This window comes from Barbus barbus (assembly GCF_936440315.1).
Source record: "Barbus barbus genome assembly, chromosome: 44".
Lineage (NCBI taxonomy): Eukaryota > Metazoa > Chordata > Actinopteri > Cypriniformes > Cyprinidae > Barbus > Barbus barbus.
The window spans coordinates 17,866,204-17,927,151 of record NC_136722.1 but is presented as its reverse complement, the minus strand read 5'-3'; the positions used below and the strand labels follow the sequence as shown (position 1 = coordinate 17,927,151).

Below are 60,948 nucleotides of genomic sequence, written 5' to 3'. Positions count from 1 at the left end.
ATCTGTGCTACACTGGTTGTCCAACCATGAAAAGGTACCGGTAGCGAAAGTGTCCTTGTTAAAGTAAAATATCAGGAAAAAAACAGGCTCATGCTCAGTTTCAAAGAGAGCGACACCTCTCCAAAATCTGGGAGCACATATACATCCTGGACTCATAAGAAACATCAGCTAAATTACCAGTTAGATCCAGATGTTTTAAACTTCTTCTGGGGTGTCATTCCTTTCTCCAGCTGTTTACTTCCAATATCCATTCTTTGTGTTTTCCCATAAAAAGGTCACGCATACAACATGACATGACTGTCAGTGAAGGACAGTCCATTTAACAATTCTCTTTTCTTTTTATGCAATCCGTGACCTCCGTCACTTCTAATTCCACTGTATTAGTGTTGGTTTGGCCTTTCTGTATGAGCTCAACCATTGTAATAGGCCACAAGAGAGACAACAGGTCTGTTGGTGCCCTGGCCCACAGCAGGAGATGGTTTCTCACCCTCTGAGGACCTTTTCTGACCGCCGCTGTTAGGAGCAAAGATAGTAGGATGGCCAGCTGAGGCAACTGCTAAGGTCTCATTCTGGCCGTTGGCACGTCGCACTGTCCTGAGAGTTTTGGTGACTTTGGAGGAGTTTTTGAAGCTGGAGCCTCTCTCTGGGGTGATGCACATGACGAGCGCATGGAAACATCTGCAAAACTGACACACAAAGACAGATTGAGAGAGCTTGGATTACATTTCTAATGCTTAAAAGGGATAGCTAATGCAAAAATGATCATTCTGTTAGAATTTACTCACTCTTATGTAGCTAGTTCCAAACCTGCATGACTTTCTTTCTTCTGTGGGAACACAAAAGTATTTTAAAAAATGTCTTACTGTTTTTGTCCATACAAGTAAAGTCAAAGTTGTTTTGGACTCCAATGACTTTTAAGTGTATGGACAAAACATCTAAAATATCTTCTTTTGTTTTCCACAGAAAATGTCAGTCATTCAGGTTTGGAACAACATGAGGTTCTTCTTGTAGAGAAAGTCAAGTCAAGCCAAATTTATTTCACAACAATGCAAAAAAAAAAATTCTTACAGTAAATCAAAACATTTACTTAATATCTATATATACACACAACTTTATATAAAGAGCCGGGCGATAATACAGTTACAATTAGTGACGCAATAAAATCAGGCTATTGAGATTTTCTATAAAGTACATATCATTTTGTAAGGTATTTATTGTGAGTGTATTGTATGTATGCATAAAAAGTTGAATATAATTAAAAGAGACGCACATTATCAAAGACAAACAAGACAAAGCCTGAATGTTCACTCGATCACACAACTCATTTCTCCCTTGCTTTGCTATATTTGCAACTGTGCAGACAGAATAATAAAACACCAGCCAAACGTGCATCAGCCCTGGAACAACAGCTGATGCTCCGTCTCCTCTAATGTGGACAGGCTTGTTTGCAAATTGAAAGCTCTACGTGCACAAAATGCATTAACCAAGGCAGGACCTCTCGGCAGGAGTGTAGGCAGTGATTATCTGAGAGTGATGGAGATGCTTGTTTGAAGGTGCCAATCCCTCACTGAGCGTCTGTGTATATACCTCTAAATTCCCCCGCATGCGATCACACGCTCAGAGGAAACAGCTTGCAGGCTTTGACCATCAGGTCACCACAGATGGAAGTAAAGTGGGCTGATTTAAGCTGAGAAAAACAACTCGCAGGAGATGCTCAGAAAAAAAATTATCTAAAGGAACGCACTGTGGTCCAAAGTAAGCGCTGTGTTCTTGTGCTGCACTTTTCATTATAGATAAAGGTGTATTGTAATTAATCATAACTGTCTGCAAAGGTCTCAGAGGAGTAAAACACATTTTCAGATAGGTGGTGTTTTGTCGATATGTGAGAGAGATTTATCCTCACAAAACAACCATCACCATATTCAGCCTAAACTTTCAAGAAAGTTTTATGAATACTGAAATGCAGAGGTGCAAGTGTTTGTCCTAAAAGTTCAGAAACTCAATTTCTGTAAAAGAAACTCTGATTTTAACCTTAACAATGACCAAGCAATATATTTAGCTCCAAGCAAAACCATTTACAGCAGAATGAAATAAGGAAATGTTTGTGTGGCCTTGGCTCAATACCACCATCAGAGTGCAACAAGATTTCATGCAAGTGTTGAGTAAATGAATGGCTAGTCATGAGTTGTTCCCTCAGAAGGGGAGTGCAACTAAAATCCTCCCTGTTTTGGGGACAGTGACTGAAATCACACTGAAAACAGATTTTATTTCAATCTGGAAATAAAGTTTAGGGCTTTTGACAAATACAGAAACATTATGCCATAAAATCAACAAGAAAGATGTAATTTGTAGGTCATTAAAGATTTTAATATTATTCAATTCAAACATATATTAATATCAATGAAAAAATATATATTATAAAATTTAAACATTAATATCAATGAATATTTACTGTATATATATATATATATAAACACACACACGAAACATAATTTAAAAAACTTCAATCACAAAACACAGAGTAAGATTTCACCCCTTGAGAAAACGTAGTATACTTAGTATACGTCCATGTTCACTGTATACTTATAGTCTACTACATTTCCTCAGAAGATGCCAAACACTGCAGAACCATCATGTTTTATCAGTTCAGTTTCTTTTTATACCATATACCTGAAGCACTGCTGTATTAAAACATAAATGCTTTTTTGACACTCAATTATCAGTACCTTTGAAACAGAGGGAAAACTAGAGAGACAGACAGCGACAGATGACTGAAGGGGTTTAGATTGGGGTCAAGGGTTCACGGTTAATGGTAGACTGCAAATACACACTTTTCCCAAGACAATCGGCTTCAGTCCGCCTGTTAATGGCCATTTTGTGTTCTGTTAGCGCTGATGGGACGCAATCATGCATGACCATGGCACTCACTGATAGTCCTCACAAAATCTTTCCATTAATCCGCTAGTTCTGACAAACATCTCCTTAATGTTTGTACTGACAGAGATGACCTGTAACATAATCAAGCTGTTTGAATCTGAAAATTGGTCACAGTGCTGTCAGCCATCGCAGGTGTATGTTATGCATTTTTATTTGGAACAGCAGACAGGTGAGGAATGTGATATGGTTAAAGTGGGAGGAATGAGTCTATAAATGGATTCAGATCCACACACTCATTACAGGGGCTGGCAGGAGGTCTGGTGAACCCCGCGGAGATGACGAAGGTGGCACAGAAGGTGGCTGTGCATCTGGACATGCTGTAGGACAGTTAACACAACTATCTGCCTGGGTGTTTCATCCAATCAGATTTAGCACATGAGGCACATTGATTTAGCACGGTCACTAACTGAATTGACTAGGATTAGATGACATTATTTTTGATGATTAGTATGTGTAATTCGTTCATGGGTAAATCAATGCTCAAAAGCAAATTAAGCTCTAGTGCCAGTATTTGTGGCAAAATGTTTGTGACCACAGAAAATGTTTTTGACTCGTCCCATAGGTACAATAAGGCATTTACAATAGAAGTACATAGGGTAGTAAATATTGAAATGTACACAACTTATATCCACATTATATTTAATATAGCCACAAAACTTATAATACATTTATATTATACGTTAACATAGATTTCAACCTAATTTTTATGACACTAGAAAAGCTGATACTTCTGCTGATGCAACACTAACAGCTATTATATTAGGGAATAATTAGCTCATCTCCCATAAAAAGAATTTCAACAGCTTTACGGCTTAAAAAACCTTTTTATGGATAATTTAATGTAAGTGGTTTGACTGAAACACAAGATAAATACAAGACATTTAAAGGAAAATGGCATCTTTACTTTAATTGCAAGTGCCTTAGCCTCTTAAGACCTGAGAAAAAAGTTTTAGGATTTAAAAAAAAAAAAATCCATGTCTTTACATTGTTTAGAGCATTAAAAATTTTAATGTTCATGAGGACATGTATGAAATCAATGTCCTGTTTCACAACAGAAAGTCACATTTTGATTTGAAACCCCATAACATTTTCCCTACCTGGTCCTGAGATGTTGACTTAAAACTGTGGCATGTAGTCTCAGAGAAAATATAATGTCCTCATATGAGGCCGCAGGGTCTTAAGAGGTAAACCATAAAATTTGTCTAATTAAGTAAAAATATTTTACTCGAGCTTATAGTCAAAATTCACCCAAAAATTCTAATTCTGGCATAATTTACTCCCCCTCATGTTGTTCAAAACCTGTATGACTTTCTTTCTTCTGCATAGTTAAAGTAAATGGGATTTTTTTTGGCTCACCCTTACGTGCTTCCAAATTTATATGAAAGAATATCTTTTGCAGAATGTTGGTAATTTACTTCAATTGTATTTTTGTCCATGCATTTTTTGGCTACCAATATTCTTCCAAATTTCTTATTTCATGTTGCATATAAGACAGAAAGTCATACAGGTTTGGAACAACATAAAGATTTTTATTTTTGGGTGAACTGTCTATTTAACTTGTTTGCGAAACACTGAAAACTCTTTTAAGGATGCAAGTCTAGGAACAATGTGAGAGTTTACTCTTATTTATCTAAAAGCATTCATCAAATTTGCTATATTTGATAAACAAGCAAGGGATGGAGGACAAGTAGAACTTTTGTGAACAACCGGCCTTCCAATTTTACAGAAATCAGCAGAGCACAGAATCTGTGCAGGCCTGCAAAAACCCTTCCACTTGCAATTTACATGTTCCCCATAATGAGAACATCTGATATCTCCAAGAGTGAAAATTCAAATCAAACTGGGAGGGAAAAATATCTTTGCAATCTCCTAAGTCTGAACTTGACTTGAGCATTCGGGGTTCAGGGAATAATTTTTACCCCTGGCAGATAATAAGCAATAATTTCAGTGTGTACTCATGCTGGATCAGGGAATGTTCTGTTGGCCGGCTGCAGTCCGGATCTGAGAGGAGTGCTGTGTAGCAGATTTTGAGCAGATGATGGTCTGGAATGGAGATGATTAACTCTCTGTGGGGTACTGAAAATCTTGGAAGAGCAGGACAGAACATCCTCGCCAATTACGCTACACCTGCTCACAGGTGGTCCGGAATAACTGATCCCACTGCTGGAAGAACTGCCTGTCTCTCTGGAAAGCTCTTAATTCTGAAGCTGGCACTTGGTCTTATTGTTTCTTACACAGTGTGTGATAATGTGTCTATTTGCAGTCACTTTTCCTCAAAATAATAATAATTAATAATAATAAAAAAACTTACATTTTTGTCTTGCTTTGCAGTAAAAACATTAAATTATTTTAAAATAGATACTCATATCTGAAAAGAAAAAGGGTGTAAGACAATCAGATTTGTCTTGTTTCTGGCATGGCATGAAATATATAAAATATAACGACTTAATATCTCACAATTCTGACTTTTTCCCTCATAATTCTGAGAAAGATATGGAGATATAAGGTCATAATTGTGATAAGTTCACAATTCTAAGAAGAAATGTCAAAATGTGAGATATTGCAAGAAAAAAAAGCTAAAAAAAGCTTTTATCAAAGAGTTTATTTTTTAGTTTATATATACGGCAAATCTTTCTCTCAAAATTTAGAGAATAAAAGTCAGAATTGTGAGATAAAAAGTCACAATTTTTAAAAATGTATATCCTATGGCGGAAACAAGCTTCCATAGATTTTTTTTTTCCAGAAATGCCTTTTTAGTCTACCATTTGGGTTGCTTGTTTTAAGCATAAACCTCACTAAATTCTGTTATATTTATGAATACAATAAATTAAATACAAAAAAATAAAAAATAAAACAAAATAAAATAAATGTAATTCAAGATATTTCCACATTTCCAGCTTTACTTATAACATTAAAATGCATATATTGTTTTAAGAATGCTTTAAGGAGGTTTTTACTGGAAACCAGGACAAAAAAAGTGTGAAAATGTTTTTGTGGTGTAATTTACATGTGCTTGTGACCCATATAGGAGTTTTTCAGCATACTGATGATTCCCCTAAGCACACATTGTGCTCTTAATAAGGAAGGAAATGTGAACTGTGCTAGAAAATTCCTTGCGTCCCTAAAAAAGAAAAAGGAAGGAGTAAATGTAATTACCACATAGCATGACAGCTCCTGAACCCCGGCAGTATAATAGTACTGTTATTTACTCACGGGCTCAGGAACTTCGCAGCTCTCTCGCACTCCAAAATTCCCTTTTTTTTAAGTACTCTTCCATTTTCCGCTGTCTTTCAATCTCCGCCTGTCATATCGACACATGCCGAGTAGATACTTGAATCTGTACAGCACTTTAAGTCTTCAACTCGCCTCAACTCACAGTTTCCATGGTTACGGGCTGGGAGGAATTGAAGACTGAAAATGACATACAGGTGACTGGCGTCTCCTCCGACAGGCAAAACTAGTTTCTCCAAGTCTTCATCTCCGGTCTTATCACAAGCAATTGTTTGGAGCAGAAGCTTAAACCCATACAGAAGAGAAGTGCACAGATATTACAAACACAACCTGTTCACATGTACACGAGTTCAGAAAATAATAATAAATTGTCCATCTTGTATCAGTTCGATCATATAAGAAGCGCTTCTTTGAAGGAAAGGTTTCATTGAAAACTTTCTACTATTTTCTTCTTACATACAATCCTTGAGCAAACACAAAAAGTACAGCACTGAAAAACTATATATTTACTCAAATGGTTTGTGCATTCTTCCAAACACTTGAACATAATTGCATGCATAACTATTTGATTGTTTTGTCCAGCCATAAACTTCTGGAATACAAATTAGCCATCAAAGCTGGGATGGAGTTGAACAGCCATTGTGAAAAATGGCCCATAGATAAAGTAAATAATGCTGAAAAAAAAAAATCTATAATTTACTTTAGTTTTTTAGATTTCAGGAAAACAAGTAATGCATCTCAAAGCAGGTTTTTTATTACAATATATTGTGATTTTTAAAGTCGAACTGACAAACTTAGCAGTTTAGTTGAATTAATGCATTTTTACCTCAAATAGGATGGAAAAATGGTTTTGTGATTCAGTCCCATTTTCCCTCTTTCCAGCATGCACCGAAGCTTGAGTAATCAATATGGTTGCATAGTTTGGCCATTTGCCAGTTTAATTCACACCACTGAAACTGATTTTTCATCAACTTAAAATGATCATTTAGTTGTAAGGTTTATGGCATTTCATGTGTGCTCATGTCACGAGTATATTTTAGCTCTTTGCTCTCCACAAAATGTACATTCCATATAGAAATGTAGGAACATAAAACGTCTTAGGTTACGTATGTAACCCCAGTTCCTCGAGGGAACGAGACGCTGCGTCCGAAGACGCTAGGGGAATGCCTTCAGCGTAACCGGCTCTGAATACAAGTGAAATCTGTCCAATGGATGGGCGAGACGTCACGGGCGAGGTGACGTAATGATCAGCTAGTACAAAAGCATGTGCGGTGAAACCGGCGTCAGCCTCTGGAATGAAGCAAGCGCTGGCAGGGATGCTGGAAGTGTGGCATTCAGACGCAGCGTCTCGTTCCCTCAAGGAACTTTGGTTACATACGTAACCTAAAACGTTCCTCTTCAGGAACTTGAGCTGCGTCCGAAGATGCTAGGGGAACGAGATATCCACTCTCGCACTGGACGCATACAGTTAAGCCTTTGCTGGTCAAGCTCCCGAAAGGGAGGAGGACTGAAGGCCTGCAGATCCCCAACTCTCTTCAGAGAAGAAATCGCCAGAAAAAAACACAGTCTTCAGGGTGAGATGGCGATCAGAGATCTCCTCAATAGGCTCAAAGGGAGGACTACAGAGAGCATCCAACACCACAGCCAGGTCCCAAGGAGGAATCCGGGACCGTACTGGGGGCCTTAGCCTCAGGGCACCACGGAGGAAACGTGTAATTAGGGGTTGTCTACCCACCGACTGTCCACCAAGAGAGGCGTGGTAGGCTGAAATCGCCGCTACATAAACCTTCAAGGTGGAGTGGATTAACCCTGTGGAGAGTCGAGCCTGCAGGAACTCCAGCACTGTACCAACCGGGCAATTAACTGGGTCGCGCTGGCGATCTCCGCATCATGAAGTGAAGAGTCTCCACTTCAGGGTGTACAGTTACCTCGTTGAGGGAGCTCTGGATTGGAGGATGGTCTCAACAACCTCGGTTGAGAGACCAGAAGGTATAAGTTGTGAACCCTCAGCGGCCACACCCACAGCTTCCATAACTCCAGGCGGGGGTGCACAAGGGTGCCTCCTGCCTGTGAGAGGAGATTCCTCCTGACGGGAATCTCCAATGGAGAGCCGTCGAGGAGGGAAATCAGGTCAGAGAACCATACTCGGCCTGGCTAGAACGGGGCTACTAGCAGCAGTACCTTGCACACTCTCTCCAGAACTCTGGGGAGCAGAGCAATCGGGGAAAGACGTACAGACGAAGCCTCAGCCACTTCTGTACCATGGCATCCAGCCCCAGTGGAGCTGGATGAACTAAAGAGTACCAGAGGGGACATTGCGCTGTCTCCTGAGTAGCGAAGAGGTCCACCTGTGCCTGGCCAAACACTCTCCAGATCTGCATCACCACCACCGGTTCGTGACCTTGATCATGCGAAGTGGGTTTCCCCTCGGGGAGAACCCCTTGGTCTTGAGCCACCACTGTAGGGGTCTCATGTACAGCAGGCCAATAGGTATCACGTGGGACGCAGCTGCCATCAGACCCAGCAGTCTCTGAAACTGCTTGACAGGGAGTGACTGGCCTTCTTTCACTCTCCTGACTTCCGTGAAGATCGACTCAATCCGAGCAGGGGACATAAGTGCCTGAATCGTGGTCGAATCCCACACCACACCAAGTTATGTGGTTCTCTGTGATGGAGAAAGCACACTCTTCTTGGCGTTCAGTCTTAACCCCAACACTTTCATGTGAGTGAGAACAACATCTCGATGTTGAGCCGCCATCCGCTCTGACTGAGCGAGAATCAACCAATCGTCAATGTAATTGAGTATGCGGATGCCTCCTAGCCGCAACGGAGCTAACGCAGTGTCCACACACTTCGTAAAAGTGCGGGGTGAGAGTGCTAGGCCGAAGGGAAGAACCCGATACTGGTAGGCGTTGCCCCCGAAAGCAAACCTCAGGAACTTCCTGTGAGTGGGAAGGATGGAGACATGGAAGTATGCATCTTTTAGATCGATCGCGACAAACCAGTCCTCGGACCTGATTTGAGACACGACCTGTTTGAGTGTAAGCATCTTGAACTTCAGTCTGCTGACTGAATGGTTCAATTGACGCAGATCTAAAATTAATCTGAATTTAAAAAAAATGTATATCCTTATGACTGGTTTTGTGGTCAAGGGAAATATATAATTTCAGTTTGTGGCATCTTGGCATTTTTAAGTTTAGTCAGTACATTTTCTTAAATTAAGCAGATGAATTTAACTAACAAGAAATGTTGCCTTCAGATTTTGCCTTCAGTTCATTTTTTTCAGTAAGGAAAAAGATGAACAGAAGGGAAGTTGGAGCTTATCAGCAGAGTACAATTCAAAACTGATTCAAAACCAGTGAAAGAAAAGTCAAATCCTTGTTCAGTTCCTGTCTCCAATTAAAAATTTAACCTGAGAACCTGATTTTAATATTACATCTTAATGAAATTTTAAAATGGTAGTTTAAATAATATGGTCTTTGGATGAAAGCCTTGTAATTTTTCAATACATAACTTATAAAATGTTATAATTTAATATATAATGGCCTTACTATGAATTAAGTGGTCTTGATAGTATCATATTTAGTCTTTAACAAAAATAATTTCACATTTTTCCCCATTTTCCCCATTTTTAAGCTATTTATAAAATTTTTCCTTCTCATTTGTTTCAGCCCAGGTTTTGGACCAAAATAACAAGTTCCCCAAGCATAACACAGTTCCTATATTTCACATTCAAAGGTGACTTTGTACATACTTGTCAATGGCAGAGAAAAAATGACTTTAATTAGTGTGTGTGATCTGTGCTGTTAAATACATTTTAAAATAACGTGTTGATAATGTGCTTTTGGGAATGACACCCCAACTGAAAAACTTGCTAAATATCAGAGCACTCAAGTGATCCTGCAGTCAGTGTGTTCTTTTAAAGAAAAATGTGAAATTATTTTTGTTAAAGACAAAATATAGCAATGAATAGAATAAGTGCATCATAAAAACACAGTAGCAACAAAAGTATATGGTCACTTAAGCCATGCTTTAATTGAATTTACATATATTAGTTTACAAAATAGCAACTAAACAGGATTAAATTAATTATGTTTAACCTTTCTCAAAACTGACATTTTCTTAGTCATTGTTGCAACCACTGGTGACTCAGAAGGTCATTTTTAGCTCAACACAATTATTTTTGTGAAATGTTTAGCAAAAAAAAGTGTGTGCTTTCTTGCAATTGCATGAATTTTTATTTGTGACTTAAATGTATAAAAGCATGTGCTGCACTTGCATGTAAATAAGCTAACGCAAATATCACATGTAATATAATATTCATATCATAGTCATCCACTATAGGCTAATCATATGTCATCTTTTTCCCAGACACGTCAAGGCTGGGATATATAAATTGGCTAAAATGGCCAGGTTTTGGCTTTGTTTTCCTAACCTTTTCTGAAGATACTGACTGAAAAGTAGTTTCTACTACTCCAAACTACTAGGACATATTCAGGAAAAATAGGACGCACAGTCACCCTACATTCACAGAAGGTCAAACAAGCATCTTTACACACTGACTGATTAGCAGTTAAAACAGTTTTTCTGTAAGGACCCACCTGTTTGTTCATGAAGATGTAGATGATGGGATTTATGACGGTGCTGCTCTTGGCTAACAGAGAAGGAACGATGCTGGCTGCTGGCGTGACCAGGCCGGGACGCCCGAATGTGGCTAGCAGGGCCATAACTCCATAGGGCAGCCAGCAAAGCAGGTAACACACCACCATGGTGACCACCATGAAGAGAACACGCTGCTCCCGCTTTCGACTCACCGCCGTATTGATCCTGCTCATCTTTGTAATTTTGATGAGGGAAAAGAAGGGGAAAGAAAAATAAATAAGATCTGAGCAACATGGCATCACACTGGGTAGCTGTTGTCACTTTAGCCAAAGTAATAAAACTGTACATGCAGACATTCACAGATTAAATGCCTCATTGAACGTTTAGCATATAGCTTCTGGCCAGCTAGGCAGAAATGGATACAGCCATGAAATCAGTCGCTCTGGTCTGTAATAGACCCTTAAACACAACAATGGGCGAACAGAAGGTCCATTACACAATGTAGAATTGCCTACTGAGCATGATGCACCATTTTCTCAGTGTTGTAGCACTTTGTCTGACAGCTGCTAAGTGCTCTTTTGGTATAGGCACCCAAGAGCTGAGATTTGCTACTTTGGTTGAACTTTAGTCCCTGAAGTTTGGTGCAGTGGTGTTCTGCAGTGTCATTTCCTCTCAGACTTCAATGTGGATGCTGAATAATCACTTTAAAAAGTCATTTTCTTTCTCATCTCTTTCAAAATTTCTATAGAATAACAAACTTATATACCACTGTTCAAAAGTTTGGGGATTTTTTAAAATTAAATAAAAAAATGAATGAAAAAATACATTTATAATTTTACAAAATATTTCTATTTAAAATAATTGCATTTATTTTGAATTTACTGTTCAAAGATTTTTTTTTAAAAACCAACAGTTTCCACAAAAATACTAAGCAGTGCAATTGTTTTCAACATTTATTATAATAAGAAATGTTTCTTGAGCAGCAAGTCAACATATTAAAATGATTTCTGAAGGAGTCCTGAATGACACTCAGGACTCGAGTAATGGCTGCTGAAAATTCAGCCTTACCATTACAGGAAAAAATTAAATTTTTAAATATATTACTATAAAAAACATTTATTTTAAATTGTAATAATTTTAAATTGTAATAATACAATTACATTTAAATTTTGAGAATATTTCACAATATTACTGTTTTACTGTATTTTTGATTAAATAAATGCAGCTGGTGAGTATAAGAAACCTCTTTTAAAAGCATTTTAAAAACTTAAGACCCCAAACGTTTGAACAGTAATGTATATCAAATATAAACATCCCTAGATAAAAACTTGTCTACCAGTAATTAAATCAAAACAGTGTTTGTTTTTGTTTTTCTCCAAAAAGTTTTTTTTTTTAAAAATCTATAAATGACAAACATTTAACATGCAGTTTGGTCCCACTTCAGAAATTTCTTAGCAAATTATTTTTTCTTGTTTTAAGAGTAAAGAGTAAATTCACTATATTTTGTTAGACAATGGGATACAGAAAATAATATTTAATTCAAAATATGATGAAAACAAGTAATAATATCTTCAACATTTGAGCTTTATACAAGTACATTTATCTTGTTTTAAAGGACGTTTACTCAATATTTCAAGGTACATTTTTTTTCTTTACTGGAAAACAAGGCAAAAATACCCAAATCACATTCTTCCTGCATTCAATAACTTGTCAACACAACATCACTAATGTCAAAACGCCACTGGTTCCCACATGTGTGTGACTACCATTCTGAAGAGATTCACAGCAGGAGCCAGTGACTGTTCTGTGTAGTCACACCTAAATAAGCACCTATACAAGTGAAATCAATGAAGATGGATGAAAAAAGAGGAAAAGTATGGAATGGAAAGTAGCCCCTTTAAAATTGGAAGGATTCACCTCTACTTTAAGCCACATTTCCTCACATATAACTTAATGATCAGAGTCACACAGTGCTTTGAATTATATACTATACTTTAAATGAACACGTCTTCCTCTTGGGTCTGTACTTCTATGTAACGACTGAAGCCCTGCACCCAGAGGAACAAAATTGTGTTTTGACTAAGAGCTAATTAAGAGCAATGGAGTGGAACAAGTGTGGCCCTTTCCTCACAGGCGGTCCTCTCAAGACACCCTCGTTTCCCCCGTCCACCTTGAGAAGAAGCCGCAACTTGACAAATTATTACTTAGCAGAATGTCAGATCAATGTCAAGTTGCTTATAGGCTCCCCATTGAGTTGAGCCACAGTTTTCTGGGTCTTTTTTTAGTGGTCACATTAAAAATTAGTCCTATATGCAGAGAAGGGCAACACTCAGGGGTGCAGGCCGTGAATAACATGGCCTGCAAGTTGTGAAGGCCTGCGGGGGTGTAAAGTCATGCTGGCAGACATCACCAGAGGCCACAGCCAGCAGCACATCTGCAGACGCACTACCAGTTAAGAGTGAGGAGAAGATGTGACGGCTGTTTGAGATGCAATGCTGAGGTGGGTGGACAAAAAAAGTGCAGTTTGTAGCCCGCGAGACGTCCACAACTTCCACCCGATTGAAGCTTGATTGACAGGTGGAAACTTCATGGTCACATTAAACACAAGATGTCATGCAGAGACGACTGAGGACGGACAACCTCAGATGTGAATCACAATAGGAGACAGTCTGTGTAGGTGTGTGTCTGCTTTCCGTAATCCTCAAATTAATTCCAGTAATTACAGCACATTTCCTGATGAAACATTATTGCTGGGGAATAGCAATTATAAGCAGTTATTTAAAAGTGCCGAGATGCTAAATGGATTAAACAAATAAACTGTGAAATAGGACAGAAAATAAGCTGTGGGAGCATTATAATAATCACAGGGAGTGTGAAAGCATAGGTTCAATCAACGTTTTTTCCCTCTGAGAGACCAGATTGAATAGATTAGCAACTAAGAAGCACCAAAATCTGATGACATCCAGAGCTGTCAAACTTCTAAAATGTGCCTGCGGAGTCACAAACTGCAAGAGTCCACATAGGTTGCATCATTAGAGCAGGTGAGTTCATGTTAATCCATGCGTTTTGTGGTGGTGTTGTGGTAATGAGACTCTCCCCTCTGGGTGCGTGTGAGCCCTGCAGTCAGAAGGTGGCAAACCCAGCAGTATGGAGCGCTGTGAAGGAGATGATAATGCGCGTGGCAGCTCCTGTGGCTGTCAGAGAGCGTTTGGTCAGGGAGGATCCCTCGGGTATGTGGGTAGGTGGACGGGAAACATTATGTGGCTAGGAAGATTCAGAAAAACGTGTGGCTGCGATCACAACTGAGACCTGAGACAACTGAAACTTAACTTTGTTTCTGGAGATCTCACTTTGGCCTTCTCTGATACTGGAAAAACAACAGTACCTCTAAGAAAAAGAAATGTCTGTCAGCAGTCAGGGGAACGTGGGTAAATCTTTCAGTTCTCTGGTGAACCTGATATTCTGCTGATCTGGTGGAGGGTTAAATTCTAAAGACTTAAGCAAAATGGTGACGGTCCTTAAAAGTTTTTTCTAGACTGCTTTAGAGTCACTGTAAGAGAGTTGTGAACATCAGTTTGTGGTCAGTGTTGCATGTGATGAAACTTGCAGAAAAGGGTAAGAAATTTCTTTCTACCAAGTTTTGAGCTGCATGCAAAAACAAACATAAAACTCAACCAGTGTAGTATGATTCACAAACAAACAAGCTGATTCTTTTTGGTGATCAAAAACATGCAGTGAGACAAGTGAAGCCTGATTTCTGAAACAAATTATTCTAATGAGCAGCTTCTTTTGAAACATAGTTTAAAAAGACAAGTTTCCAGTTTAGATGAGTCTGAAACACTGCCCTGTATAATTTACAATATTAGCAAAGAGACTGAAATTGAGAGATTGAGAGCTTCTTACCCTTACGAAAAAGAAAACTAAAAAATAGGAAAGTATACTTTCAGTCTACTTTTTATTTACTTATCAGAAATGTGCTTTATGTACTTCTCAGAAATATACTTAAAATGACATTTAAGTATACTTGACATACTTAGAAAAAGTCTAAAAATATTTGAGCTACACTTGTGCTCCTAGAATCCGTGTTTTCACTGTTATATGGTAGGGGGCGCTAGTACACATCTACTGTACAGAATTTCCAAAAAAAAAAAACACAAGTGAAGAAGAAACCAAAACAACAGATGCTTCCACGTGTAATCTAACATGATCATCAGACATAAAACAGCATCAAAACTGTTTAACGTTACGGATTAAAATGTCGACCGATGAATACGTAATAATTTTCAAGCTTTGGGGTGTTGATCGACTACATCTACATCTACATCATTCTGAAGCCAATTAATTGTCTTTTTTCAGATTTTTTTACATTCAAGTGTTTAAAAAAGAATGCAAGAATTTAGAATAAATTTTTTTTGTTCACAAGCAGATACCCTGCTCTTTCTTTTGATGTTTTGTATGTTCAGATATTCATAAACTTATGAGTATACTGCCCTACAAAGGCAAAAGACCTTAACTCGCTAGAGTGTGAAACTGAGAAAAATTACTTTATAGTTTTTTACTAGTCCAGCCAAATTAATTATAGGTAGGACACTGGAAATTTGGCAATTAGATGTTTTAACAATGAAAATGATCTACATTAAAAGCTCAAACTTGATTTTTACCCTTATTTTGAAGTTAATGTACTCTGCCTTTGCATTATCTGCAAAAAGTGAGGTCACACCAAGGCAAAAGGCAGTAACTTCCACATGATCAATATTTGATTGCTGATCACCATTTACAAAATTGTTATAGTAACACCTGTATAAAATCTACTGATCATGGGCTATCTCATATTGGCTATTGCATATAGTAATGTGACTGTATTTATTTATTATGTATTTTGTTGACAGAAACAAGCAGACTAAAAGTTAAACATGTGAGTGGATACCGTTTTGCAACCAATTTATTTGCTATGCTCAGTAACGTAAAAGAATAGCATAATTGCTTATATTTACTTGAATGAAATAGCCTAACCTAAAATAACGATTTGTGGATTTATGTGAACGCCAGCAAGCAGGCATGCTCAGAAATGCGTGTGAATTAAACATCTCCAACGACGTTCAGCGGTATGGATTGATTTTTATCGGTTTACAAGAAAAGGTAGGATATGGATTTAATTGTGAACTGTTAGGCTACTGATTTTATGATTGATCAGGCTACTTGCAATGGCATTCAAGTACACGCGCATCCAACGAGAAGTGACAGCCTGGTTAATAATCTGCATTACAAAAAGGGGGAAAAAAGCTTTAAAGGTTATTCACGATTATGTATTGTTGCCAAGGTGTCTAGTCTTTACAGTGCTTTGTTATATGGAGCTGTTTGGTAGATTGCGATCTAATTTGTTTGTCTACACCGAAATTAAAATGCAGCAGACTTTAATGGACAGTAAAAAAAAGGCAGAACTCCAAGCTGGCACCATAACTTTGACGCGTGGCTAAACAAAGGCAGAACGCCGTAACTCATTTTGAGCATTCCAAACAAAGCGAAAGAGCCGTTACTGGTGTTATACGGTATTCTGCCTTGGTTTCTCCGGGGCTTTTCGAAGTTACGGTTGAGGCGACCCATTATTTTCTCGGAAAAACAACAAAATTGACTCAAGATACTTATGTACAAGATAAAGGCTGTCTTGAATGTCCCAAAAATATCTTGGGGTCTTTTGGCTTTGCACAGCAGTATACTTTCAGTATAAAACCACTAAACTAGTAGTTTACTGAGACTATACTTCAAAGTGTACTAAAAATGCTACTACACGTATTTAATTAGTAAACTATCAGAATACCTATCAGTATACCTTTAAGTTCACTTTTAGTATAGTTGCAGTACAAGCTAAAAACGTAGATGTAAGTTGTGTACTCAAAATTTACTACTGTTATACTTGAAGTATACTTAAAAGTATACTTATATATACTAGAAAGTGGGCCAATTTAGTATTGAAATAGTACACTTACAATACTACTGTCACGGTGCACACAGCAGGGAGGAACAAGGAACATGCAAACGAGGATGTAACTCAAATAATAACAGTCTTTAATGAAGACATCAAGGAACACCAGGGAGTAACGAGTAGACCAAACGACATTACACTGAACAGACAGGACTATAAATACACAGGTAAATCATAGATAATGAGACGAACACGGCTGGACAAGAATTAACTGATTACATCAGACAAGGACAGGAAACGTCTCAGGTTACGTATGTAACCATGGTTCCCTGAAGGGAACGAGATGCTGCGTCGAAAACGCATATGGGAACGCCTTCAGCGTGACCAGGCTCTGAATATGATGTGTAATCAGTCAAACAAGGGCGAGGCGTCACGGGCGGGGTGACGTCACGACCAGGAAGCATATAAGCACGTGCGGCGGAGCCGGCTTCAGCTTCAAGTCATGAAGCAAGCGCTGGCAGGGATGCCGGAAGTGTGGCAACGCGACGCAGCATCTCGTTCCCTTCAGGGAACCATGGTTACATACGTAACCTGAGACGTTCCCTTCCAGGAACTTCGAGCTGCGTCGAAAACGCATATGGGAACGAGATACCAACGCCGCCAGACTGACAAGTCCCTGCCTGGTGTCAGGACGAAAGGACAGAGGAGCCGGGAGTGGCTTGGATGTCGAGGTCATAGAACCTAACGAAAGTCAGGGGCGTGGACCACCCAGCTGCGTTGCAGATGTCCTGCATGGAACACCTGCCCAGAAGGCCTCGGAGGCCGCCACACCTCGGGTTGAGTGCGCTCTGACTCCCACCGGCGGGGGGAGCTCAGAGGCCTCGTATGCCAAAGCCATGGCACCCACAATCCACCTACTAAGAGGAGGGCTTCGTAGCAGGAAGACCCCTCTTAGGCGGACCATAGCACACGGGCAGCTGGTCCGCTTTCTCCACAGGGAGGACCTGTGGATGTATGCGTCTAGTGCTCGCACTGGACACATACGGTTGTGCTTCTCCTGGTCTGGCTCCCTGAAGGGAGGAGGACAGAAGGCCTGCAGTACGACCGGCTGTGGAACGACCGATGGGACCTTCGGAACATACCCCACGCGGGGGTAGAGGAATACTTTCGCCGAACCGGGCGCAAAGTGAATAGAGGCCGTAATCAGGGCCTGAAGGTCACTCACCCTCCTCAGAGAGGTGATAGCCAATAAGAAAACGGTCTTGATAGTGAGGAGTCTCTCAGTTATCTCCTGAATGGGCTCGAAAGGTGCATTGCACAGAGCCTCCAGAACCACAGCCAGATCCCACGTAGGGACGAGATCGTACCGGAGGCCTCAGCCTCAGCGCACCGCGGAGGAAACGTGTAACCAGGGGGTGTCTACCCACTGACTGGCCACCGGTAAGGGCGTGGTATGACGAAATAGCTGCCACGTACACCTTAACAGTGTAATGGGTTACCCCTGCGGAGAAACGGGCCTGCAGGAACTCCAGTACTGCACCAACGGGGCAGTTGACTGGGTCGAGCTGGCGGTCCCCGCACCAAGAAGTGAAGAGCCTCCACTTCAAGGCGTACAGTTTCCTCGTAGAGGGAGCTCTGGATTGGAGGATGGTCTCGACAACCTCGGTTGACAGACCGGAAGCTATGAGCTGTGCCCCCTCAGGGCGTCACACCAACAGCTTCCATCACTCCGGGCGAGGGTGCACCTCGGTGCCCCCGGCCTGTGAGAGGAGGTCCCTCCTGACGGGCACTTCCCACGGAGTGCCGTCGAGGAGAGATATCAGGTCCGAGAACCATACTCGGCCCGGCCAGAACGGTGCTACTAACAGTAGACTGACCTCGTCCCAGCGCACTCTCGCCAGAACTCCAGGGAGCAGAGCGATCGGGGGGAAGGCGTACAGACGGAGCCTCGGCCACGTCTGTACCATAGCGTCCAGTCCCGGAGGAGCTGGAGGAACCAGAGGGGACATTGCGCTGACTCTCGAGTGGCGAAGAGGTCCACCTGTGTCTGGCCAAAAACCTTCCACATCTGCTTCACCCCTCAGGGTGAAGGATCCATACCCCGGGCCTCGGCCCCTGTCTCGACAGGACGCCTGCTCCCACATAAAGATGCCCAGGAATGTGCACAGCTCTCAGTGATAGGAGCTTGCCCTGGGACCACACAAGGATCTGGTGTGCCAGCTTATACAAGGGGCGCAACCGCAGACCTCCTTGGTGGTTGATGTAAGAGAGCACTGCCGTGCTGTCGGTGCGCACCAGCACGTGGTGATCTCTCAGGTCTGGGAGGAAGTGCTTGAGTGCACGGAACACCGCTAACATCTCTAGCCGATTGATATGCCACGTCAGGTGGCAACCTCTCCACAGACCGCGGGCAGGGTGGCCACTCATGACCGCACCCCAACCGGTGAGGGAAGCGTCCGTCGCTAGCGAGACGCGGCGACAAAGAGCTCCCAACACCGGGCCCTGGGACAAGAACCAAGGATTCCTCCACATGTCGAAGGCACGGACACAACGGCGTGACACTTTGACAGCGCGGAGTGAGTTTCCCCTCAGGGAGACCCCCTTGGTCTTGAGCCACCACTGTAGGGGTCTCATGTACAGCAGGCCAGAAGGTATCACGCTGGACGCAGCTGCATTGAGGCCCAGCAGTCTCTGAAACTGCTTGACAGTGAGTGACTGGCCTTCTCGCACTCTCCTGACTGTAGTAAGGATCGACTCGATCCGAGCAGGGGCCAATCGTGCCTGCATCGTGATCGAATCCCACACCACGCCTAGATCAGTGATTCTCAGAACCGGAGAAAGCACACTTTTCTTGGCGTTCAGTCTCAACCCCAGTTCTTTCATGTGGGCGAGAACGACATCTCGATGCCGAACCGCCAACCGCTCTGATTGAGCGAGGATCAACCAATCGTCGATATAATTGAGTATGCGGATGCCCTGAAGCCGCAACGGGGCCAGTGCCGCATCCACACACTTGGTGAAAGTGCGGGGTGAAAGTGCTAGGCCGAAGGGAAGAACCCGATATTGGTACGCTTTCCCCCCAAAGGCGAACCTCAGGAACTTCCTGTGAGAAGGAAGGATGGAAACATGGAAATATGCGTCTTTGAGATCTATCGTGACAAACCAGTCCTCGGACCTGATTTGAGTCACGACCTGCTTGATAGTAAGCATCCTGAACTTCAGCTTTCTGACTGAGCGGTTCAGTAGACGCAGATCCAGTATGGGCCTCAGCCCTCCATCCTTCTTCGGAACAATGAAGTACCGGCTGTAGAAACCGGACTGGGTCTCGTGAGGAGGAACCAACTCGATGGCTTCCTTCCTCAGCAGAGTACCAACTTCCTGTTCCAAAACCAGAGCCTGCCCGGGGCGGACCGCAGTCATAACAACCCCGCAGAACGGCGGGGGTGGCCCGCCGAACTGAATACGATAGCCTCTCGCTACGGTCTGCAGGACCCAAGGAGACACATTCGGCAGCCGCTGCCAGGCTGTCAAATGCTCTACTAAGGGAATCAGTCTCTCGAGACTGACCTCTGGTGCAGCCAGACCGCTGTCTCGAAGCGGCGCACCGGAAGGAGGCACGTGGCCTGGCTGCTGGGGCGAGTTTCTCGGCTCCGCGCTGCCGGGCGGACAAACCTGAGAAATATACTCGCTGGGACCGGCTGTGCCCTGGAACAGCGGCAGGGTCAGCAGACAAGTCCCTGGAGGGCAACGAGGGGAGACGGTCACCGTGTGCCACGGTGTAAGCCGCTCCACCCCAGTAGGGGTCGTCCTCCGTAGTCCTTGGGCTCACCCGTCAGGACCTCTGAACGAACCAGACCCTGCAAGGCAGGACCCAAAGAGACACATTCGGCAGCTCGCTGCCCAATGATCTTGAGGGAATCTGTCTCTCGAGACTGACCTCTGGGTTCAGAGAAGCGGCCAGACCGCTGTCTCGATGCGGCGCACCGGGATGAGACGCGTAATCTGGCGGCTGAGGCGAGTTTCTCGGCTCCGCGCTGCCGGGTGGACAAACCTGAGAAATATACTCGCTGGGACCGGCTGTGCCCTGGAACAGCGGCAGGGTCAGCAGACAAGTCCCTGGAGGGCACCGAGGTGAAGTGGTCACCGAGTGCCGCGATGCAAGCCACTCCACCCCAGTAGGGGTCGCCCTCCGCGGTCCTGGGGCTCGCCCGTCAGGACCTTTTGCGCGAGGAGCTGGTATGCAGAGGAGGCTGCGCCCGCCCAGCAGCCACCTGAGTTTATAGAGAGCGCATACCCTCTGCCCACCAAAGATGTTGTAAGCAGAGCAGGAGCCTTCAAAGGCGATGCCGTAGAGGGAGACAGATAGCTCGCAAGCGTCTGTTCAACCCGCGGCATCGCCGCATACCCGCGCTCTTTCAGTTCCCGCGGGAACGAATGGCCGGGACGAAAAGATTTCACCCGCGATCTCGACACCTCGGTGAGGAGATCGGGGAAAACGGAAGGCTCCTGTGTAGAAGTAGCTCTCTGGGGCGAGAGAGGCGGCGAAACCTCGTCAACGCTCGTCACATCAACCTCCTCGGAGGACGCAGCGTCAAGCCCTCGTCTCGGGGGAAGAGAAGAGACCGCTTCCGAACCGAGAGACGGGGCGCCAGATCAGGCGCGGGAGGATATAGGGACATGCCCGTCTGACTCTCGCCAGCCAGATCAGCCTTTTTCTCTCTTTTGTTTTCTCTGCAAGCCCCGCGAGCGCAGCCGCCGCTCTGCCTTTTTTCTCTCAGATTTAAAGGCAAGCGGGACCGGCTTTATTCATTTTATGCTTGTGCACGCGAGCGCAGCCGCCGCTCTGCCTTTTTTTTTTTTCTCTGATTTAAAGGCAAGCGGGACCGGCTTTATTCATTTTATGCTTGTGCAAACACTGCAGCTCATAGTTATATCATATTGGGGTGACAGAGGCGGCGAAACCTCGTGAACGCTCGTCACATCAACCTCCTCAGAGGAAGAGAGACGAAGCATTGAGCCCTCGTCTCGGGGGAAGAGACAGCTTCCACACCGAGAGACGGGGCGCCAGATCTGGCTGATACGGGAGGAGATAGGGACATGCCCGTCTCACACTCGCCAGCCAGATCAGCCTGCGAGCCCCACGAGTGCAGCCGCCGCTCTGCCTCGGCAGCAGCGGGACCGGCACCGCGTGGGGAGCTCGCAAAGGCTCCCTTCTCGAAGAGAGCCCTCCGGGTGCGGAGACCGATTTTGCGTGCTCCGCACCCAGGCAGACCACGCGCAAATCGTGTGTGTCCTCGCTCGTGATATAGCGAGGGCAAGGATGCACACACAACTCAAAACGTGGTCTGAAAGCTTCACCCCTGAGCTTGCCCTTGGCTTTGGCATGATACTGAATGCTTTCCACTTAAAACTAGGACAAACAACAGTAAATAAGACTGACACACACAGAGCGCTTCGCTGAATGACAAAAAGCTGAAGCCGGCTCCGCCGCACGTGCTTATATGCTTCCTGGTCGTGACGTCACCCCGCCCGTGACGCCTCGCCCTTGTTTGACTGATTACACATCATATTCAGAGCCTGGTCACGCTGAAGGCGTTCCCATATGCGTTTTCGACGCAGCTCGAAGTTCCTGGAAGGGAACAAACCAAATATGGACACATGAGGCAGGAACACATGACACACACGACAGAGGACTGACAACTACTAGTACACTGATATTTGTATACTTACTGCATAAAGTATACTTTAAAATATACTTGAATTTACGTAAGCTTACTTAATAAAATAAACTTGAAGTATACTACTTTTTGGTAAGGGTGATCAAAATCAAATTGAATCAGGACATTAGGGTTGCAAAGGGGTGGAAAATTTCCAGATATTTTCCAGAAACTATCCAAAAAGTCCTCAAATGTCTAAGTTTTCAAAAATCCCGGAAAGTTTTCTAAATGTCTGTTAAGTTTTGGAAATTTTCAAGACTGAGAGCTTCTTAAACAAAATCAAAACGAATCAGGAAATCTTTATCAATATTAAGGTTGCAGAGGGGTAGAACATTTTTTAAAAATCTCCAAAAAGTCCCAAATTTGTCTGAAAATTAAAAAAAAAAAATCCCTGAAAGTTTGCACAATTTCTGTGAATTTCAGATTTTTTTTTATTTATTTTTGCTATTTTTGCCTTTATTATTAATATACAACAGTATTCCGACAGGAAGCAAAGTGGGTGAGAAAGGGGAAAAGAATTGGGAAAGGACTCGAAGTCGGGACGCCCAAAGTGCAACAAACGCTACCCATGAGGCTATTGGCACCAACCTTTTTGCAACCTTAATTAGTAATGAGCCTTGTAAATGGTCACGAATACTGTCTACACATATACAATATTATTAATTTTATACAAGAAGCCATTACTTGCTACCAGTCTAAAAAACAACAGTTGAACAATTTATAAAGATACAGTCAGTCTGAATGTTTGCATGAAGTTCATGCACAGTTTGTTTTCATCAAATCATTTCTCTGAGCATGCTATTGTTGGAAAATTACAGTAACCTCACATCAATTATAAAAACAGATGCATCTGTTTGATAGAAATATAGTCATTAATTAAAAATAGACATAATTTGGCAACTGAACAGCAGGCCCACACACAATCTGCACCCACAGAAAATTCACAGAACTGGAACACCCTTCATTCACAAAGTTCTACACATCCTCCAACCCTTTCATGCTCGATTATTACATATTCTGGCTAATTTGATTATGGTTACAGCTCCCAATTATAGAGTAGTACTCCAATTAGCACATTTTACCATGCTTAAATCCATTCTGCAGATTTCCCCATAAATCAACACAGAAATGAATCCCCAGATCCCCTGGGCCTGTTAATCACTAAAGCCTATAATGGGAAATTTTATTTGTCAATAAATCTCTGACATTTATGACATGGGCATTACGACCATTACAAATATTTTCCTGTGCATCCCCACAGGACCCTCTTTAAGAACCTCTGCCCTACATTTTACTTAATAAGAATAAAGAAGCGCAAGTACTAAAGTTTTGTTTTTAAAAAAGAGATATGCCAAAAATGACTTAGGAAACATTTGTTTGTACAGTGATTGGTACAAAAGTCTGAGACTACTTGTGAAAATGCTTATATTTAGATTTTTTTTTTCTCATGATTTTTTATTTTTTTTAACTTTTTTATAGAAACTTGTCAGTAGAACAGTAAATATAGACATATAAAATATTATGAATAAATAATTTTGAAAAAATATAAATTTGAAAAAAGGAAGAAATAAATAAAACACGCAAATAAATAAAGAAATAAGGCTGAAAAATCTAAATGCATGTTTTAAACATTAAAATAAATAAGAAGAAATAAGAAAACAACTCAATAAATCAATCAATAAAATATTAAATCAGATCTATCCTACGATTTGCAATGTGGTCTCAGACTTTAGATAAAGGTAAAGTAATAGGAGGAGCCGCCAGTAAAAATCCTTCTCTCTCTCTCTCTCTCTCTCTTACACACACACACATATGTGAGAGACAATAAGTAGTGAAAGAGAGTTGAAAGATGCATGGCTGGAGTGGCAGATGTGAGAAAAGTGAGAAGCACAGAGCAAAGTCAAAAACAGAAAGTGGCAGCCAGAAAGAGAAAAAATGGGATGGTTCAGTATATGGATGAAGAGTAGGAGCAGAGTGACAGAAAAGAGAAGGAGAGGTATAAATTCACACACACATATGTGAGAGACAATAAGTAAGCAGTGAAAGAGAGTTGAAAGATGCATGGCTGGAGTGACAGATGGAAAAGTGAGAAGCACAGAGCAAAGTCAAAAACAGAAAGTGGCAGCCAGAGAGAGAAAAAAGGGGATGGTTCAGTATATGGATGAAGAGTAGGAGCAGAGTGACAGAAAAGAGAAGGAGAGGTATAAATTCATTCTAGACTGACCCATTTCAGTAAAATAGACCCTGACGATCGGCTCTTGATTGATTTGGGGCATAACCTGATCTGTCGTCACCTGCACTAAACAAATGCAGTGGACTAGATCATTAAATCTCCTCTCTGACAGGTGGGCAGAACAGTTGTGAGTACAGCTGCTTAAAAAGCTCCCAGGAGAGAGTGTTACTCTATGCCTCTCTTTCGTTAATGCTCCTGGACTCCCTCTATTCTTTAAGCAGCTACAGTTGCTTGTACAGCATGCATAAATCAATGCCTTTAAGCAAACAGTCTGGCAAAATGAGTTCATCACATTCATGTCTGCACTTTATTCTCTGCCCTTGTGTAAACCAGCGATTAGGGTGTGTTCAGTAATACAAACTAATCTCATTTTCTGTGTGTAATTATATTCCTCTATTTGTCATAACATTTTAATGAAATTTAGTGTCCACTAATTATAAACTGTTAACAAACCCAATCAAATGCCAATTATATAAATTACACAAGGAAACAGTCTGTGCAAGAGTTTCTATGGAGAGAGATGAACAGCATTCTAAATAAACGAGACACATTTTATCCTTTTTATTTGAACTGTGCAAGCGGTTTAAATTAGACAGCAACTTGTGTGCAATCAGTCCTGAGACATTCAATTATAAATTATTACATTATTTACAGGAAGTATCTTTAATCATCTGGTGCTGAATCCCAGACCACCTACAAATTTCATATCAACTTCAGTCAAATCATTTTGACATTTTAATTAACCAGTTTGTTTGGAAGAGTCATGGAAAATCTGTTCACAATGAATCAATTATTTTGTAGTGGAATATTTACACACATTCCATTTAATTTTCAGTTAATTAAGATTTATTTCCAAGCTTGCAATTTTATTTAGTGTAAATTTACTTATTCAAATTTAATACTATTACTTTGTTGGACAGTTAACATTGTAAATCTAGCAAGGTTTTTAAAAATAAAAGTACATTTATAACATTACACTTTGTGTTATATTACACTAACATTACATTTCATAAAACTAGTTTTTGTCTAATACAATGGCTATAAGGGAGTTACAGTAAATTGAACATTAATCAGTCTCTCTATGTTTCTTCTCTGGAAAGTCATAGAAATGCTATTGAGACGTTTTTCTTTTACTATTGGAGCAAATCGGAATACAAAAATATACTTGTCGTAATTTCATTCACCACAAGTTTGCACAACTATGGCATAACTTTTATGGCATAGAAATACTGTTGTGACTGTACAAATAAATGATCTGCTAGAAAACTTTGATCCACTCTATATCATCCTATATAGGCACTCAGAACTTTAACAGTGCGTTTTTAGGGACTAAGGATTCATTCCACCTGTCCACCTTAAGAGCTGCTGCAACATTCACCACAACAACAACAACAAAAACTGCTCTAAATAGCACAAGATAGAATATGACAACACTGCACATTTTCAGAATTGCCTCGTAACTTTCTCTTTCAGGAGTGCAGAGTAGCATTTCAGCAGTGGCTGTAATAAGGGCATGTGACAACAGAGTTTTGTTGAATTTTCTGATATCTGGAGGGCTGTCTGTTCTGTCGAAACAAAACTGGGGTTGAGGACAGACTGGGAGAGAAATGGGTGTCCAATCCTGTTCTAGAGAGCCAATGTCCTGCAGAGTTGAGCTTCAATCTGCCCCAACACACTTGCCTGGAAGTTTCCAGTAATCCTGAAAACCTTAGTTGGTTCAGAAGTGATTAATTAGGAATGGAGCTAAACTCTGCAGGATAGTGGCCCTCCAGGAGCAGAACTGGACACCCCTGGTTAAGAACTTCCAACTAGTGCTGACAGTATTAAGCTTATCATTTGTCTTTAAGTTAATGTCTTCCATTTTCAGAGTGTGAAAGTAGATTTCAAAGCATCTGGCCACTTAACCTGGAATACCAATTCTCCAAAAAGACTTATCATTGCCAATGGCATAGAAGGCTCCTAATTAAGAGGGATTGCACTGTTAATTACAGACTAATTAAGTTGTAAGTCATTAGGCTCAATTTCAAAACAAAGAAAACAGAGACAGCAGCTAGCATGATACCCATAAAACAGTTTATTGTTTAAAATGGTCCATTTGTGTGCATATCCTGAATGTTTAAATCTTTTACATTTCTTCCACTATAGGAAAAAACGTGACCTTTCCGATGTTAATACATAATGCCTGAAATTGTGGACGCGCATCGAAGAGCTAGTGCAATTTTTTATTTTGTTAGAAAATGATCGATCGCTTCTAGATAAGACCATTATTCCTCAGCTGGGATCATGTAGAGTACTTTGAAGCTGCATTGAAACTGCAGTTAGGACCTTCAACCCATTGGCTCCCATTGAAGTCCACTGTATGGAGAAAGACCCTGGAATATTTTGAATTCAACTAAAAAAAGAAAGACAAAAATCTTGGATGACGTGTAAATTATCAGGAAATTTTAATTCTGGAGTGAACTAATTCTTTATTAAGTTGTGTAGTGTATTCCAGTCTTTAGAAAGAAATGACAGCAAGCCATAAACCCTAACGAAAACCATCCAAGTCACTAACCCTCTGGGAAACTGGATTGGATTTTCTCAATCCAAACCTATTAAATTCTAAAATCTGAAGATTAATCTGCAAAATTTCTTCTTTGAAACGCTATAAGGTCAACACTTTTCATAGCTGCCAACATAACGTGCAGCAGATGTAAACTTTGTTTCTCTCGTTCTGTCTAACCAGACGGTCTCTGTGCAAAATAGACAGTTCTGTCTCGAAGGATGGCGAAAACTAGCATGGCAAATCCGCTGGGTTTTTCTCCCTACGTTTTCCCAGTGCGCTCCGTTCCACCCGCAGTGTGAGTTTACAGAAAGAGACAGGCCGTGTCTGAGCAAACGAGGCTGTTCTTTGGGAAGGCAGTCGACCCCCTGCCGGGTGACATTTTGGATGGGTTAGTCAACGGCTGAGTGGAGTGACAAGAGCTGGAAGGGCAACTGTATGTGCTCTATGCACTGTGGATACGCAACAGTCAAATCTTCATTCAAACTTATATAACACTCACACTTTCTGGGGGACGAAGGCACAAAGCCTGTAGGTCTGCTTACTGTAGGTGACGTTCAGACTGTCACAGTAAGGTAGAGTGTGCCCGAATGAGAGCCCGAGAAGCTGTTTATGCTCTTATTGATCACGAACGTGCGTGAATCATTATCTAATTGATTGCTTGTGATGCAAGCAATTAAAAAGAGCCTTCAGCTTAATCGAAGAACTGGTTACTCTGTAATATAACATCATGTGGCATTTTTATCACCACCTTTGAGATTTAGCAGAGTGGATGGTGAATATATCTGGCACCTGTCCCCCCAGGACTCCACCGCATCGAACGGTCAGAGCTGAAATCTTGTATAAACACACAGGGTGCTAATTGTCTAAAAGAGCTTATCAGCATTCCGTCTCTGCACCCATGGTTCAATACCAATGGTGAGGAGCTACAATCACTCTTATACTGTGGAGACGCTGTAGTTATCTGATCTCATGCTACGACTGGCCTATAATTGGTTTGCATTAAATGACATCCAAAAAAATTTAAGGCAGCGGATTAGGAAAAATGCCTTTGATCAAATGCATGATTTTATCATCTTCAGGACACCATTATGCAAATAATTTTGCATGAGGTGTCATAATGTCACTCTGTAAGCAACTATATGAATCATATGAAACATAACAGTGGCAACAAAGTTTCTAATCACCTATTTATAGACTTAAATTGAATGGTGGTAAAAAGTTTTAATGGAATGTATAGGTGGGCTCAAAACGGCAAAGTTTGAGAAATTGTGAACACTTAAAGGGATGGTTCACCCAAAAATGAAAATTCTGTCATTAATCACGTCATTAATCATGTCATTCCAAACCCATAAGACCTTCGTTCATCTTCGGAACACAAATTAAGATATTTTTGATGAAATCTGAGAGCTTTCTGACCCTGCATAGACAGCAATGCAACTTCTGTGTTCAAGGTTTAGAAAGATTGTAAGGACATTGTTAAAATAGTCCATGTGACATCAGTGGCTCAACCTTAATTTTATGAAGCTAAGAGAATTTTTGTGTGTCAAGAAAACAAAAATAATGACTTTATTCAACAATTTCTTCTCTTCCCTGCTTCCCTGTCAGTTTTCGACGCACATTCACTTCCATTCACTTAGATTATCTTAGATTAGATTAACTTCCATATAAGTGCTTAAGTGATAAAGATTTCTGAGAGATGCAAAATAAGGCGACTGCAAGGTCATAAGCCCTGTGAGGTGTCTATTCTAAAGGTTCGTTTTCCTTTCTCCGCCCTTGTGAGATAGTAACTCATTAATTGGAAATGATTTTTGCTCAGACTTAAAAATACCTCCCTTTGTTCCTGCCTTTGTTATCTGCTTGCACAAGCATGTATCTGTCAGAGAAGCAGGGTGTTTTCACCACTGAGGTTAGATCACACCATTGATATCTAGCGCTAAATCTTGACCTACATTCAGTACTGTGACACAGTATAACCACGGCTTCACATACAGTTCATTGCAGATGACATTGTGCAGAAATCTATAGACGACCTTCAGACCAAAATTATATTCAGCAGGGATTTTGCACAACTTTATGAAGAAAGTGCTTATGTTAATGCAGTGACAGGCTGGGCAATGAGTTGCTACTGAATGAAGTGAAATGAAAAGGTGAGTTCTGAAAGCATCAATGGCCCATTTTAGGCAGGGCTAATTTACATAAACATGAATGTTTTAATTTCCAAACTCTCTCTGAACATCTCAGTCTATTAAAAGTGCTGAAACATGTATTTCATACATTGTAGTCTGTTAAGATGCAGAGAAGACGGAGCTTGCAAGCAGATTTCTCATTCATTGTTGCTATTGAAAGTAATTTGGTTGCAAATCCAAGTGCTTTGTTGTGTCAGTGCATTTAATGTAAGCAGCTGATGGCCTCTGTTAGCTCACCCACACTGCGAGGGGCGGGAGGAAGGAAAGGAATTGTGGGAGCCTTGAGAGCATTTGTGTTTTGTTTACACCAGAAAATTGGCCCACTCTCGGGACATCAAATATAAACTACTTCTCAATTGAAATGTTGTTTTCTTCCCATCTTCATGCAAATTCTGACACGATTTGCTTTCTTCCTGACGTAATACGGTGCTTAATTTGCATTCAAGATGTTTCGTGCAAAACACTGAAAATAATTTTCAATTGTTGCTGACTGCTGGTGTTGATCACTGGACAGTGCAGGGCATCTCTGGGGCCAGCAATTGAACCCCCCCCCCCAAAACGGGCTTACTCAGGTAAATTTGAAATGATAGAGAAACACAGACAGGAAACTGCCATGAGCCGAAATATTCAAACTGTTTTTAATTTGAACCATGCGTTGAGAGGACTGCCCGAGTGGTTTTCTTAATTAATGGTGCAAAAAGGTCATTGAGAAAACTCATAATAATTTGTGAATATTACGCTAATTAAAGTTGAAGTTGAAGTCCAGGTAATTGTTTCTCTTGTGGAAGGTTGCATAAATCATTTGCTGCATTTTCTGTCTCACTAATGAGCTGCAATTTAACGTGAAGAAGTCAAGGACAATTTTTCTGCTCAAGTGTTTTTCCTGCTATTGTATTATGTATATTTTAATACAACACAACTATTATACTTTATGATAAAATATGAAAGTTGTTGCTTGTAGATGGGAAATTCGCTAAAAAAAAGAATTTATATTTTACAAATACAAATGGCATATATTATTTTAAAATTATGAACAATACATAATAAGACAAATGTATATATTAAAGAAGTGTAAAAAATAAGTGCAATTAATAATTATAGTTGATGGTAGCCATTGATTTCTATAATATGAAAAAAAAAAAAACTATGGAAGTCAATGGCTGCAGTTAACAGTTTGGTTACCAACATCCTCCAAATATCTCCTTTTGTGTTAAACAAATGACAGAAAGTCATACAGGTTTGGAACAACTTGAGGGTGAATAAATGATGGCATGAGTTTTCATTTTTGGGTGACCTATCACTTTAAGTTATATTAAACTTTAAGAACTATCCCTTTAAAAGAAAAGCACTTAATTAATAATTTATTTCATCATTTAACTTTACTGAGTCTGGCCAAATTTATTGTGCAACCAGTAACTCAAGAAATTAATCCAAGCTACGTCTCTACAAATCAGGCATAATGGTCTGAAACATAAGGCATAAAGCTTTTCTGAAATCAATAACTCGTCAGCTAGTAGACAGTAATGGCTGTGACACCTACCTGTGTGATAGCCTGTAGGAGTCTGCCATAGCTGTAGACAATCACCATAAAAGGGAGAATAAGGCAGAAGATAAACAGACAGATTATGTAAGACACATTGTTGGCTGTCCTGGCGGCCCAGTTGACGCTGCAGGTGGTGCCGGGACCCTCCGGACCGTAGCAGCTCCATCCAAACAGCGGTGGAACAGTCCAAACCATGGAATATATCCAGGAGAAGGCAATACCCATGGCCACCTTTCTGTAATTGGTGGAGTCGGCCTGCGTGGCCCCCATCATGGTGCAGTAGCGCTCGTAAGAGAGCACCGCCAGGGAGATTAAAGACACAATGCCTGTACAAACAGAAGAGAGATACACGGAAAACACAATGCACTGTTATGAGTAATAGCTGCAGTTATGGGTTGCTTACAGATCCTTATTACCTTTGAGGGTTTGTTTATGTTCAGAAAAAAGCCAAATCTTGAGTTTTATTGGGTGCACTGCAAATACACATCATGTTCAGTCTTGTGGATTTACCTTGCTTAACAATGAAAAAAAACAAGAAAATTATTTTTCATTTACAAGAAAATTCTATTTGAGTCTTTTTACTTCAGTTTCATGTTTAATTCAAACTGTTAAATTGTTTTGTGAAATTTGCTAGCAAGAAAATGGTTTAAAATTAAATCCTACACAAAATTTTTATTCAATAATATGTGCCATTAGTAAAAAAAGGCCAGATTTTCTACACTGTAAAAAATATTTTTCAAAGTTGCATGTAAAGATTATTGAAGTATGTTTTAAAAGAAAGTCTTTATTGTACATTTTTGAGGAATAGTTCATCCAAAAATGAAAATATGATCTTTCTGACAGCACCCATGCACTGCAGAGGATCCATTGGTGAGCAAGTAATGTGCTGCTAAATTTCTCCAAATCTGTTCTAATGAAGAAACAAACTCATCTACTGTTTAATCAGAAAAACTGCAGTGATTTACAGTCTTATAAGAACTTATCTAGGCAAACATCAGTGCACTACACACATGCAGAAGCTCTTGGTGCATCTGGGCATTTTTGTTTCATTGCGCTTTCTCCTCCGTTGTTGTACAGTTTACTGTAATTAGTGCTGACAACCAAATAAACTCAGAGGGATCTTAAAATATCGCACCTGAAACTGAAGGCAGCTATTAAATTGTCATTTAAACTGTGAAGAACAGGTGTTCACTCATTTGAGCTGTGTTTGACTGCTAGGTCTCTTGGTAAGGCACAAGGGAGTGTGTATTATTACGATCATGACAAATTTTTTTTTTAAATTGTGAAATGTGCCGGTAGTAAGAAACCAAGACGATACTACAATAAACAATAACAAAATCAGTCTTTCTGCAGTTTTGTTTACTACAGAGCACAGACTAATTTCAGTACCTGATTTCTGAACTATGGAAACTAAAAATGATGTTGTTCAAAGAGCCTATAAGCTTGAATATTTAAATTACTGTATAAGCCTGGAAAAGAACGTCTCTAGAAGATTTTGAACTTTAATACAGGTTTTCTCTGCCAGATGTGAGTGTGTATATAAAATCTGCACTGACAATGTGGATGACACAATATCTCCATGAGTCTGACAATGTGTTTGCTGTACTGATGGCTCAAAGAATAAAGGCTCAAATTAATTTTTGTCTTGTAAGTTTCAGCTTTGTTAGCACTTTATCAGTGTAATTTATTCGAGGGAGATAGCAATAATCTGTGAAACAAGCGTATAGTCCACTGCTTGCAATTAACATCATAATGGCATAAGACATTGTGAATGAGTAAAGAAGCATCTTATATCATGGCGGTTCTTGATGACAGCTAATGAGGAAAGAAAGTAATGAGCCTTTTCAAAGCAATGAGAGGCAGTTGCCATCAGGCTTTCAAGGAGTGGAACCAATTACAGAGGTTTTCTCCATAAAAGCACACTTAGTTCTCCCATAAGCGTAGTTTTATCGAACCATTGGTGATTCATCCAGCTTTGTTCAACAGAGGATCCTGACCGGTCATTGAGGTTTTGACAATTACAATGCATCAACAACATTCTTAATTACCAAGTAGATGATATAGAGCTCTTAAATATTGATGTTAAAATCTATTGTCATATAATCACACAGACCTATTTGATGGCTATTGACACCTGTTAATTAACACCAAAACAGCTATTCTACTTACTGGAAACTCTACAGCCAGCTCTGCCTCCTTACAGAGACTGTGTTATGGGTCAAATACAGGACAGCACACATCTTATTTCCCTGAATACAGCTCTCCTCACCTTCACATTGTCCTACACCTCTGCCCTGCTGTGTTTATTTAACATCTTTGCAATTATGGAGACTTATCTTTTCAATTATACAACATAAAAAAGTTTCCATTATCTTTGTTTCCAATAAGTTGTTATTTTTACTTATTTAATTAATTTAAACTTATTAAATAACTTCATTTTGGTCAGTAAATACATTTTAAGCAACTGAGAAAGCACCATGAACTTATCTGGGTTGTAACTTTGGCAAGTTTTCAGTTTTATTGGGTTGGACATTTTTGTGTACTTTTGAGCATTTATTTTTGGTATAGTAGGCCTACTCAAAGTCTATATTCTGTAAAGAATATCATTTACTGTGGTAACACAACACATGTTCCACAAACTAAAACACATATCCAGTACCAGGAGTTTAAAATATAAACAAGACAACATCCATTTAGACTGATTGCCATCTAGGGGGGCAGGGGGGGACTTATATCCTGCCTTCCTATTATGTGTAAACATAGCCTATATGTTGGATTAGGCAGCTATGAGGTTTTTCGTATGCATTTTTGCATTGTAAAAAAAAACAAAAAAACAACAACACCGAACTGCCTCGTTTGTAGGACGTTTTTTTAACGTATTAAAAAATAGCCTACTGCAATAATATTTCCAACATAAAATAAATCTGGCTGTGCCAAGAACGGGCAATTTACCACAACTGGCAAACAGTTCACTCAAGTAAACTGCAATATTTATATTATTGTAACTTCTTGCTGATCAGGCGTGCGCAGCGAAAAACAAGAGCAGCGCGTGCACGAGTCTGAGAGACGCTTTTACCTCACGACAAATTATATCAATAACGTCTATAAAACCATCATGATAGCACACGATAGCTGCCGTGTTAACATATAAGTGTAGGTTATCCACAGGTAAAGAGGACTTTTAAGAAATACGACTGCAGGATGCTACTATGTCGGTTATTCAAACGTACGTGAGTAGATTTCCTTCTGAATTCAATTAGTTCATGTAATGAAATATAGAATGACACTTCAGTGTCATGTTTGATGTCTATCTCTCTCTCTCTCTCTTTATCACACTGCTTTAAGTCACTAGTAGCTTTTTACTTTGAAAAATAAAACATTTTGATAAGCGTAATAACAGGTTACGGACGTGGAGGTTCCTAAAACGCCCCAAGGGAACGTAGCCTATTGCAAGTACGTTTCTACAACGCTGTGAAAATACGCATTTAGAAACAAACATCTGTCGTAGCCTATTAAATGTCATCAAAACATTTTAATGATTAAAAACGTTTTACAATGTAGCTGCGCTTGCGAGGTGAGATTTGAAAGTAGCTACCAACTATACAGGTGCCTCCAAAGCCTACTTTAATCGTTCATCGAAGACATCGCTGTGACATACAGACTCACCCAGGAATGAATTGATGAAGCCGTACCACACGCATCCCGCGCGTCCGATGAGCCACCGGCCCTGCGTACTGGCGGCGAAGCTGAACGGAGTGCCGAGGACGCACACCAGCAGATCACTCATCGAGATGCTCACCAGAAGACAGTTCATGGGCGAGCGCAGCACTTTATAGCGACAGAACAGGATGAGAACGAGCGTGTTGTTGAGAAACCCAAAAGTTCCGATGAATCCAAGGCACACCGCGACCACCAAGTGTCCAGTCGGACTCAAACTGTGTTCTGAGTGATTCTCATCCAAGTGCGCTCTGGTCCCGTCACCTCCTCCAGCGCACCACGCGCAACGCAGACTCAGGTTGGACTCGATCATTGCACCATTAATTATGGCTTATATCAAGGATTTAATCAGTTTGGTTTTGAAACGAGAGTCTGTACTTTGTAAAGTCAGTGCAATCCATTAAGTTTGTAGAGTTTTCTAACCCATTATTTCAGTGGGACTAGAGTTCACCAAACGCTAAACGCAGAAGTACATGATTGCCTCATATACCCTATAGAGGTTTCAAGATGTGGTCAAGCCAATCATGCCTATCCTCGGGATGCATGGGAGTTTTATTACCCCCCGCCTAGCTGACGTTTACGTCTCAAGCCACCGATTTTCATAATGCCAGCAGCACTCTTTCCGCTTTACACCCCTAAAATGATTCCTTGTTAATTCATCAACATGCAGATATGCTAATTAAGTTAAATCTATTCGTAGGTCTAGTTATATTGGAATCTACACAGTAAAAAGTACAAATGTGAAAATAAGATATTTATACTTGAAGTGACATTAAAATTCAGACTAATATTTATAGCTTGAATAAAAACAGCCACATGCATATTTTTCTGCCTGACAGTTATTCATTATAATTAAACAAATACTCAAAATAGCATTACTCACAACTTTAGCAGAATCATGACTGAACTTTGAACAATCATTTTCATAGTTAAATTATATTAATTATTTTATAATTAAAGCAGTTAATTTCTTAAACTGGAAACTTGTAGTAAGATATGGTAAAATGATGAGGTTTTAATATCAAATATTTTACTATATACACACTTAAATACATCAATTGTTGTATTAAGAGTGTAACATTGTTTTTTAGACGACTTCTATAGCAGGAGGGCTTTATCAGTGATCTCAAAAATTAAATTGAAACATACAGGCAATATATTTGTCTTTGCTGAACACTGAGACCAAAAAATATTTGGTCAATGAGGATTAAGGAATATATTTTGTGGCCAGTCTTACTTTCTAAAAAAAAATTACAAATTCCTCATTTGACTTGTTCATACAGAGTTCATAAAAACACACTGATGAGTTCAACACAAAGTGATTTCTGATTCTTCATCTGCTTTGATCAATCATTTCCTTTGTAAATATATTTACCTCTTCACAGGGATTCTTTTTGACAGGTGGGGGGTCAGGAAAGCAATTTTCTCCGCTGCATGCTTTTCCACAAGGGGTGTCAGAGAATTAATTGCTCCACAATCAATTCTATTGATGTGGGATTTCATTGTGTCTTGTAGCACTTATGAGGGCCAAATTCATCAGGGATGTTTTCAAGAAAAGTTAAAGAACATCTGTGAACAGAAGTGGACTGTGCTTCACAAAAGGGGTACATTCTCTGTACCCTGCTTTAATTACTGATGTCTAATGCATCATGAACCCCTTTGAAGCTCTAAACTGAATCCTAAAAAAAGATTTGAGCAAAGTCAGGTTTCTTGCCATTGTAAAATTCCAGATCTCTAGCTCCTCTGGTGGAAGATAAAAGAATGTTTGATTAAGAGAAATTTTCAGGACTCAAAATGGCCCATGAAGCTACACAGATTGGGTGCCACCTTTTCCCTGCTTTTCTTTTTATAGTTTCCTGAGGGAAAGATAACTTGTGGTGATCAGAAAAATTTGGATTTTCACTAAGCCCATGACTCCTCATTACAGCTTTTCTCAGTCACTTTGGTACATTTCTCGAATCATCTTTAATATTTGCAAAGAAGTATGTGCATTTCTCAAAATAATTTGTACAAATAGCACTGCACAATGAATGGATTTCCTGCAAAATCCTGTAACTTACTCAAATTTTTTAGTTAATCTCTCAAAAGTAAGTATTTATGTCAATGAACATATCAGTGCCATCAGAATGAAAAGTCCTTGTATCATTGTTCACATACAAGATAGGCAAAATGCTTAGTCATGTTGTCAAAATAACAGTGCACTCTGTTAGTATTACCTGCTGTAAACTATGACAACAGTTTAGATGACAGTTACTGTACTGAAATGCAGAAGGCTGCACTTCTTATGTATGCCATATATCCATTACAAAAGTACAAATTTACACATTACTGTAAGTGGGATATTGATTGAAAGAGACTGTTTCGAAATGTTCAAATTATTGAGAATATGGTTGAGCTCCCAATATTTAGCTGCACACTTCAGCCATTGTAAGGCCATGATTGACAACATGGTCCACAATAGTGACCCTTATTTCATCTGATATGCACCTATGTCCTTGGCCTCTTCTGCCTCTTCCTCTGTACCCTTCCATGCATCCTTACTCATCTTCTTCCTCTCAGCTGTTGACCCTGATCGTTTTCTGGATGTTCATCCATCGTCAGAATTTGTAACTCTTGTGTTGTCCTCTGTCTATATACAGTATGCTGTCCAATTGAAGGTTCATGAAATGCACCTTTGAGCTACTTCAGAGAACTGGTATATTTAAAAACAATAAATTATTAAAAAATGTAATTTAAAAAAAGCATTTGATTCTATTTGGCACGACAGATTATATTACAAACTTTTACAAAGTGATGTAGGGGGTAAAGTTTATGACATTATTAAATCAATTTATTCAAGCAACAAATGTGGAATACGAATTGGCAACAAACATACAGAATTCTTCACCCAGAAGAGAAGAGTACGGCAGGGCTGTAGCCTGAGTCCAACACTATTCAATATCTACATTAATGAATTAGCGGTGCAGCTGGAACAGTCTACAGCCCCTGGACTCACTCTACAAGACAAAAACATCAAGCTTTTGCTGTACGCAGATGATCTAGTGCTGCTGTCATCCACCCCACAGGGACTACAGAAGCACCTAGACCTGCTAGAGAACTACTGCCAGAACTGGGCCCTGGCAGTAAACCTCAAAAAGACCAGCATTATGGTCTTTCAGAAAAAGCCCAGATGTCAGGAACACAGATACCAGTTCAGTCTAGGCAGCACCGCCCTAGAACACATGGTGCAGTACACTTACCTCAGCCTGATCATCACTGCATCGGGGAGTTTCTGTATGGCAGTGAAAGCTCTCAAAGATAAAGCTCGAAGAGCTCTATACGCAATCAAGAAAAAATTCCAAAATATTGAAATACCGCTTCCAATTTGGTGTAAAATCTTTGATAGTGTAATTCAGCCCATAGCGCTGTATGGAAGTGAGGTTTGGGGTCCACTCAGTGATCAGAGCTACACTAGATGGGACAGACATCCAACAGAAGCCCTAAACACAGAATTCTGCTAAATTATTCTAAAATTACAAAGAAGAACACCCAATAATGCATGTAGGGCAGAATTGGGCCGTTTCCCATTGATTATAAATATACAAAAAAGATCGCTCAAAATCTGGATGCATCTAAAATCCAGTCGCACAGAATCGCTACATTTTAAAGCACTACAAACCCAAGAACTGAACCCCGAAAAGAGTCCACTCAGTCAGCTGGTTCTGAGACTTACTAACCTGACTAACTCTACTAACACTAACCAGTCTCAGACCAGCACTGCTTCTCACCCAAACATCAAAATAAATAAAATTATCAAACAATCTAAAAATATATATCTGGAACATTTGGATCAAGAAACCAAAACACAAAGTAAATTACAACTCTATCGAACTATAAAATTAAAATATGAATTAGAAGAATATCTCCAGAGTGTCAAAGACACAAAGCAGAGACAGATCCTGACCAAGTACAGGCTCAGTGAGCACAGACTAGCCATTGAGACCGGCAGACACAGAAAGAGCTGGTTACCCAGAGAGCAAAGAGTGTGTGTTCACTGTGAGACAGGACAGATCGAGACAGATACACACTTCCTACTTCACTGTTACCAATTTAAATCAATCAGAGACATATATATCAACAAATTCACAAATATCATAAAGAATTTTACAGCCATGACTGAAGAGGAACAAATAAAGATAATACTAGGAGTGGGACAGACAGCAGCACTGGCTGCGAGATACGTGTGGATTTGCCACAGCCTGAGAGACAGCAGGTGAATGTGTGTAATGTGTGTATTATGTCTGACCTCAGTGTGTTTCCCTACTGTCCACCACAGTTACCCTCAGCCTGTGTGTGTTTATATGTCAAACTCTGTGGTATGAAATGTTCACACAAGTTCTTATTTGTTACACTGTTTATTGAAGTATATATTGTTATAATGTTTTTATTCTATTATTTTGATATTTTCATTGTTATTATATTTCTCTATATATATTTCAAGCTTTGGCAATATTGTATTTTTTACAGTAATGCCAATAAAGCAATATTGAATTGAATTGAATTGTATATAACTGGTTGATCTATATTCTCTTCATTAGTGAAAGTCAAGATTCACATGCACAATTCATGGCAAATCTACCAAAAGTGTAATAGAAATGTGTAGAAAATATGTTTGACAGTTTATGACAACTACATCAACCATTTTGCATCTAATGACTTATACGATGAACTAATGACTAGATGTTTTGAGGGGAAAGACTATAGCACAGAGATCTATATAAAACATTTTGAGCAACATGATATTAGCAACTGAAAATGTAGGAAACCGCAGACAAATGTACCTAATCAGTTGCATGAATGTACCAAAGCAATCGCAATTTGTTCAAAAGAATGAAAAACTGCTTTAATGATGTGCACAAGTGACTAGATCAGTGGTCGGCAAGAGGCGGCCCGTGGGCCAAAAGTGGCCCGCCAGCAATAATATCTGCCCCTCACGCATAGCCAGATTATTTTGATAGCGGCGGGTTCTGAAATAGATCTGTCATGACAGCAACAGTTACTCACAATCAGAGTAGGCTATGTGAGCTGAGAAGAGCGCGAGTGGAGCGGTGTAAATTTGAATGGAGCGAAGAGCGGATTTTTTTAAAAGTCGGAGTGTCGTGGTTTTCACTCGCTCCAAGAGCGCTCCATCACCACTCCATCACGAGTACAATTCATGCCAACAACCCATAATATAACTGCATATTAAGCAAGGATTCACATGTTAAACATATTTAGCTAACTAGATAGAAAAGAATCACTCAGATCGGAAAGAATGTGAAGGCTATGATGACTGCAGTGGACATGAGCGGGAAGTTATATTTCTCAAGGAATTTATTTGTTCCTTCTGAATATTTTCAGCTGACAACTGACTTCTCTCAATTCTGAGAACATATCAGTCTTTTTTCCCCCTCAAAACCGGACTTTAACTCGCAATTATGACTTTATAACTCGCAATTGCGAGTTTATATCTCACAATTCTGTGAAAAAAAGAAAAGAAAAAGAAAGTCAGAATTGTGAGATAAAAAGTCGCAATAACCTTTTTTTTTTTTTTTTATTCAGTGGCGGAAACGGGCTTCCATAGAACTGTGATATTTCAAACATACTGAAATACTTAGACGTGGAGCGGTGTTCTGATATCAGTGAGCGCGGAGTGATCATTAAAAGCATGGAGCGCGGAGGGGAAATTGTTGACGCTCCACTCCGCTCACATACTCTGATCAGACACCGCCACACAAATGTGGCTTTTTATTAATGACTGTCGCTGGATTTTACACAGAGTAACAGCTCACTACCAGTTACAAAATAAACTGTAACAGTCAGTCACAGGCAATTCTGGTTTAATTTTCCATCAATTAATATCTTACAATGTCCTTCGACAATGTTCTGGCCCGCCATCTAGTAGTGAAATTGTTTTTGGCCTGATGCCAAACTTGCTTGCCGACCCCTGGACTAGATGATGTGGAGGTTGAACAAATAGTTTTGAGAATTTAATTTCTGATCTGAGAAATGCACCAAAGCGACTGAGAACAACTGTAACTACCTCCAACTAAAGTCAGCGTTGGTTTTAAACTGGATTATTATTGTACAGTTTGTGTAATGTAGCTATGGTGTCAGTTTATGGGTCTCTTAATTCAACAGATCTTCCACAATTTCCACAAAAAATAAGCAGCACATCTGTTTTCAACAGTGATAAATGTTACTTGAGCACCAAATCATATTAATGATTTCTGAAGAATCACGTGACACTGAAGATGGGAGTGATGATGCTAAAAATTGAGTTCTGCCATAACAGGAACAAATTACATTTTACATCATCTCAAAATAGAAAACAGTTAATATTTCACACTATTACCATTTTTACTATATTTTTGATCAAATACATTTTTTTAAAGATTTAAAAAATATATCAAAAATAACAACTTACAGACTGCAATTTTTTGAAAGGTAGTGAAACGATATTAAAACTAATTTTCAAAACACATTTCAGCATTACCACTAAATAGCCATGCCTGATCTAACATGCCACCGATCATCAACTGAAAGTGAGTTCGATTGAACCAGTGACATGGTTGACGTGAAACCAAGTAATCATTGATTATATGGATATGTTTTCATCTTTTGTTCATACCTGTCATCTCTGAAAAGAAACAGTCTCCAAGCCAAAACATTTATTTTTCATAATGTTGGGATGGCAACACCATTACAAAAGAAATCCATCTCTCCAGTGTGCTATCAGCTGGAAGGCTGCAATTTATTGAATTTGCTCTGTGTGCGGTGCGCTGCTCAAGGTCCTAATTATGAAGTCTGATTACTTCATACGGGTGGACATGAGTGAGGTGAAGAGGCCTCAGGATAGAGTGGGATATGTGTTATATAGTTTTGATTAGCTTCTTCTCTTACACATTAACTACACATGAACAACATACATTCATCAAACAAACACATTCACATCCACACACAAGCTTCACAGATTCCATCAGATTGTATTCACCATCACACCATAGGTGTTCTAGGCTTTCTTGCAGAAATCGAAAGCCTGAAAATGAGATTGATACAAGTATGATACAACAATGAAAATACCATCCAAACACCTACAGACAGGAATGGACTGAGACTGAACTAAAAAAAAACTTGTTTCAGTATGCCAATCATCCCATGGGTCTTCGCAAAAAACCAACAAGCATCTCCCTTTTGTAAGTGCATCGTATGTGTGAATAGTGACTGTCGCAACAAATTTCCATCAACGCTGCCTTATGTCTCAAGATGGTCTCTTCCAATAGTCCCACAGTGAATCGTGACAGGGTTACAGAATACACTAAAGCATCCCTTTGCATGCACAGGCTCAGAATAACAGAGCAGAAAAAAGCTGCATTGTTCAGGAAAGCAATAGACCTTACAGCATGGCCATGAGAAAGAAACAAAAGAGAAGACGGAAACCAGCTGAAGAGATTACCCTTAAGAAATCCAACAGGAGTACACTGTACACATATGAAAATCAGATGAGGACAAAGACAGACATAATTTTGGGAAGATTTGAGAGATGATTTTCAACATGAAAATTGCTGTATATTGAGTTTCCTCAGCGTGGAGTGTGCTGGACAAGGTCATAATAATGAGGTCTGATTAGATCATATGGGTGGACATGAGTGAGGTGAAGAGGCCTCAGGATCAGAGAGGGATTTGTTTTATATAGTCTTGATTAGCTTCTTCAATCTTTCATTACCCCGAACACATGCACAGATGACACGTAAGAATCATGTCAGTTTTACAGGTTGTCTCTGCTTTGTATTCACCCTCACACATAAACATAAACTTCCTTTGACTAAAGAAATGGAAAGGTCAACTGTTACGGTTGATGTAAAAGCATTTATTATAAAAGACATATCGATGGCTACTCGACATGAATGAGAAAATAAAGTTGAAATAAAAGAAATCCCTCATAACTGAAAACGTGGATAAAATCGAACGAGGCTCATACGTGACATTCAGAAGGCCAAGAACCTAGTCACCTCAGACTGGTGACACGAGGCCCAAGTACACAAAGAAGCTAAAAATGGTTGTCAGTCCTGTTCTAATTTAGCAGTCAATACTGCCGGAGTTCACTTACTTACAAGAATGACAACTGAATTTCACAATAGAATTGACTTATGAAATCAGAATGAATCAGAAATGTGAGGTCATGAAAACAAGCAATATTTTGGGAAAGAAATAAAATTTTCCATAATGACAGCAAACTTCAGTTTCCCTAAGCCCCAGATCTAATGCCTCAGTGTAGATAACAACAAACTTATCCCTTCCATCCAGACACAGGAAATCACTTTCAGGCCCAAACCTAGAGCACAGCGTAGGGAATCGTCTGCTCCCACTCTCTCTGGTTCCCCTGGGGTAGGGGCCTGGACAAGAAGAGATTTGATTGGGGGAATAACAGTAAAGAGGAGCTTAAGAGGTCAAAATGATGCCATTTCCACCATTAATCATGTTCTTCTGAGCTTTGTCAGATATGCTGGTGGTGCCACTCTTCTCCAAAGCCACTGAGAACCAATCACAGCACCACAGCTGATACTGTACATTCACTTCAGCCCCTGTTTTACATTCTGTTTCTCTTCATAAAATGTTGCAGATTCAAACTGTCATTTGTCCAGAAATGTATGTTATCAATGTATAGATAGGTAAAATAGGTGCTGGCTTAACACATCTCTAGGATGAGGAATATGGAAGTTTAATTGTGACTCTTTACACACAAATATGGGGTGACAACTTGAAGCTTTGTTTTCTCGAATGTGTCTCAAAACAGAGCTAGAAATAACATCCCACATTGTTCATTCTCAGGGACAAAAATTACTTTGTCATTGCATTAAAGTTCTAATTTTAAAATAATTTTTGGTGGTAACAGACCTTGTGTAGACAGTAGAGTATTTTTGATTTGATATTGCGTGAGATAACTAAAAAAGTTTTTTTTAGGCTATAAAACATTTATGTTTTGGCATTAATGTTGGCACTGTTATTCCTGGAAAAGAAATCAGAACATGAAACTGCAAAAATAATAATAATAATAATAATTTTTATCATATCTGAGTTTGTTTTAGATAAAATATTGTGGCCAAAATCACAAATTAGAAAAGTATAAATTGCTGAACATCTAGCATTTTAAATAAGGCAATGAGGAAAGATATATTAAAATACATTAATACATGCATCACGGTACTCTCATCAATGGAGGCGGACTGACATGGAAGAGAAGAAATCATTGAATAAAGTTGTTATTTCTGTTTTCTTTTCACACAAAAAGGATTCTCGTAGCTTCATAAAATTACAGTTGAACTACTGATATCACATGGACTATTTTAACAATGTCCTTACAACGTTTCTGGGCCTTGGATGTGTCAGTTGTGTTGCTGTCTATGCAGCTAGGGTCAGAAAGCTCTCAAATTTCATCAAAAATATATTAGTTATATTTAATATAATTAAATACTTAATTAGTGTTCCAAAGATGAACGAAGGTCTTATGGGTTTGGAATGACATGAGGGTGAGTAATTAATGACAGAATTTTCATTTATGGGTGAACTGAACCTTTCAATTACATTGTTATTACCTTGAGTTGTTCTCTTCTGAAATCAGGTTTGAGGAAAAAAAGCTTCTCTGTTTCAGGTGCGACACATACACCAAACGCTCTTTAGACATTCAGACAATCACGTCTGCCAATTCACAAGCCACAAGCCACTAGTCCTTGACATTAACATGTGCTGCCATGACAACTTTAACTAAAACAACCGAGCATTCAGCAGACATTCTGCTAGAAAGTTTTTAGCTTGCCAGCAACTGTCTAAAATGTCCATTTGTTGCATTTTGAAAGCCATTGAGATATCTGCATGAATCAGGCTTATTTGACATCAACGTTTTGCATAGTGGCCCATTCTGCCATTCTGAGGAATGACAAAGACATGACACTAATATGACACTGAATATGTTATGTCTAGTGATACTGCTACAAATCTGGCAAGACAGATTGAGTGTGTGTGTATGTGTGTGTGTGTGTGTGTGTGTGTGTGTGTGAATGTGCAGTGATGTATGTGCAAGAGAAATGTGCCCTGAGAAGATCTCGGATACATCAGGCACTGAATCTCTGCTTACTTACACATACTTGCCATTTATCAGACATTTTTTTTTCAAAGTGTCAGATACATTTTTGTTCCCGTCTCTGCAGACAAAATTACACAATATACTGGAAAGATTTTCCAATAATGACAGTGCCAGCCTTGAAGAAAATTCAGCAATGATCAAAATTGATAGCACTGAGCTATCCTTCACACATGTGGTTCATTAGACACAGAGAAGCCACATTTAAAAGCATTAAAGTCTCCTCTGAGGAAAAAGGTTGTACATTATTAAACGTCTTAGGACTACTAATTTTCTTTTGGCCTGAACCCCCTAGAAATGATTCAGAAAAGTTATTTCATTTTGAGAAAAGTGTTCAAATTCTTTCTCAGGTCATTTTTTGTTTATCATAGTTAGTGTTGCACGTTAGTTTTTCAAAGTTACCTGCCTTTCAATTAAAGTTTCCTGCCTTTCAAATTTTGAATTGACTAAAGAGAAATCTGCCTCGCTGTCAGCCATTGATTGTCCATTCCACACAGCTATCTGCAAATGAGTGCAACACTCACTTTTTAAAGGACATCGGAGTCTGTGTCCTAGTCAAGAACAATACCGTTCTGCTGGAGCGCCTTGCCTTCTTTTTCAAAGCCATTCATCACATTGTCAATTACTGTTGGAGAAAAGAGAAAGTGCATACATAAATCACCATTATGAGTAGGGTCGGGAAAGAGGCGGGCAAGGTGAGGAGACACAGACTCACCAGAGTATATGAGTCACAAAACACATAAGTTTGATCCATTTCAAGTTTCTCTGTTGCGGAAATCATTCCCAGTCTGACGAACTGAACTTAAACGGATAGTTCACCACAAAAAAAAAAAGAAAAAGAACAAACACTCTGTGACTCATGCTATTGTCATTTCAAATCTTTTTTCTTTCTTCAATGGAACACAAAATTAAATATTTTGCAGGTGTTCACACTGCTTTATCCATTCAGTGAAAATATATAGTGATCACAGTCTGTCAAGCTTTTTTTTTTTTCTAAATATCTTCTTTATATTGGTTTTTAAAACCGTATATGAAATTATGAGTGTACTACTCCTTTAAGAATCTGATATTCAGATAACTCAGATACATTGAGCATCATTTTACAGCTCAAATTTAAGTGATAGAAAATCCATAGGTAGAATGTGCCTATCATCATTACTTGATGGGGCATTAAGAGTTTTGATGAGTTGCTCTCATGTGCAGCTGAGCAGGATGAAACTGGAGCAGGCCGTGTGGTAATACAATAAAATCAACAACATATCGTTTAGCCTTGGCGGGGTCTATCTAAGTCGCTGTACCATGAATCATCAGTTACCCTGAGCCTGGAGGCTCCCTACAATGAATCCCACCCTTACCGCAAATTGCCTGTTGTACACTTGCTTAGTCACCTACTCAAGAACTCTTATGCCGAATAATGACTAAGTAGGAAGACATAGAACAAGGTGGATGTACTGTATTCTGTCTGTCCTCGATGGTAATACAGAAACTGGAGGTCAGAAAAAGATGGGGGTGCTCAGCAGTCATTATTCATGTTTAAAGAAGTCCCTCTGTGCTTTTTCATGACCATCTCAGTCGCTGGTGTGCAACTTTGTTTAGTGATGCATCTGTGTCCATTTCCACACCCCATTACAGGCATCTGTCTCCATTAAACACCAGGATGAGGGAGAATCCCCATAGAGAGAACAAGAGGGGACTTTCCATTGACTTCTATTGTTTTAGAGTGGGCTAATCATATTTTTTTTGTCCATTATCCCTTATAGAAACCTTTCTCCATTTTACATTTTCATTAAGATATTTATTGTGCTTATTAAACAGCACATGACCAGAAACCTCAAATTTTGGTCATTCAGAACTGAATCGAGAATGCATTAATTAAAAATGAATTACTGTTTTTCTCAGTCGCTTTGGTGCATTTCTCAAATCATCCTTAATATTTGCAAAGAAGTATGTGCATTTCTCAAAACAATTCGTACAAACAGCACCACTCAATAGATTACCTGCAAAAGCCTGTAACTTACTCAAAATCTTTAGTTCATCTCTCAAAAGTAAGTATTTATGTCAATGAACATATCAGTGCCATCAGAATGAAAAGTCCTTGTGTCATTGTTCACAAAATGCTTAGTCAAGTCGTCAAAATAACAGTGCACTCTGTTAGTATTACCTGAAAAACCTGTAAATCGAGAGGGAAAACAGAATTACAATTCATATTTCAATGGTATGAAGTAAAATTAGCAAACTAAAATTCAAAGAAAATTCATATTACAATTGATTTAACTATAAATGCAAAGTTTGTCTAAAAACAGATTAAGACAGATGGACAGATCATCAGAAAATGGTAAGAACAAAAGAATGGATGAAGACAGACAGACAGACAGAATAAAATAGACAGTGTTAGAAAGACAGAAAGAAAAGCAGCAAGAAAGACAAAGAAAGAGCAAAAAAGAAAGAAAGAAAGAAAGAAAGAAAGAAAGAAAGAAAGAAAGAAAGAAAGAAGGCAAGCATAGAGAGATAGATAGATAGAATGCCAGACAAAATGGACAGAATGCTAGAGAGAAATATTTTTCATCCCCTAAATTTGTAGAATTTCAATAGAATGTCAAGACATTATGTAGCATTTTTATGAAGCTGTTTTTCTGGCTAGTCCATAACACAGGCAAAACCTGACCCACACACAAAGATGTGTGAACACATGCTGTGCGTGTTTAAAGAAAGATGTAGCTGATATGGTGATGTTTTATTAACCTTAATAAAAAGAATACAGAAAATACATGCATCAGGACAACATAAAGCCCTTTTCACACTGGTGATACACAGAATCACACTTCTAGGAACAGAACATAATTATTATGACATCAATTTTGAATAAACCTAGTGGACATGGATGAGCAGAGGTGAAAAGGAAAGTACTTAAAATTTCACACCACAGAGCACAGAATGAAGAAAACAAACACGTTTGGCCCATCTCGGGTCAAAGGCTTCTGCTTAATGAGAGGTGAAACAGGAGAAGACGATGACTAAGTGAGAGAGGCAGACTGAATGATAAACATGCATTACGTCACACATTTCAGAGATAACCAAGAACTTTGATGGGTGCGTTTGTATCTGTTTGTCATCAAGGTGTAAATTAATTTGCTGTTGGCTTTTCATCAAGGTGGGAGGGGAGCAGAGAAGCGGTAAAGTGGGGAGCGTGTTTGCTGACTCGCAGTTATCTGTCATTGTGAAAATGACAGTTTGGGAATTGATAGGTGTAAAGCTGTTTGAACTACAGCCATGGTCTTATCTTAAGACGAGCCACCTGCACCCTCACATTTGTCCCTCCCACCCAAACATTAATGTCTAAAGTCTGACCGTCAGACATTAAAGTGCAAATAAAATGTCACTCAATGCCCTCTGTCTACGCCTCAGACCTTTCACAAAACAGTCAGGAAAAAAATAAGAAATAACTACAAAAAAAATGTCTTGCTTCACAAGAAATGTTATATCATAAATCCATAAAATGGCTGTATGACTCATGCTGTTTATTAGTACACAGCATATTAGGATTCCACAACTTCTACATTTTTGGTGATCTGAATGTTTTTGATTAAAAAGATAAAATACTTTCCCCTATTCCAGATAGGAAAACCATTTGACTTCTCCAAAAATGGTGCCATGCTAAACTGGCACTATCAAAATTTTCAAAATGCTGTTTATTTGAACATTCTGACCAGCCTATGATAGCAACAGGCTCAACCAACGGTGTTATTTTGGGGCGGGGCTATCTGTTTGCTAACCAATGGCAAAAGAGTTATATTTAAAAAATAAAAATAAAAATAAAACAGTCATTCTGTTAGGAAACATTTGTGGTGTGAAAATGACACATTTCACCTTCAGGAGGGATTCAATAAAATGTGCTATTTAGTCTGTCAAAATACACGTTGTTCAAAAATCTTTACAATGGCAGCCCAACGAGAAAAGAGTTCCCTTTTTTGTTTATTTTAAACAAACAAAAAATAATTTTCACTGATTATCAACACATAGGAACTAGGAACACAATACAATTATTCACCTAAGAAATTTTTTAAGATTAAAATGGCTGAAATGACTGAAAGTTTCAGAAACGGTTTACTTTAAAGTTACAATGAAACAGAAGCAGTGACAAGATAGATAGATAGATAGATAGATAGATAGATAGATAGATAGATAGATAGATAGATAGATAGATAGATAGATAGCTTTGTTTACAACAGGAGTGTTCTCGATCTGAATCTCAGATGTCTGAGATGTTTCTGTGATAGTGGTTTGCAGAAGCCGGACTGCAGTAGACACAGATCTGACCTGTGGCATCACTTCTAATGTCTAATCTCAGCATGAACAAGAGTCGTCGGATATTACATCAACGCAGTGGGTATTTGGAGATTAATCCTGAGGAGATTTCGGCGGGCACAGTTCTCAAGAGGAATACTTCATCTGCAAAAAGTAAGTTATTTAATTTATTTAATATTCAGTCGCGTGTTGTTTGATGTTTTAAATGCCACGAAGAGTATTTAGATAGTTTCTATTAGGAGGTTTAAGATGATTGCATACGGATATATTTAGTGTTGATGACGTTAGGCCTAACTGTTAGGCACGGTCTCTTTAGAAAAAAAAAATATAAAAAAACGATGAGCTGTATCCAGTGCACGATAATGTTAGCTAATTAAATTTTAATAAGTTAAATTCTATTTTGTTTGCTAGAATTCATTCGATAGTCTTTTTCAACGAGTGATTGCTATTGAATCATAGGAGTCGACTCCACTGCTGGCGTCATAAATATCTATACGAGTGACTCTCTGATTTGATTCACTTAACCATTCAAATGAGTCATTTGTTTGTGAATCAAACTGATCACGCAGTTATAGCACCTGCTAAGTTTAAGTTTCCACTGCTGAATTTAATAATAATATTTATCTTGTGGTAACACTGCCGTGTGGGAAGCTTTGACACAGAAAAAACACTATAGATACGTAAGAGAAAGCCGTAAAATGTAAGTGCATCACCTTTTGTTCTTGAATGGAGCCCTAATCTGTCTGCTGCACAAGAGCAGGTTCAGTTTTTAGAGTGAATGAACGTTTGAAGCATATATGCAGTATGAAAATACTTGTTTTACCGTGGTGGGGATTATTATGAGCAAAGTTTTTTTTAAAAGTTTAATCTGAACACTTTATATATGTAATCTGACTTTTTTTTTTTTACAGAAATTCTGAGTTGCTGCATGAACATTCATCAAACATAAAAAAAAGTGTTAGTGTCAGTTCAACATTTAATGTAAACGTTAATTTGGTGTCCAATACCGACGTCAGCTGACATTGGTATTTGTTGTTGTATAGATAGATAGATAGATAGATAGATAGATAGATAGATAGATAGATAGATAGATAGATAGATAGAATAAAATGAACAAAATGTTAGAAGGACAGAAAAATAAGCAAGAAAGAAATACAAAAATTATAATAAGCTAATGATATTTTTAGATTTATCAGCGAGTAAGCTCTCTCCACTGATTATTAGGTTAAGGGGTGGGGTCAGGGGAGGAGCTTCTTGCTTTTTCTTCTAAAAAAGCAAACCCAGCAGGCACACAACATTATAAGACATTGATACAGTATTTGGTTAAATTTTGGTTGCGACGTCAGGTGACCCAAATTCAGTGTCAGTTCAACATTTAATGTAAACGTTAATTTGGTGTCCAATACCGACGTCAGCTGACATTGGTATTTGTTGTTTTTAGGTTGTGTAACCAAAATCCAACATTAAATCAACGTCAAATTGGCATCAAATATCAACCCAATTTTCTTTCTTAACCAAACTACAACGTCTGCCCGATGTCATGTCCAACGTCAACCTGACGTTATATTGACATCCTGTGTCTGCTGGGAATCAACAAATCAAATCGTGCAAATTCATAGTTAAAAAAAATTGTTAGACATTTGGCAGGGAAAGGGATGAAGATAATAAGATCACCAAACTATGAAGTCAGGAATGTATTTGCATTCCAAAATATATGTTTTTGCCAAATTGTCCACCTCAACCAAACACACATATTCACACCAACATCTCCAGGACTGTAAAGCAGGAGTCAGCGGCACCTTCTAATTAAGAAACTCTCGATATCAGTCTCACATACTCTCTTTCTCACAAACACTTGGTAATTTTCATTGGCCTTATCATGATTAGCAAACTACATATCAAAATAAGACTAGTGGAAAGCATAAAGAGATTCAAGTTATATTAACTTGCTTTGGCTTGCAAAGGGTACAGAACAAAACGAGACTAGTGTAACCAATCCAGTTTGAATCCAGTTTCATACTCGCAGCTGTATTTAACAAATGGATTCAATTAATCAATCAGCCCCTGAAACAGAAAAAGCTTACACATATCTTGGGTGTTAAGGCCCCTCTAATCAATTATTGATTAAGCTGAGAGCCTGCCCACCATCACAATCTCACTATTGACTGAGTATTGATTTAGCAGACCAACAAATAAGTGTAATTTATTATTTAGGGACTGCGGTGAAATAATCCATAAATGACATAACTAATCATGACTTTAAGGCTAACAAGTTATAGGGTTATAAGATGTAAGAACATGTCTTGCCATCTTAACAATAATAATAATAATAAAGTCAAAAATGTATCATTTATAATAACCACACTTTACATTCCAATTTGAATTACATGGGCTTACATAAAACAGTGTCTTTTAAAAGGAGAAAATATCTATTTGAATTAGTTTTACATTGGCTTTTGAAAAAACAAAAATTACAAACCCCGGAATGATTGGTGATTATTCCGAACTAATCCGCCCGCTCCAGAGAGCACTGAAGTAAGATGAAAAAATATCTTTAAGTATGCACACCATGGAGTTGTGGACTTCTGTTAACCGTTTTAACATGGCTGAGAATCCCATTTTCGCCATGTAAGAAAAAATGCTTTGGTAAATTATATTTATGACATAAAAAAGACATAGGCTACCAGGCTAAATCATAATTATGTCATCATAAGTCATAGTAATGCTTTTAAAGCAATATATATAATAAATACATTAATGAGAGAGTCTGGGGAATATTAAATATGATGAGCAACTTTCAATGCAAAGCAATCTTTCGTTCTTTAGCATTATACTGACATCTAATGGTGGATATGAGAAATAGTGGTGTATCAGTTTGATGCCTTATAAACTAACAACAAATTTTACAAAAATTAAGTTAAATAATTTATTCTACTTTTTATATTTTACAGAAATATATTTATATTCTTTAGATACCACCAAGGCCTGTACATTCTAACATTGTGTAGATGTTCTATAAGGCTTGTCATGACTCTTGGGGAAATTCATGGTGTAGCTATGCCTCTGGGCTAAGTGGGCACAATGGTGAAGCTCCACTTCAAGGCTCAGTGGGTCTAATGGTGCAGCTCCACTTCGAGACTTAGTGGGCCTCACGGTGCAGCTCCACTTCAAGGCTCAGTGGGCCTCATGGTGCAGCTCCACTTCAAGGCACAGTGGGTCTAATGGTGCAGCTCCACTTCAAGGCTCAGTGGGTCTAATGGTGCAGCTCCACTTCAAGGCACAGTGGGTCTAATGGTGCAGCTCCACTTCAAGGCTCAGTGGGCCCGTACTTCCAAGCTAAATGAGTCCCGCTTGATTTAATAAGGATCTTATGTTCAGCATTTGATGTTGAATGCAGCCATAATTGTTCAAGATCAGGTGAAAGACAGGTGAAATAATGAAATTCCAACTACAGCAGTTTTAAATATTTACTTCATACAAAAATACAGATAGATCATTATACAACAAACATTTATAAAGCTTTTACAGTAAGCCCAGCATTCTGCCATTCACTTTAGAATAAGTGGGATGCGTGAGCACTGACACAGGCTATATTCCAAAAACTGAATTGCAACAGCAATTGCATTGACATGAACAAAAAACCAGTGCAGGTAAAATATAACTACAATACTGAGCATCTGGACAAGAGGCAGATGAAAATTACAGAGCACAAAGCAGAAGCCTCAATTTGCTTAGCCAGACGTCTGTGTGTGACATACGGTTGACATGTTCTGACAGAAGAAAAATGCACATAAAAAAGATGTTATTCAGTTCCATTCATGTAACAGATAAGGTAATTTCATCAACACAAACTTCCCATCTTCACACAGAGCCTAAGTGAAGTTTCTGTGATTTATGAACCTGAGCAAAATCGCAAAATACGTAATGGAGTTCAAAGTTCCACTTACTTAAAAGTAAGCTAAATCAACAACTGAGAACAGTAACATTATGTCTTAAGTGTTCCTTTGATCAAAAAGACAATGAAGACCAACAACTAACAAGGAAATTAATAATATAATAGGTGCATTGATAAATGTATTGTCTGCAGTCATCATGGCACATGGAACATATATCTGGCTACACAAAACACTGACGTATCTCATCCTCATCCCAGCTTATTTTGGCCAAGAACCACCCAGTTAGAAGGGAAGAGATCATCCTGAGACCATCTAAAATTATTTAAAAATATAACCAACTGTGCGTGATCTGTGGCTGTGCCGTCCAAGGCTGTGACTAATTATAACATCATTGAATAGAATCAAATGAATGAAAAACTAGTAAAGGCTTAAATAAGAAACAACAAGGCCTGTGATCTGCATGCAACATCATGTGTGAGAGTTAACAGATGTATGAGCATTATGCATAAATAGGAGCATAAAGATGCGGTCACATTAGCAAAGTTTCTGTGAAATGCACACAGGAGTCACTTTTACACCAAGCAGCTTTCTAATGTGTTTTCTTATGTGAAATTCCTGGTCATGTTGATTCCTTTTGAAATTACAGATTTAGCCCATGAAAATCTACAGAACAACTGTAAATGTGACCACACCTTAATGGTCAATATATCCATTCAAAAGGTTATTGTGTCTCTATAGTATACCCTGCAATGTCTTTACATAGAATCAGTGGCATTGTGACCATTACAACTCATGTCACTCAATTAATATTCATTAGCAGTGCTCATAAAATTCACATTGTGTCTCCAATTTTCAGATTATCCCCTATGCCCCAGGATAAAATATTCTGAATAAATAAACTACAAACATTTTACAGGCTGAAAGTCACATATGATGCTGTGAAACGCACACTTTTCTCTACTTTAAAACTTAAGCAAATATATAAAACACAATCTGATGTACATGGTTCGACTGTTCACATTGCTCCGTTGTACTTCAAGTAAGTGAACTTTGCATTTGTCTTGCATTGATTATAAGCAGTAAAGCAATGAATATTCAAATGACCTGCAAATATCTAGTGGTCCAGAGTCAATGAGCTGTAGATGAAACTCAACTTTTATTAGCTGCAGAGATCAGTTCTTCTACATCCTGCCATTAGAACCTGACACTAATCAGAGAGATATAAGTGAGATGATGAATATATTTTTCTAATTTATTTTTTCTGCATAACAAGGAGTTTTTTCCTTACAATGAAAGTCAATGGGGTCCAAAACAACACTGGACTTCATCTCTAAAACAAGAGACATGTTTTAAATGGCCTTTTTTTTATGTCCCACAGAAGTTGACAATAGCGCAAGTAATTGGTGACAATTTAAATTTTTGATCCATTTAATTATCACATACTACCTATGTCTAGATGAACCGTAAGAGTCCAGCATTTGGATGCTGGCTTGCTCCAGATTCCAGCTACATCTCTCCAGAGCTTCCAAGCATTCAGGCCGAGCCTTCAAACCCAGTCGAAACAACTGCTCCACCTACATCAGGAATCAATATATGTGTAAATGCTCTTTTATTATCCACGAGTACCTCCCTATTTTGAGTCTGAAAAGAAGCACGCAGATACCTTCAGATATTTCACGGCCTCCTGAGCGTTCCAGCCGTGTGCTTGAAGGGCCGTTTGACACTCCTCTACAGTCACTCCATGTACTGCCTCCTGCACCTACAGAAACACCCAATCGGTTATCTCAAAATACCATGACATCATTGAGTAGCCAATGGTGAGAGCATATTGAGTTGCTTACTTGTTGGAGCGTTACAAGGTTGTAGGCATCTGCTTGGGTGGTGCTGGGCCAGGCAAAACTGTTGGAGGTCCCACTGGTTTGGCTGGGGGAGGCATTGGGCTTGTTAACTTGCTGCTGAACCATGGGTCTCACAGTGGCCATATTTGTAGTTTTTTTCTCGTTTCCCTCAGAGTCCCTTAAGAACCTGTCATACTTGTCCAGGTATGCCGGTTTCTCAGGTAGCATGTAGTAATGAGTGCTGCTGGCCTTCACACCACCGTACATGATAGGAAGGATGCAAGGACTCTTGGCTGGAGTCTGGGCCGCTTGAGTAGAGCCGTACTGAGAACTTGTAGTGGTGGCCGTGGACGTAGAAGACAGGGTGGAGGAGCTGGATGGTGCGGAAGAATACGATGACGGCGACAAGCAGGAACCCAGAGATCCAACACAACAGAGGCTGGACCTTTGCTGAGGGGAGCCGCCTTGTGGCGCCATGGGGCTCGGTGCCCGAGAGTTGGGTTGAGATAGAGCGTGATCCCTTGGGGGTATCTGAGGTGGACATCGGCTCCCGTCTTCATTGTCTCCAAGAGAAACTGACAATCTGCTGCCGTATATTCCTGCCCGCTTAGAGGGCCGCATGGGCGGGATGGGGATTCTTGGAGGGATCTGAGGCTTGTCCTCATAGGAGGAGGGCAGGATGATCTGGCGGTGTGGCGTGAGAGCTGAAGGAGTCAGTAGCGGTGAAGAAGGGAGGGAACGTCCGGCTGGAGGGACCCGAAGCTTCACCATCACCTCCCTTTGTAGCTCCTTGAAGATGTCTGCTGATTGTGAAAAGGATTGTGTTTCCTCAGCACGCTTGGTTGGTAGAAAGAGATTGTCCTCAATGTTGCATTTACCATCGATTTTATCGCCATCTTCTGATTGTGTCTGTTCGGACACTACGTCTTCCTGTGACACAGATGCATTTATGGAGCTTACTTCCATGTCTTCTTGCTCTGCACACTCAACAGCCACCTCGTCGTATGCCGGAAGATGAGGCAGGGGTCGCATGTCCCAATCCACCACTGGAGTAGGGTGCATGGGGTTTGGAAGGGCTCGATTGGGGCTCTGTGGCGGCGCCATATCCAAGATGGAAGCGGCGTAGGACACAGGTGGCTTCGCTGTGCTGGGGTTGGGTGTCTCGGTAATGGGGGAAGGTGATGTAGAGCTGAAACTATCGTCACCAAAGTCAATGAGCGAGACTTCGCTAAGGCGGTCGCTTGGACTAGTGCTTTCCCAAGGGCGGAGGCGCAAACTCAGGTATGTGGGAGTCTTAAGAGAGAGCTTCTTCACGCCCGTCACTATCAGATCATCATCGTCGTCCAGCACAGAGTCGTAAAATGGTTCTGGGAACAAGCCATCGGGCAAAACTTTAGGAAATTTGCTTTTGTAATGCGGTGATTGCAGTGAAGAAGAGAAATGGTTCTTACTCTTAAGAAGAACGACTGGTTTAGGAGGTCTAGGAGGAGGTTGTTCTGACACAACAGTTTAAGCAGAAAAGATCAGAAATGAAAAAAAAAGATGAGCAGAGCAAAAGACAGAAGTGGTGAATCTGAAGAAGAACAGAACAGCCCAACTCAACAAGATCAAATGGTTGCTGATATGGTTGCTTACTTTTAGACCGGTTTGGAAGTTTAGTGGGCTTGGCTGCATTGGAGTCCATGCCAAGAACATCTGGTGGGTCCATGGGATTACCAAGGTACAGACTGAACACAAAGCACACTGGATAAATAACAAAATCCACCTCTTTATATTTTCACAAGATACAGTTTTCTAGTGGTTCCCAACAAGGGGGCCGGGGCCCACTAATTAAAATTAAAAGCTAAAAAAATAAACATAAAATAAAGAAGTAAACTGAAAATTATTTCTTACATAATATAATATAATATATAAAACAATATTCTAAGGCTTCTCAAAACAGGCTATTTTCTGTATTTCTACTGTAAATTCTGCTGTGTTTTCTTTTTGTATTTGCAGAAACTGGAAGATTTTATATATTAATTAACCATGATTCGTTTTGTGATTTCAAATGTTTCAAGGACTAAATGATCTTCAACTAAAAACAACAGTTATTGAGGGGAAAATTATATATACATATATATATATGTGTGTGTGTGTGTGTGCATATATATATATATATATATATATATATATATATATATATATATATATATATATATATAATTTTTGAATGAACACAAAACCAGTGCAGATAAAATATAGTTTAGAATGATATATTGCTGCTCTCTAGTGGTTAACACAAGTAAAGCAGTCTGTTCCCTGAGAGATCAATATTCCTTAGAGTCTGTCAAAAGGTCACTCATAAATGGTCATGGTATCTTACTCATCAATTTTGTCAGGGGCACCCCAGCTACGATGAGGGTCTGTGTCTCCATGGCCTGTGTGGATGAAACTGTGCTTGAGAGGTCGGCTGATGTCGTGAGCAGACAGACCGGCCACAGAGGTTACCACGTTCCTAGGGAACTGTCCTACCTTCAGGGTCTGCCTGTTCTGACCCCTCCACCAGTAGTTCTCTGCTCTGCAGCATAGAAAAAAAGGTTTAAAAATAGATTCAAACCTTTGTTGTAAATGTGGCTGTTCAGCATTCATGTTTATAGCGTAAACGGTGCAGGACACCTACACATCGAAGTTTATTACTTTAAGGAGTTCTTACAAATAATTTTATTTATAAAGGAATCCAAATAATTAAATGTATTTAAATAACTGTTTTTTATATTAGCATTGTACAAAAACAAATTATTAAGATAAGGTAAGAAAGGAAGGAAAAAGAGAGATGAACACTTTATATAGCAAATATTATACATATACTGTAGCATATATATATATATATATATATATATATATATATATATATATATATATATAAAATATATATGGCAAAATTATATGCAGTTTTTGTGTGTGTTAACAACTAGAGCTGTCAATAGATTCTATTAATCTTATTATAAAATATTAATTTTAATGAACTTACATGAACAAGCTTATGTCAACATCCTTATTTATTATTTTCTTTCCTGAACTGTAGGTTGACAGTGACCACATGATACAGTCTTATGTCAAACCTGCCTGAACAAAAAACAAATTGACAAAACCACCAAAATATGTCCTCACCTTCCCTCAATTACGGTGATGATGTCGTTAGCATGAATTTTAAGTTTGTCTGGCTCATCAAAGTCCTGCAGTGCCCTCATGTCGGTGGGCATTGTCTATAAGCAAATTAGAAAGACTTAATTAAAACAACCAATAATTGTTTTGACATTCTTGTGTACGTGCAAGAACTTGACAAAAGAATGTTCTATCTATCCAGTATCACCCTCTGCTGTTACCCGACACTTTACCTCCACAAGGAAGTCCCTGAGGGACACAAATGTCGGTCTGTCCTCGGATTTGGGGGACCAGCACTGCAGCATGACATTATAAATGTCCTGTGGACAGTCCTCTGGTTTGATAAGCCTCTCTCCCTCCCTATCGATCTTATGGAGAATCTATACAGAGGGACACACATACAAATGTCACACCAACTTTACTTACAGAAAAATAGATTTCAGGGTCAGGTATGAGAGTATACCTGGCTACCATTGAGTCCAACCCAAGGTTCCTGTCCATGAGTGAACATTTCCCACAAAGTTACTCCAAACATCCAAGTATCACTGGCATGGGAGAAGGTTCGGGTCTTTAGGCTTTCTGGAGCACACCTGCAACGCACAGAGCATGTATATAGGGGCCGAGGGAATTAATAGTAAGTGGAAGGTGGTATATTACTCTTCTCACCAGGCAAAGGGGACTTTGTGATGCTCCTGCATCACATAATGATCATCGTTTTTAGGCAAGGCCCTCATTAGGCCGAAGTCACCAATTTTGATGAGGTCGTTGGAGGCTAAAAGGATGTTGCGTGCAGCCAGGTCTCTGTGAATGAATCGTCGGGACTCCAGGTACGCCATGCCACAGGCGATCTGAACAGTGTAATGGCACAGCACTGATATCAAAATATGACCCTGGCGCTTCCTCAAGCGGTCTAACAAAGAACCCAATGGGGCAAGTTCTGTCACCTGAAACACAAAAATAATGGACAAAGTGCTTAAATGATAGCTCACACAAAAGGAACATCATTTATACTATTGTTTAAAAGTTTGTAGAGTGTAAAATGTTGTTTTTGAAAGAAGTCACTTATGCTTACAAAGGCTGCATTTATTTGATAAAAATACAGTAAAAGCAGTAATATTTCTAAATATTATTACAATTTGAAAACAAGAGTTTTATATTTTAAAGGTGGGGTATGCATTTAAAAAAAACCTAAACGCTTTAGAAAACGAGTCGGGGCAGAGTACCAAAACAAACTTGTAGTCAATCATTAAGGGACGTGTCTACTCATGATGCAGATGAGAGAGCTCTCAGTGCACAGGACAGACATTAGCCGAGCCGAGCAACGACAGAAAGATAGAGATGGAGGATAAAAACAAAAGAGGAAAGATCTGAGGAACATAAGAAGGCTTACACCATGTTTACACCGTACGCGTTGTACAAAGTGACCGTTGAAAATCATTTGAAATTTGTGTCAATATGTCATAAATAGAACGTGGCATGAGTTCTATTTGTCACGCCATGCTGCGCCGCTCGCGTCCGGTGTAGACGGGCAAGAAGTAGGACCCGTGTAAATATCGGATCAGCTTTCCAGCGCTGAAGAGAACTCAAGGTGCGGGAAGGCCTGCGATTGGGCGGCAAGGTTGCTTTGTTTCTTCTCAATAGGTGAGTATCATTGGTTTTGCTTTGTTTCACTAATCGTTGCTGTATGCATGTGGGGCGGAGCTATCAAAATATGGGCGAGATCCTTTTGGGGTAGGTGCGTGTTTGTTTTGGTGATTTCAAATGTCAACATCATTCCAGAAATCGCTTACCCCACCTTTAATATACGTTAAAATGTAATTTATTTCTGTTGGCAAAGCTGAATTTTTAGCAGCCATTACTCCAGTCTTCAGTGTCCTATTATCCTTCAGAAATCATTCTAATACATATAAAAAAATCGTAGTGACCTCAAACTTTTGAACAGCAGTTTGATTTAGTGTAGAAACTCCAGAATGCCATTTTTAGTACTTCAATTATCGTTCCTCACCATCTTCATGGGGTGTGTGAGGACAACCCCATAGAGACGAATGAGATTGTGGTGGTCCAGGGAATGCATGGCGTTAACTTCCCTTATGAAGTCATCTAGACCTTCATCCTGTTCCAACAGGTCTGTCTTCAGGCACTTCACAGCCACACTCAGCTACAGCACAGGAAGAAACACTATGCATTATATTTACTATCATTACTATCTCATCATTACTAGTGTTACTTATTTTCCTTTTTTCCTACCACTCTTCCAGACGGGGCCTGCCATTCTCCACGTTTCACCACTCCGAAGGAGCCGTCTCCCAGTTTCTCGTAGAGCGTGATATCTCTGTCACTGATGAGGCAGGTGAGATTGGCTGGCTGACTGTCTGGTTGAGTTGAGGATGGGGAGGAGCTGCGGAACACCGCTGGGGTCTGGGAATCAGAATCAGGCCGCTTCCCGGTGAACACCTGCTGGCCCAAGCACAGAGACTACGGCTGAGGGTGATTCTACCTGCCTATGCCTTAAAGATGCAATAGCTCCAAATTCAGTTAAACATGTCATGTTTAACTGAAGACATCTGTGATTATCGATATGAAGCTCAGATCCTCAAACGGCTCTGAAATCTTCCACAAATTACTTCAGACTTGATAAGGTCAAGAGCTGATGTAAAATGTGAAAGGTTTCTTGATCTTAAGAAATAGTGTTGCCATGGTAACACATCAAAATTGAACACTCTTCTGGGATGTTTTGTGGCTCTTTTCACAAGAAATGGATGAGAAGGGGAGGCTCTATTACTCCCCCTTTTGACTGAAGCGAAGTCAGTTTTATCTACAGTCAGACATTTTTAATTTCTGGATGCACACCATACCTTGCTCATCCATGACTTCCGTTTGCACATTGCCCTTCTCCTTTTCACGGCCTCCCACAGCCGTCTCTGACCTGCAGAGCCAGATATACAAGAAAAAATGCCAGGAGGTCTAAA

General features: G+C 39.6%; 2 protein-coding genes across 5 annotated transcripts in view; both read right to left on the bottom strand.

Moving 5' to 3' along the window:
* Nucleotides 1–410: 410 nt before the first annotated feature.
* LOC306863162 (parapinopsin-like) lies at nucleotides 411–34,998 on the bottom strand (the record flags this gene model as incomplete). Its single annotated transcript, XM_079406374.1, has 4 exons — nucleotides 34,584–34,998; nucleotides 30,915–31,243; nucleotides 10,770–11,003; nucleotides 411–686 (listed from the first exon to the last, which is right to left on the bottom strand). The coding sequence occupies exons 1-4, from the start codon at nucleotides 34,945–34,947 to the stop codon at nucleotides 411–413; spliced, it is 1,203 nt and encodes a 400-aa protein (XP_079262500.1). The 5' UTR covers nucleotides 34,948–34,998.
* Nucleotides 34,999–52,550: 17,552 nt separating this feature from the next.
* LOC306863369 (activated CDC42 kinase 1-like) overlaps nucleotides 52,551–60,948 on the bottom strand; it is a gene marked incomplete at its 5' end in the record, with an annotated part of 12,150 nt that continues 3,752 nt past the window's right edge. Inside the window, 13 exons of one of the 4 annotated variants that reach the window (XM_079406663.1) lie at nucleotides 52,552–54,568; nucleotides 54,658–54,753; nucleotides 54,836–56,199; nucleotides 56,284–56,328; nucleotides 56,468–56,559; nucleotides 57,198–57,392; nucleotides 57,986–58,080; nucleotides 58,213–58,359; nucleotides 58,443–58,569; nucleotides 58,646–58,923; nucleotides 59,985–60,137; nucleotides 60,227–60,433; nucleotides 60,835–60,905. In XM_079406663.1, coding sequence (XP_079262789.1) covers nucleotides 54,437–54,568; nucleotides 54,658–54,753; nucleotides 54,836–56,199; nucleotides 56,284–56,328; nucleotides 56,468–56,559; nucleotides 57,198–57,392; nucleotides 57,986–58,080; nucleotides 58,213–58,359; nucleotides 58,443–58,569; nucleotides 58,646–58,923; nucleotides 59,985–60,137; nucleotides 60,227–60,433; nucleotides 60,835–60,905 — 3,002 coding nt within the window. In that variant the 3' untranslated portion in view covers nucleotides 52,552–54,436. Of the gene's footprint in view, nucleotides 54,569–54,657; nucleotides 54,754–54,835; nucleotides 56,200–56,283; nucleotides 56,329–56,467; nucleotides 56,560–57,197; nucleotides 57,393–57,985; nucleotides 58,081–58,212; nucleotides 58,360–58,442; nucleotides 58,570–58,645; nucleotides 58,924–59,984; nucleotides 60,138–60,226; nucleotides 60,455–60,834; nucleotides 60,906–60,948 lie in introns of all 4 variants that reach the window. The other 3 variants (XM_079406662.1, XM_079406665.1, XM_079406664.1) reach the window with 3 other exon arrangements.